This window comes from Spea bombifrons, chromosome 1, assembly GCF_027358695.1.
Source record: "Spea bombifrons isolate aSpeBom1 chromosome 1, aSpeBom1.2.pri, whole genome shotgun sequence".
NCBI lineage: Eukaryota > Metazoa > Chordata > Amphibia > Anura > Pelobatidae > Spea > Spea bombifrons.
In genome coordinates this window covers 44,294,616-44,366,704 of record NC_071087.1, presented here as the reverse complement: position 1 = coordinate 44,366,704, position 72,089 = coordinate 44,294,616, and the positions used below count along the sequence as shown (strand labels likewise).

General features: G+C 38.7%; 1 protein-coding gene across 1 annotated transcript; it reads right to left on the bottom strand.

Annotated features, from left to right (window-relative positions):
* Positions 1-18,755: 18,755 nt before the first annotated feature.
* ARSJ (arylsulfatase family member J) lies at positions 18,756-41,048 on the bottom strand. Its single transcript, XM_053461443.1, has 2 exons — positions 40,612-41,048; positions 18,756-20,198 (listed from the first exon to the last, which is right to left on the bottom strand). Exons 1-2 carry the CDS (start codon positions 40,983-40,985, stop codon positions 18,812-18,814), a joined length of 1,761 nt encoding a protein of 586 aa, XP_053317418.1. The 5' UTR covers positions 40,986-41,048; the 3' UTR covers positions 18,756-18,811.
* Positions 41,049-72,089: the final 31,041 nt, after the last annotated feature.

The window sequence follows — 72,089 nt, the reverse complement described above, 5'->3', positions numbered from 1 at the left end:
CTTACGAGTCTGCGGCCGCACAGGGTTTAAATTAAAACATCAGGGTTTTTTTTAACTTTATGTAACATGGAGGATGTTAAATAAAGTTGAAAACCCCCCCCCGATGTTTTAATCTCAACCCTGTGCGGCCGCAGACCCCTAAGGCCGGCCCTGGTGGGGCTTCCCGGCCCCTTAGAGCAGGGCCGACCTTTGGGGTGTGCGACCGCACAGGGCGCCACACTCCAGGGGTCGGCGGCGGGCGGTCCGCACCGGGTGCCGCTCATCAGGGGGTGCCAACTTGCGGCACCCGGCACCCCTCCAGAGACGGACAGTAATGTCCGCCGCTGGAGGAGCAGGCTCGCAAGGGAGCGGTATCGGAGGTCTTTAACAGACCTCCGGTTCCCTTGAGTGATTTTAAGCCGGGTTCAACCCGGCTTAAAATCACTCAAGGGAGCCGGAGGTCTGTTAAAGACCTCCGATACCGCTCCCTTGTGATCCGCCCGGCAACAGCTGCTGTGCGCCGGGGTTTGTTGTCAGATCCCGGCGCACAACACTGAAGCCGCGCCCACCACTGTCCGTGCCCTCTGAACCAGGAAGAAGACAGAAGAATTGAAGAAGAGGAGCGAAGAAGAGGAAAAGAAGCTGAAAGAAGAAAGGAAAGGTAGGAAAGCATTAAGTGAGAGTGGATTTTTATATGTGTGGATTGGTATATATGTGTGTGGATTGGTATATATGTGTGGATTGGTGTATATGTGTGGATTGGTATATATGTGTGTGGATTAGTATATATGTGTGGATTGGTATATATGTGTGGATTGGTATATATGTGTGGATTGGTATATATGTGTGGATTGGTATATATGTGTGGATTGGTATATATGTGTGGATTGGTATATGTGTGTGGATTGGTGTATATGTGTGGATTGTTAAATGTGTGGATTGGTATATGTGTGTGGATTGGTATGTGTGTGTGGATTGGTGTATATGTGTGGATTGGTATATATGTGTGTGGATTGGTATATATGTGTGGATTGGTGTATATGTGTGGATTGGTATATATGTGTGGATTGGTATATATGTGTGGATTGGTATATATGTGGATTAGTATATATGTGTGGATTAGTATATATGTGTGGATTGGTATATGTGTGTGGATTGGTGTATATGTGTGGATTGTTAAATGTGTGGATTGGTATATGTGTGTGGATTAGTATATGTGTGGATTGGTAAGTGTGTGAGAGTGATGGGTGTTATGCTGTACCATTTCCAATGTCTTTTTCATGATCTAATTATGCTCTAAAAGTACATCATAACTCCCATCACTCTATACTGTTCCATACAGTGGCAGAGCTGGGAGGCAGAGGCCTTACACCCCCACTGCAGGACTCCTGAAAGGTAAGTGAACTTCAAAGAGGGAGAGGGTAGATAGTTAGGAGGGGGTAGTTGCGGCGGGCTTAAGGGGCTCTGCGTTAATGCGGCCATATAGGACCAGTCAGTCCGGTCCTGACTGGGCCTATTTTAAGGTGGGGGCCTGGAGCTGCAGCTCCATCAGCCCCTAAGTCAATCCTGCCCTGCCACAGGCGCGGTCGCAGTTGCTTCTTGCTCCGGCAACAAGGTAAGTAGGGTGAGGGAGGGGGGTGCAGTGAGAAGGGGCAGAGGGGGGTTAGATAGTGAGAAAGGGGGAGAGGGGATAGATAGAGGCGGTACATATTGAGAAGTGGGGAAGGGGGTTACATAGTGAAAAGGGGGAACATAGTGAGAAGGGGCAGATAAGATGAAGAGAGGGGGTAGTGTGAATGCGTATGAGAATGAATGAATGTGTGGATGAATTGTGTGAATGCGTATGACAATTAATTCATGTGAGGATGAATTGCTTGAATGATTTGTGAGACTGCATTAATGAATGTGTTAATGATTTGTGTGAATAATTAAATGCAAAGATGGTACATGAAGGGTGGGCTTTAACAATAAATAAATAAATAAATAAGGGCTGCTCAGGCTTAAATGCCCGGGCCTATTTTTTGTCCCAGTCCGGGCCTGGATGTGGGGACAAGGAATTTCACCTGAGAGATTCCACTAAGCATTACATTTAGTTCAATGCTACGTTCTTCCTACTTAATTAAATAATTACCCACATACACTCACATGCCAAGTATATGTTTATATACCTGCACTATAAAGCCATTATTCTGATTAAGCTTACACTTCAGGTGGGACAGGGGTTTGTTGATATTGGTATGGTTTCTTTTCCATAGTAAAAGCTATTACTTGCTTGACAAAGGCTCTATCTTACCTCAATTTGCTAGATGTTAAGTGTGGAAACTGTCTGGTTAGTTTGTTTTTTTTTTTGTTTTTTTTATTTAGCACAGATATTCCCTCCTAGTTGGTAACTACTATAATCAATTTTAAAGAAATGTTACATTTTGGCTTTTAATGAGCAATTGGTATGATAAACCAATGCAAATTAATACCAGGCACAACAATAATGTTTTTTTTTATTATTAAAGTTTGCTCATTTGAAATTATCATTTCAGAATAAACATGCATCATTAACTACTGTATATGATGAAAACTCAAATTGCTCCTTTTCCACCAATAACCAGAAAACATGAATGTTATTATATTCCTTTAACTTAAATTACGTTTTTTTTCCCCCCGGAATTGATCTGCGATATAAAAGATTATTAAACATATAATTAATTAATTGCCAGTTTAAAGAGGCACAACTATATTAAAAACATATGTGAGTGGCTTCCATCTCATTGCATTTGTACAAATAGTCAAATTTAGCAAACAAGAGTGAGTTTGTGTAGGTGCCATACTATACACACAGTATGATTTCTGAACCTCCGGCAGATGATCCAGCTGCGTATGCCCGGGAGTACAGGGGAGCTTTTGCACCTGGATCTTTTGATTTGAAATTTCCTTTTATTCACTTAACTTGGTGGGCAGGAGGTGGACAATCTTTTTACGTCCAAGTAAATGCTGAGGACAGAAATGGTACCCCTTTCAGTTTTTATTCCTGCAGTTTACTTTCTTGAGCTCATGTGCCAATTCATTTTTGATGTTTACTTTTTTTTTTTTGCATGGTTCACAATTTAGTATGTTTGGAAGCTGTGCAGATACTGCAGAGGAGTTCAGAAGTTGTTTAGAATTATTCCAGTGAAAATCCAGCAGTGGACGCAGGTCTGCCTTTGGGATGAGGAAGGCCATGAATATCCTCCTGTCTTATCTCTCTTTAGGTTGGGGGTTGGTGAATCCCCTTATTTCTAACAATAAGTGTGTAAAGAAGCTACCTCACTACCCCAATATAATACAATTGATAACAAAATGTTACAGATTGAAGCAGGAATCCACATGACCCCTTACTAAGCAAGGATGGAGGTGAGGCATTGCCCACCCTCTTCCCCACCTCATATGGTGTGGGGCAGGAGGTAATTTAGTTAACTTTGGGAAATATATTGCCTATATTATCCTATAGGAGACTGGGACCCCAAGCTGTGCCTCAGCTCTCAAGCCCATAGTGGGAAGGGGGGTTCAAAAAAACAATTAACTGATAGGAGCCATTGTTGGTTTCCTGCTCCCCACTGGGGTTAGGAGGGTTAAAACATTACAAAATCACCATTTAGAAGGACACACCCAATTCCATGCCCTTCCCCCTCCCTGCATCTCTGCCCTATGGGCTGGTATACAATGCCAAGAAATAGATACCATTCTACCACATCCAGTGGTATCAGATACAGCTGTTAATACTAGACTCATTACAGAAAAAAATTCAAAAAGGATTCAGCAATATTGATACACCTCTTCTAGAAATACATGTTCTGAATAATATCCAAATATATGTTTATTTTTAAAGATTTTAAAGCAGACTGGCAAATGATGAAAGGAAAGAGTGAAGAAGACAAAACAAAAAGATGGAAAAGAAAAGCCATGAGACAGGACTAGATTGTGAGTAAGGGATCATATATATACACTGCTCAAAATAATAAAGGGAATACTTAAACAACACAATGTAACTCGAAGTCAATCACACTTCTGTGAAATCACACTGTCCACTCAGGAAGCAACACTGATGGACAATCAATTTCACATGCTCTTGTGCAAATGGAACAGACAACAGGTGGAAATTATAGGCAATTAGCAAGACACCCCCAATAAAGGAGTGGTTCTGCAGGTGGTGACCACAGACCACTTCTCAGTTCCTATGCTTCCCGGCTGATGTTTTGGTCACTTTTGAATGCTGGCGGTGCTTTCACTCTAGTGGTAGCATGAGACGGAGTCTACAACCCACACAAGTGGCTCAGGTAGTGCAGCTCATCCAGGATGGCACATCGATGCGAGCTGTGGCAAGAAGGTTTGCTGTGTCTGTCAGCGTAGTGTCCAGAACATGGAGGCGCTACCAGGAGACAGGCCAGTGCATCAGGAGACGTGGAGGAGGCCGCAAGAGGGCAACAGCCCAGCAGCAGGACCGCTACCTCCGCCTTTGTGCAAGGAGGAGCACTGCCAGAGCCCTGCAAAATGACCTCCAGCAGGCCACAAATGTGCATGTGTCCACTCAAACGGTCAGAAACAGACTCCACGAGGGTGGTATGAGGGCCCGACGTCCATAGGTGGGGGTTGTGCTTACAGCCCAACACCGTGCAGGACGTTTGGCATTTGCCAGAGAACACCAGGATTGGCATATTCGCCACTGGTGCCCTGTGCTCTTCACAGATGAAAGCAGGTTCACACTGAGCACATGTGACAGACGTGACAGAGTCTGGAGCCGCCGTGGAGAACGTTCTGCTGCCTGCAACATCCTCCAGCATGACCGGTTTGGCGGTGGGTCAGTAATGGTGTGGGGTGGCATTTCTTTGGGGGGCCGCACAGCCCTCCATGTGCTTGCCAGAGGTAGCCTGACTGCCATTAGGTATCGAGATGAGATCCTTCAGACCCCTTGTGAGACCATATGCTGGTGTGGTTGGCCCTGGGTTCCTCCTAATGCAAGACAATGCTAGACCTCATGTGGCTGGAGTGTGTCTGCAGTTCCTGCAAGAGGAAGGCATTGATGCTATGGACTGGCCCGCCAGTTCCCCAGACCTAAATCCGATTGAGCACATCTGGGACATCATGTTTCGCTCCATCCACCAACGCCATGTTGCACCACACACTGTCCAGGAGTTGGTGGATGCTTTAGTCCAGGTCTAGGAGGACATCCCTCAGGAGACCATCCGCAACCTCATCAGGAGCATGCCCAGGCGTTGTAGGGAGGTCATACGGGCACGTGGAGGCCACACACACTACTGAGCCTCATTGTGACTTGTTTTAAGGACATTACAGCAAAGTTGGATCAGCCTGTAGTGTGGTTTTCCATTTTGATTTTGAGTGTGACTCCATATCCAGACCTCAATGGGTTGATAAATTTGATTTCCATTGAGGATTTTTGTGTGATTTTGTTGTCAGCACATTCAACTATGTAAAGACGCAAGTATGTCATACGATTAGTTCGTTCATTCAGATCTAGGATGTGTAATCTTAGTGTTCCCTTTATTATTTTGAGCAGTGTATATATATATATATAAATATATAAATTCCCTTCTCACCTCTACGGATGGTGTGTGTCTTCCTCTACCAGAGGCCTGGGAGATTGAGGGTTCTGCGCAGTAACTTAGCTGTTCCTAGCACTGCACTCTACTGGACAATGTGTTCTGATGTTTTTCCTGGAATCTGTTGGAGCCACTCTCCCAAATGAACTCACAAAGACCACTGGGACCACTTTGGACTTCAGTCTCCACATCTTCTCTAGTTGTCTTCTCTAGACCTGTGTCTTCTGTTCCTTGTCTACTATCACAATGTCAGGTTAACTGGTCAGTACTTGCTTGTCTGTCTGTATCTGGAAGTCCCACAGGATCTTAGCCCTGCAATTCTCTACAACCGTACACGTGCATGTACCCAGTGTGTGAGCAGCCACAGTTTCACCGTGGGGTCGTGACCCCTGATACGCTCCGCTCTCCCCATGCTGGTTCAGAATAGTTTAGAAAGGGCCCTTCCTCCATGGATCGGTGCAGTCCAGGTCGGAAGGAGCCCTTCTAAACAATTTTGAACCAGTACAAGGAGACAGGAGGAAGGGGTGGCAGGGGTTGCCAGTGCTACATAGTCTGCAACTTGCATCCTGTCTGGTGCGGTAGATGGCTGCCTTTTTGTATCTGGTGCTTAGTGCCTGTTCTTGTGCTGCCATTATCAGTGCCTTAGTGCTGTCTTTGGGTCCAGCCCTCTCCAGCCACTGGTAGGATTTCCCAATGTCAGCCACCTCAGGTATTTGTCAATGGTACATCCCATGCAGGGTCTTGGCTCAATGGAGTTTAGATACATAAACACTGCAAGAATATTTTGTTAAATAATGTGGTGATGACTTTTTAAAATATTGCATTGTTCATTACTTATTTTGAAAGCTATTTAACAGGATTTTGAAGTTAAGAAGGCCAATCCAATTGACAGATTCTAAAATTAAAATCCCGATTTTTTTTTTTTTATTATTATTTTTTTTTTTTCTCTCCTTAAATTGACTTTTTTTTTCTGTTCTGGGCGTACAGTCTGTATGTAATGAAATTATAGAAAACAACCAGTTTGGTGACTACCAACAAATAATATCTTGAAATATTAGCTGAACATAATGTAAAACAGAAACATGTTTAACATGTTTTGTGTGTTAGAACAAACGCTAAAAATATTGTTCTGGGCTCTATCATCATGTTGGCAGGAACAATAAGTTAAATCGTTCTGCGTTCACTCATTGAAATTATCAGCAGTTGGCACAAAAATGGATAGTCACGTGGGCTGTGTCTCTTTTTCATGGAATAAAATGGTTCACAAATATATGTAGTTTAAATGGAATGAAGAGGGGGAGGTTGTGTCACATTAAAGTACAATGGTTGTTATGTATTATTCTGCCTCTTCTATACAGCCTGGTTGCTTGCCTGCATTTCATGATGCTTTGTGACACTTCCTGCTTACACATATAGGCCTGTGTGGGGGTTATTGGGTCCCTCATGATGCTGCATTCTTTGCGATGTAATTGATTTAACCTTTTTTTTTTTATATTTAGCAGACGCACACACATTTATCCTTTCGTCTGACTAAATGTAAACAAAATGCCCTATGGCTTATGTCATCGTTTCATCTTTGATGCGATCACCAAAAAAACCATACGGTCTCCTTAAGATATTTCGCAGTATTAAAATATTAAAACTAACATGCACTGGTATAGATCCCTGAGGTAACCTACTAATACTACATATGAATATTTTCCACTACTGCAGACCTCTGTTTTCTGTCTTTCGGTCATTGACGTCTACTTGGGAATAACATTAATTGAACTCTTTAGTAGGTTAAACAGATCTGTAATGTATTTTTCCTATCATTCTTTTATTTATATAAAAACATAGGAACATTTAAAAAGCTTTTGCAGATTCTATTGTAACAACCTACCAGTGTCTACTTTTGCAAAAAATATGCATCTGACAAAAAATTTTATAATTCAAGAATTACATCTAGGAATGGTTTGGCCATCCAGCGGTACTAGGATTTACCGTATTTGCTCGATTATAAGACGAGGTTTTTTCCAGCGCAAATGCTCTGAAAAATACCCCTCGTCTTATAATCGAGGTCGTCTTCAAATCAGACCTCAAAAAAATGTCTGCTGGGGCCATGCTTCTTACTGGGCTTTGGTCGCGAGAAGGGGCTCTGCTACTAGCAGCAGGAGAACAGGAAGCTAGCACAGTCCTCACATAACTCTACCTCCCCCCTCCTTCCTCTGGGGGTGGGGCCAGAGAAGTTGCTCGCACAGCCGGGCCCCTGCAGAAGTCTGCGAGTGGGAGATCTGCAGTTGAGGTAAGGGGGTGGGGGGTGGGGGGGTTTGATCAAGTATGTGTGATTAATGGAATGAATGAGTATTTAAATGTTTGTGAATGAGTGTGTGTGTGATAGCATGGATGTGTAAGGGGGGGTGGTTATGGTAGCATGGCATAGGCAGGCTGTATTCACACTACTATCATCCCCAGGTTCCAGCATGTACTGGCTGCCTTGGCTTGATGGGAGTGTGATTGCTGTTAGCAGTGTATATATATATATATATATATATATATATATACCTCCAGAAATGCAGAGTGGCAAATAGGGGGGTATAAGGCATTTCTGAGGGCAGAGAGGCAAGCCTGGGGGCAGATGTGCATAACTGGGAGGGGCAGATTGGCAAATAAAAGGAAATAACAAAATATATATTTTTCTCAATCATAGCTTTTATTAAATATGAAAAAATAGTTTACATGAATTAATATTTACTAGTAAAAAAAATTTTCTTATAGGGTAGTCTTATATTCAGGCTTATTGTTTTTTTCCTAAATTAATATTTTGATTTTGGGGGGTCGTCTTATAATCAGGGTCGTCTTATAATCGAGCAAATACGGTACTTTTTAATGACACATTTGGTTAAATTGTAAAATGTAGCCAAGTAGGTGTAGCAGTTCTATTAAAGAGAAGAATAGCTCATTACTAGTTTTTTACATTCTACATATTATTTAGATAATATTAACATAAATAAAAAGAAATGATTGAGTGTGATCCAGAACTCTAGAATGGTATGGCTGTAATGGTAACAGAATCTGCTGCAGGTTCAAGAAATCTTTCAGTCCCATAGCTCTATAACTAGAATGAAATGATTACTTGCACTTTATATTTCTAGGAGTCTCCTGGGTAAAAGGCAGAACAGAAAGTGAAATTTAAAGAGATAAAATATATTTTTTGAAATTTTGAATTGCGTTTCTGCAAGCCACTTGCTTCCCAGTGGACTCCTAGAAACACACATACATAAGTCTATAAAATGTCTTCTGATTGTAACACAAGCAACTTTGGTAACTTTAAATTAAACTGGCTTAGCTTCCACCACCTAACACCAGGACACTCTTGAATGACACAGGTACCATTCGTAACAGAGTTATGATTTCATAGTTTGCTTTAATTAATATATATTCTATGTAGTAATGTTGAAACAACAATAAATTTCAGCCATGTGTGATACATAGTTAAAAAATCACAATAGTAATCTAGAAACCAAAGTAAAGGTGTAGACAACATGTAGAGCCATGCTACCTTAGATAGACTGGTGGCTCATTTATAAAGGGCTCGCCAAACCACTCACAACCCACCATCGGGATCAAACCTGTCACTATCAAATACTCCACCAGTATAAAATCTGGTATCTCAATACAAAATGCACCTGAAATCATGATTGATTATATTTCACTTGTTTCCTTACCTGTTGGAGTCTATGTATTTTTAATATCATATTGTAAACTATTGTAACAATGAAATGTTTGTAAACCCAGTACATATTTGAGAACAAGAGAAATCTCAATGCATCCTTCCTGGTAAAACACTTTATAAATAAATGTAATGGATGATGTTAAGTAGTAATGAACTATACCACGACATCAAACACCTATTTGAATGTCTAAGAGACACATCGGCGGAGGTTGCTTGCCATGGTGATTTAATTTAAAATACATGTCCTCGACTATAATTATCTATTTACTACACCACTGTTATAATTATTACATTTTTCTCTTCTTCTACTGAAGAAATCTTTGGAGTGTAACTGTGAATGTTACCATTTTAAAAGCAGATTATGCAGAAGAACAAAGACATCTGCAATGACTATGACATGAATTGGACATTGACATATAATTAGTATCTACTGGTACTTACAGTTGCTAAGAAGCCAATTTAAACAATTTTGTACTTAGTAATTTAAATTCATTCTTCTGTATCAGTGTGAATATATTAATTGACGCTGCTCCAAAAAATTCAGTCTTATGTGGTGTAAAAGTGTTAATACTTATTTCTACAACAGGCAAGTCCTCATACTACCACCTCTGAGCTTCACTTCTGTATCAACTCTGTCTGGAGGTGCTACAGCTGCAGAACGACTCCTTCGCACCTCTGCTTTGCATAATTCTATCAACTGGATAGGTTGTGTGACCACCCGTTTGCATTCAAAACAGCATCAATTCTTATATCTGCACTTGCATAAAGTAAGGGATTTGCTAGGCATATATTAAGGTGTATGATTAAATAATTTTACCAACCAGGTTCTAATGATCATCAATGTGTAGGATGAAACACAATCATTAACTAAAAAAGAAAAGGTTGTGCAGGAGGAATAAAACTGGTTGAGGAGCATCAAACAGTTTAATGTTAAAAGTCATACACCATGGCAAGACTCAGCACAGCAACCAGATACCAGGTAGTCATACTCCATCAGAAAAATCTCCAGATTTTCTGTCCAAGCTCGTTTCAAAAAGCACAAAGGAACCGGCCTTGTTGAGAACTGTAGACAGTGGTAGGCCAAGGCAACTTAGTGCAGCAGATGAAAGACATGTCATGCTTACTTCCCCTCACGAGATGTCCAGCAGTGCCATCAGCTCAGCATTGACAGAAAACAAAAAGTAGTCTTCATTTAAGATGTGCGGCCAAAAAGCCATATCTGACGGAAACAAAGCCAAGTGATTCAACTATTTAAGAAAACACAAGAACTGGGGTACAGAAAAATGGCATTGGGTGCTCTAGACTGATGAGTCAAATTTTAAAATACCTGGCTGACGAAGGGGACAGTTTGGTTAAAGAGTGGTACACGAATGTGGTCATTGAGGTCTCCTTAATGCTAAGATGTACAGACGGATACTTATCCATGATGCAATACCATCAGTGAGGTATCTCATTGGCCCCACATGTGTTCTGCAGCATGACAATGATCCCAAACAAAAAGCCAAAGTCATTAGAAGAACTCTAAGAAGTGATGGTATGCCTCCTCCAGAGCCCTGATCTCAACAGCATCTTTGTTTGATCTCAAACAATTTCCAGTTACACAATTATTCTGTAACCGAACACATAGTAATCTGCGAACATGTAGTCTGTTTAATGAAGAAATTTCATTCCCTTGTTCCCATTCTAGATGTTGCAGTTAAATGATTTAGAGGGCTCTTTTTGAAAAGTACATCCAAATGTAATTGTCTTTGTGATTCCCTAGGCATGTGTAAAATTATACCCTTGTCATATATTTCTGCAATTATAAAATCATTTAATATAAGTGATGCTATTAGTAGAATGGACTGTGGATATGTGTTAACCTTTACATTTACTTATATTGATACAATTAATACAATGTTAACATTAAGAAATGTAGGGTTTTTATCAAGCACAATTTCAAAATTTTAAAAAGTCAAAATCTTTTTTGTAAGCCTTTTTAAGTCATATATATAAATCAATTATGAAACATCTAATTTGGTATATATTTGTAATAAAAACAAAATAATAAATATATTCTTTCAAATAATTTTGTTTGGTATAAGCTACAATAAATCACTTTAATTTTTATTGGGAAAAATGTAAAGATCAATATCAATATAACAAATATTGTGTCATTTCAAAAACAAGTTCTATTAGTAATTTGTAATTATATTTACATTTGGAGAAAAAAAGCATGGGATAGGCATCTGGCTATTCTGAATTTAAGACGAGACAAATGATTCATTAAGGTTTGAATGATTACAACAGGAAAAACAGGCATACTAGGTGGGCCGAATGGTTCTTATCTATGTTTCTATGTTGCATTGTTTGGTTTCTAACTGATCAAATCCTGTAAATAATGTATGATTCCACTCACGTGTAATTGCATTCACCAACCCAGCATCACTTGGCCACAATGTAAGAATCTATAATGACGCCGTTATTATTTTGCTCATTTATTTTTAGTTTTAGAAAAATCTATCAAACTGCACCTTGTAGCAAAGCAAACTGGTATACAAAGTATTCATCCCCAACCGTTTTTATAATATGAAGGGGGGGACCCTAGCAGTTTTGCTTTAATGCATGTCTTTCCACTTGATGGCAATGCTCCCACACATTTAGGGGTTGAGAGATACAGGCATATACGGAATCATGGACACATAGTGGGTATAAAGATCCACACATATGGCATAAGAAGTAAACTATAAACATATAGCTATGCAGACATATACATAAATACAAACATATAGCCACACACCAGTATAACCCAGAAAAGGACAGATTTAGGATGTCAAGGAGAACCTCAACATGATTTGACGATAAGAGTAATATTTATATATATATATATATATATATATATAAAACACTGAAATGCATGGCAAAAAACAAGTGCAAAACAAGGTCTCATGAAAAAAATTAATATTTTTCTTTGCATTTTTAAACATAGAGAAGAGAATGGGATTTTGTTCCATATTGTTCCATCATAGTAGGCAGTCGTGTGATATTCAGATTACACTCCAAACTGAAACACATTGTGCTTATTATTTATAGTAATGTTAATAAAGTCCAATTTTAGGTCCCTTTGGGTATTAAGACTGGGATATTATATTATTTGCAGTATGATAATAAGTCAATGTGTTTGTCTAATAGGCCATGGTTACAGGTTTACACACCTATGTAAAGCCACAGTACAACTGTTACAATCATCATATATTGTGAAACCTCATTGTTAATTAAATGAAATTAAAAATAAATGTTTTTTTTAAAAAGATTATAAAATTAATTTATGAATTTTTAAATTTGTGAAATGTATTTTTTTTAAATATTTAAAATTAATTTATGAATTTTTTAATTTGCATTAATAGTATTAGCAAAAAAAGAAAATAATCAACTGTAAGTTTGTGATAAAAACACGTTTCCACATTCAAAATTTGTAAATATCAAACAACCATCGACAAGTTAAAGCACTGTACTGTACTGTATTCCCACTTAATTTAGGTGGTTAAGGTGATTGTTAGTGAAAAGCCACTTATACATTACTGGAAATAAAGCTGTTATAGATAATTATTCAGAAATCAATACACTTTTTTTAGATCTTAAAATATTAATTTTAATTTTCTCTCCATTTTTACTAAATCGTTGCTTTTGTAATGCATTCCACAGCACAGTAAAGGGCAAACCAGTAATCAAGAAGGATAATGCATAATTAAGTATGCACAGAAGAGAATTATTGTGCAGTTGGAAAGCAATTCTAACATTTTGAATTTTTTATTTAATCTATACAACATTAATTAGATGGATTGGACCCGGTTCTAGATCGTGCAATGGCCAGGGTAAAAACAAAAAAAGAACCAAACTGCTGGATGTTGATTGGATCTCAGTGTTTTTTTTTAACAAAAATAATGTTTTTATTATGTAAAAGGCTAATATAAATTATAATGTAAGAATTTAAGGTTAGAAGCTATACTGTACAAGTGTAATAAAATGGGTAAGGGTGACACTTCTAAGTTCTGCCCATATTTCTGTATAATAATTGGTATATTCAGTAAACAGGGAGTGTGTGGACATTGCCATTTTGGAAATGTCCATACTACCATCACCATTTACATTTGCATTAAACTATACTCGATTCACATGAATTTGACTGCATCACAGTCTTGGCTTGCTTGTGAGTAATAAATGCAAGTTGGAACATCTCAAACTCAGAAAATAAAGTAAAAAAACAATAAAATATGCATTGCGAGGCCAACTACACTTGATCAACTAACACCCTCAAGTCCTTATCTTTGGCCCTTGGAAAGGGGCATCCTAATGACATTCTAAAATGACTACTGGTTGCATGGAAGAGTGAGTGTACATTTCAACCTCAAGTAGTACATTTTATGTTCCTCTAAATGTAATGGAAGTAAAAGACTAATTATAGTCAATGGAGTATGCAATGCATCATCTTACCATTTGGAGCCAATGGTGCCAGGGCATGTTTGTTTATATTATATATATATATATATATATATATATATATATATATATATATACATATACATACATACATACATACATACATATCGATTGTAATATTATGACCACCTACCTAATATTGTGTAGATCTCCCTTTTGCCGCCAAAACAGCCCTAAACCGTCGAGGCATGGACTCCACTAGACCTCTGATGGTGTGCTGTGGTATCTGGCCTATATAAGCCTCCAGGATTCCATTGCCCTTGTGTTTTGCTCTGGCTACCAAGTGCGTTCTGATTTTTCTGTGTATGACCTGGCTTTGTGTGACTACCCTTCAGGCTCCTGATTCCTGGACACCACCGACTTACGTATTACTGACTCTGAACTCTTTGTTGTGTTCCTCAAACCACTCCTGAACCATTTTTGCTGTGTAGCAGGGCGTATTATCCTGCTGAAAGAGGGCAATGCCATCAAGGAATATTGTGTCCACGAAAGGGTGTACATGGTCTGCAACAATGCTTAGGTAGGTGGTACAAGTAACATCCGCAAAAATGGCAGGACCCAAGGTTACCCAGCAGAACATGCCCAAAGCATCACACTGCCTCCGCCGGCCTGCCTTCTTCCCATAGTGCATCCTTGTGCCATATGTTCTCCAGGTAAGCAACACACCTGGCCGACCACGTGATGTAAAGGAAAACGTGATTCATCAGACCAGACCTGGGTTACCCCATTTTGTTATTTATCTTAATGTAACCTTTTTTCATGCATGTAAGAGGGGAAATTAATTTATCAGTGGCAGTCAAGTGCACACGAATTGGAAGTGGAGTTTAACTCAACCTGATACATACAAGAACTTTATTTTGCACAGTTGAATGATTACGTTAATGTATAATTATTTGACATTTTATTATTGTAATCTTTTTAAAATGTGGTCTATTTTTTAAACATTCTGAAAAGCCATATTAACATAAAATTAACAAACACAGAAGTTATGTTTATTTCGGGGGAGGCACTTGATATTTTCTGAAAGTTAAAAAAGAATGTCTCCAAAAGTGCTTCTTATCAACTTTGTTAAGAAACAACACCCAACGCAGATATTTTTCTGGTGCTGAACAGTATAATCTTCGTAAATCTAACTTCTTGGTTTATTTCCTAGCATCTCCTGTTTCACTCAGCAAACCCATGGAGGTGTTTGGATTTTTGGACGTACTGTAAAAACGAACCATCCATGTTAGCATGAAAACACTTTTGAAATAGGTATGAATGATTTATGTCACAGAATCTGGCAGTAATCCAGCAGAACAACTTGAATTAGAGCGATACCCACAGCTTAAAGAGATCTGTGCCTTGGCGGGTTTCCTGCATTTCAGTTCTGTAAGCTATATTCCTTCTGAAGACATGCATTGCAGTAGCAGTATATTAATTTCCAAACAATGTGTGCTACTGTAGATTATATTAATACAGTCGCACAGAAATAATTTACCAGATTTCATGGTCTCAAGGGAGTGTGATATGATTGCAATTTATAACTGCTTTCCACAAACTTTAGAAATTCATATTAAAGGCACATTTTAAAAGAAAATCAAAACCATTGATGTTTTTCTTTATAGTATTTTTGAAGCCATGTGTTTAGTAAAATTTAAAGTTTACTGGTATTCAAATGCCGCATGAAAAAACCCACTCTAAACCATATTTCATTGAAAAAGCATTATTGTAAATAGTCATTTATCGGAAATACTTTGGTATGAAAAAGAAACAACAAAATCTTGAAACCTCTTCCATCCATAATAATGTAGTATTGATTAAAGGGGTAAGCGTGTATGTGTGTATAGAGTATGTTTAATAAACAAATAAGTCTGTAAAGTAAAGTAGTTGTTTCCATTATTATCATCAATTAACCTGTTTGGAAATGTAGTTGTAGCTCAAAACATTAAAGAGCCAATCTGAATAAAGCTTGTCCTCCTCTATACTGTATGTGCTTTTCTTTGACTCTCATTACCAGCTTTTTTTTGGAAATTTAGTCTTTAGTGTGTTGCTTCCCAAGTTGAGCCCACACATTTTTTTCTCTCCTGGTTCTTATATGAAGCAGGAAGAGCATGTTGCCAAGTTAAGGAGGAAAGCCTAACCACTTATAGGTCCCAGGCTATCCCCAATAGTCTTGGATCTACCCAGGATCTGGGTAGGGAATGGATAACCCACCATCACACCTCCCGAGGTCCAGTACTTTACTGCACTATACCTATAGTGATGTTATTAGGGTTAGGTCTCTGTTTCGCCTTTCACTAAAGAGAAAGTTTGCAGGAAAGCTGTGGTTTAAACTCCCCCACTTATTCCAGCAAGAAGGGCTGAGTTGGCTCTGCATAATGTTTAATTCGATATGTGATGACACTGAAGAAATCTCACTGATTTGAAGGTGTATTATACAGAGCCAGCCAAGCTCTTCCTATAGCAGAAACTATATTTGAAACTACTGCTCTCCTGCAAACTGTAACGCCAACTCTCCTTTTAGCGAATACACCCCAAAAAGTATTTGTAAACCCCCGCCCCGTCTTTTTTCTCTAACAACACCACTTAAAACAAAATGTCCCTTTTTGGCTATATTAAATGTTGCGAAGTATGTGAATGTTTATCATAAATAGTGAAAAAACACACTTGTTTGTGCATTATGACACATTCTAAACACTTTTAATAATTACATTAATTAATTACATAAAAATATATCAATTTAATATTTACATAAATAACATGTTTACAGTAAGGTAAATGTCTCCATTTCTCCATTGTTGTATATAAAATAAATATTGTGCTGTCTTTGTTTCTAGAGCGGCTGTATTAATGGTATATTCCCCATGTGATGACACTCCTATTCTACTTGTAAATTCAAGTAGCAAAAGGCACAATTTTTAACATTAGGCAAAATGTTATGTAGAAAAGTTACCTCATGTAAGGCTAGCTAGCAGCCACTAAGGTCTGAGGTGGAGTCATGGAAACCCCTGATTTAATATACAGTACATACCGTGTAACAAAGATTGCACCTACATCTGTAATACATTGCCATGTTCACTAAGCACATTTGGTATCATATTTGGTATTATATTTACAGACAACAGCCTCAATGAAATGCAGCTTTGGTGTTTTCTAGGTTTGTTAGGTGCATTTTCTTCATTGATATGGTAAAACCGACAATTTCCCTTGGGGCACTTCAGATGACTTCCTTTAGCTCTTTGAGAAGGCTCTCATCGTTGATTGATTTATTTTTTCAAACCAATAATTATGAGAGCATCCTCATTTTTTCAGGTTTTGAAGGACTCTTCTTACTTACAAAGGTTAGAAACCTTCACATTGAAAGCCCTCGTGACCAACACTCTCTGAAATATTTGTTTATTACAGTAAGTAAAAAATATGTATACATCTAATGATCTACCACTTTATAACACTGCAGAATCCGTTGGTTCTTTCTAAATAAATTCTGATAATGATTATATACCATAAAACTGCTGGTACCGACATGTATCAAATTTTCATGCGTTTTCTTTTGTTTTTTTAACTGCAAATTTCATAGAAGGCCATAATTTTGATCAAATCCATAACTATCCATACCATAACCATCAATTTAAAACCGATAATTTTGGAGGTCATGGGATTAACAGTTAATATTTTAGGAGTGCTGGAATTGTGAGACGGAATTAATTGTCAAAGTAGGGGCAATATACAATTATAATACGTAATCTTTTTGCCATTTGGCTACACTAATGTCAAAGCTGCACTTGACAATGATTATATTGTATAAAGTACTCCACTATAATCCACCGGGTCATATGAATTGTATGCAAACAATACTTCTATAACTAGCACTAAAGCCTATGGCTCAAATGTAATCAAAGCTCACTAATTTGGCAGGTTACAATTACTAGATACACATGAATGAAAAGGTGTAGTGCAGTTTTTAAGATACAGTGTCAGGACTACATTAAATATAGCTAGTTGTCTATATTATTTCTAGATAATGCATTTCACTCTATAGGAGGGGGTACCCCAATGGAATAAACAGAATATTTAAAGGGTTTTGTATAAAGAGCAAATCAGTAAGAATATTCTGTTGGTTTCTAACCCATTTTTATACATAACCAATTTAAAATGTCTTGTTAGCACAGGCAGATTTGCAATTATGTATGTGAAGTGCTAATGGATTATTCAGTGACAGCTGACAATGTAATGGAAAGGTGTCCAATTCCTTGAGGAATTCAAACACAGTGGATATTCACACACTCACTGCCTACTTACAGTATGCTTATTATAGGTTACCATGGGGAATATATTTTTTTCCCAACAATATATGTTACTACTACCCTAAATTTGTTTTATTTGAATTGGTACTAATAACTGCAGGTAGAAATTGCCCTTTAAAAGGGTGAAACATTGTGTTTACAGCATCCAAAACTTTTTCTACCCCATTCATTTCATCATTGCTTGGTGAAATATCTGTGCTTCCACAATAACACTTCACAAACAGCTCTTTTATTATGCCCTGGTGCCATAGGGGTTTGCTAATCTGTGCACCATACAGTGAAACATGTTAACGATGTAGGTAATGGATCCCTGTGTGTAGCGGTGCCGCTACTGCTCCTTACAGGAGACTGGAGTTGGTGGGCCTGTCGTAAGGGGCATGGCTAGCCATGCATTGGGAAGGAGCAGAACCTAAGCTGGGAGCAGGCACAACCAAAGTTGCCCTGGTACGTTTTCAGCTCTTAACATATTGCCTTGAACTTTTTAACTAGCGGTCAAATATTTGTCCCCAGGTTGTCAGCCCCTTCAGATGACCATTAATGTACCCCAAAAACATATTTAGCACAAACCCTTAAAAACAATAGCAAGGCTCTAAAGATAACGAAGATGGGATACATATTAATGGATGCCAAACATGGTCTTTTCTTGTTTCATCTTAAAAGACATGAATACATGTTATAACTAAACAAAACAGGAAACATTCTCAGAATGATATCAAAAACATGCCCAATTCTGAACATGGTATAGCTTGACACAGGAGTATCCTCTATGACTCAAATGGTGATGGGTGGCAGCCAGAGAACTGTTGCTTTCTATGTTTTGGTTTCTTCTTTGATTTGTCTTTCTTTGATTTTGTTTTGTTTCCTTTCTTTTTCTTGTTGTCTTTATACCATGGGCCCCAAACTCCACCATTAAGCTTTGGATTGCTTCTTGGATCCCTTGGAGGGTATCTTACTGGAACTGCAGTTTTATTGTACTGTGCAAGTCTCCTTAGTAGCTGCTTTACAATATCCGGGAATTTGTCTGACAGATCATTTCTTTCATATGGATCAGCTGTTATATTGAAAAGCCATACAGATTTTCCACTTGACACAGTCACCCGCTCATTATGCCAGCGGCTGGGTCCGATACTGCTAAAACTCTGTGGAGGAATCCAGTCTCCATTGCCTGGATTTCCTGTTAGTAACTTCCATTCTTTCATCCTGATTGCTGACTGAATAGCTGTATTCCAAATACCAAAACCAGCTGCCCAAGACCCATTTCGTGCTTTGGTATACATGGGATCAATATTGTGCAAGATGTCCACTCTAGGAGAAGGTTTTCCTTCACTTATTGTCTCCCATATGTCATAACCATCCAATTGGATTGATTCATCAATTTCTCCCTCTGCCAAGGTGACTAATGTCGGAAACCAGTCTGTTATATGTATCAGTTCCCTGCACACATAGCCCTTGTTTTTCAAAAAGGGACTATGCACAAAGCCAACGGCACGTATTCCACCTTCCCAGTATGTGCCTTTGCTTCCACGTAAAGGCCAGTTGTTACCTCCAGCCATTGGCTGCCCACCATTATCTGATGAATATATGATTAAACTATTCTCATAAAAGCCATACCTTTTGAGAGCAAGAGTTACATTGTTAACAGCATCATCCAAACATGACAACATGGCAGCATATCTCCTTCTGTTTTCATTGGGTATTGACCTGTAATGATCTAAATAATTTCCAGGAGCTTGTAAGGGTGAATGGACAGCTTGATAAGCAATATAAAGGAATATTGGCCTTTTAGGATTGTGTTTGGCTAATATTTTGTGTACTCTTTGGGTATACATTTCTGTTGAATAAATACCGTGGTCATGCTCCCAAGCTGCCTTATTATTTTCATACAAGTCATAGCCACAAATTCCAGGGCTGTCACACTTGTAATGATTGTAGTAATCTCCACTTCCCAGAAGTGAGCCAAAGAAAGAATCAAACCCTCTCTGTGTAGGCATGCATTCTTTCCGGTAAAATCCTAGATGCCATTTTCCAACCATGTGCGTTGAGTACCCAACTTTCTTGAGCTTCTGAGGTAGAGTCAGATTGTCTAATGGTAAGCAATTAGGCTGAGAAGGACGTATGATGGAATGCTGAAGGCCTGTGTGTATCTGATACCTGAATAATAGAGAAAAAAGGCAAAGTGTTAATATAATAACTCATTTTACGCGGTATACTCTGGATTGTTACAAATATCATACTATAGGTCACCAAAAATTGAACATGAAAAAAACTCAGAGCTTAATTAAGAAAATAAGCCAGTGATTTATGTGTGTAATAATGATCATCCAGATACTGCAAAATTCCTTTAATTACCAGATTTTCTCAAGAGTAAGCTGCTTTTAAACATAATCATTTTTTGAAGGCTAGAATAAAAGGCACCACATACAAATGATTAAAAAATGCCTTTTGCGACAATATATAGCTTGTGTAAGGACATTTGAAGCCACTTGTGGCATCCATATTTACATGATCCCATCACATGTGACACTATTCGATTTATAAGAATCTTCCAGGTCAGCAGAAATAGTTTCTCATCCGGTAGAAGACCATGAGTATTAAAGTACTTGCATGAAGAATAGAGATACATAATAATGCAATATTTATGCAAACTTTTACCACAGATATTACATATATATTCCTTACAATTCTAGGACGATGTGTAGCGAGTCTAGGACAATGTATGCGTTAAAGGTGCCCTTTAAAAGTTAAATCATTCCCTTGTTTACCATAGTGTCACGAACAAGTGAGAAACCTTTGTGCTATGTTTATCTATTCATTCAATTATCTATCATTCTATTTCCATTTTATCTATGTCCGTTTCTCAGTAACCTTTAGCTACTGTACCATCAATATCAAATGTGGCTGTGTATTCATTACAACCTGCTATGTGCTGTCTGTATTATGATTCAATGCATATGTCATTTCTATGTACAGCTGTTAATGCTGCTGGTGTCGACAGGCAACCACTGGATCCTGGAGAATCCTCTTCTAGGGGTGAGTGATTGCCCTGTCACTAGACTCTATCATCCAGACGGCACATTGTATTGTAAATATTAAGTGACTGAATGCAGCCTTTATTTATTCCGCTACATTGCACTTTCATTTATAGGGCAGCAGTGGGAGACTTCTGAACACAGAGAGTCCTGTCCACACGCGCATACACACATTTTCTTTGCAAGGAAATGGTGAACAACAACGGTAAAAACAATTAGATTGTCGTTCCTGGGCAGTTATATGTGCAATGAAAGAGCCTTTTGTGCTCTCTTGTTTGACACAGCTTGTGCTAATTTCTGCCCAGAGAGTGCGTCCTTCTCCACAGAAAGAAGAGTGTCTGTAACACCTTGCATCAGGGAAGTGGCCTATTTTTGATAAACCATGTCGATAGACAGTATATATATATGTACTCTATTTATTTAAAGTGTGATAATAAATACTGGTAAAATTGCTTACATATTTAAAGGTCATTTAAAGACATTGCAGAGTTTGTTTTAACATTTGTTTTTGGTAAATTTGGTGATTTGGATGAAGCCCCAAAATCTTCTCCCTTCTCTACTCTCTTCAGTCTTCAATCTGCTGTTTTCTATCACCGTCTGCATCTCCATGGACATAACCTGGCAGGAACTTCCACCAAAATGGCAGCGCTTTGCAGTGACGTCCTCTGACCGATCCTCCAATTGGGGAAGAGGACATCACCAAAAGCACAGTAATTTTGCTCTAATGTGAACTGAGTTACCGCTGGGTTATGTCCGGTAAGATGTGGATGAAGACAGAAGAGAAGAGAAAAGACAGAAGATGAAGAAGAAGCAGAAGTGGTCGGCAGAGAAGTAGTGAAACATTTACAGAGAGTGAACAAAAATGAGAGTGTGAGAGAGTGAGTGTGTGAGGGAACAAGGGAGAGTGAATGTGGGCACTGAGCAACAAATTTTGTTCCTGAATTAAAAATGTGACCGAACCGCATGGGCAGGGAACAAAATGTATTACTTGAAAAAGAATTCCACTTTCTCATATGGAAAAAAACACATTTCCTAAGAGGGAGAGCAAGTTGCCCATAATCTTCTGACACTTATTAACTGATCAATTGATAATTGTAATTCTGATATTAGTGGTGGAAACAACTGGAACACTATAGTATGCCATTGCAAAATAATGTTGGAACACACATGGGCTATGTGACTGTTTTTTAGCTCTGAATATACAGTTCAGATAATTGCTTTGGGGCCTGGTGAGAGTTTCTTCTTGTCCCATATGATGAATACTTAGTAACAGCATGGGATTTTTCCTTTTCTACAACACCAACACAGCAATAGCACACACCACGGGAATTCCCATAAACCTTCATCAAAAAACATAGCACACATACTGCATACACAAAAGAGATTCCCACTATGCCTTAGCATGTATATTAATGTCTGTGTCTTCTAAGAGATATATGAATACCAAATGCCAGGGTAGCTACAATCGGATTAAGCTTCCCATTCCTAATTAATGTCTGCTCAAAATAAACACAACAGAGGACTTTCATTTTCGGTTGATAATGAAACACTCAGAGGAAATCATGGTCTACAAGTGAATACATTATTGATGCCATCAGAGATATACAAGATGTAGCTATATAATTAACCAAAAACAAAGTAGGTTTTGTTGTTAAAAATTCTCTCTTTGTCATAATGATAAGTTCACAAGGCTGAGTAGAAAATACAGAGTGACAAGAAAGACATTGTTATAAGCAATATTCTTAGAACAAAATCTATATTTGATTGTAATAAAACACATTGTTAAGCCTAGGACTAAATCGTTGTTGGGGGATGGATTTACAAAGTGGTATGAGCCCCTAAGCAATACACTTTATTGGAGCCCCATCTTTAATGCAAGTAATACTATAAAAAAAATAATTCTGCTTATAATAAAGAACACAATAGGTATAGGTTTCTCCGCTTAAACATCGGAGAGGCCCTTAAGACCAAATGTTGCCCTTATATGCCTTAATTTGCTTAGGTCTACAATAGAGTGACAACATTCTATATTTAGGACTTACAGACAAAGTGAGCGTGGCTTTAGTAAAGGTGTGGATTTAGTGGGGTAAGGCTTCAATGTTCATGTTAACCAAATGTACAACTATCTCACGGTATACTCCTAGTGCATACTATGAATTGGATGCCATTAGAGTTTAAGGGACCCATTCAAATTAATATGGGATACAATGCATCTTCCTAACACTGGGGGCTGCTGGTGCATTAGGGTATACACTGTATACATTGTCACATTTATGTCAGGACTAGGTTGGGAGCTTTCAGGCAGAAGGTCACAAAGGGTTAACAAGCCAAGGTGAAAGAGCAGGAGATAATCAGGATATCCTAACAAAAAGGTAAAAAAAAAGCCTGGAGGTTAAGTGAGGTGAAGGAGGTTCAAGTAGGACAATCATGTAACAAGCCAAAGGTAAAAAGCAGAGAAGTCAAACAGAGTTGAGCGGATTCAAGTGGAGTAACCAGTTGTACCAAGAAGTTGGTAACTGCATGTGGACAGGTACGACATACAAAAGCAAAGTAGTGAGGGTTAGCAAGGTTTAAATAAGGCAGCAATTAACCAGCTTCTCCCAGTCATTGATTCCTACAGGGCTGGCATCAGGCTCTAGCAGGACTGGTTGGGAGCGTAGAGCAGGGTGGCCCAGCAGGAGGACAGATACAAAAGACAAAGTCCAAGAAGGAAATCCGAATCATGGCAGGCAGCGAAGGTGCAACAATGGGAAACGGGCCAGGTCAGGATAGGAGAGAAACAAGAAGTCGAGAAAACAATGCCAAGGTCAGGTGCCGGGAGGTCAATCAAATAGCAAGGGCTGAATATGCAATGGAAGGGGTCAGAGCAGGGCTAAGAGAACCAGAGAGCTCAATAACTAAGCACACACTGAAGGGTATGCAGGGTTTTCCTGCCCTCACCTGTGACGTTATGCAATCCCCCTAAGGGATTACCAGCCTCTCTCTCTCCGCCTCCCCTATCTCCACCAATGGGATAGGATCCATGGAGGCCAGGACACTCCCTCCCGCTGTCCCCACCATGAGGGTGTTTAGATGGACCTCATCCTCCTACCAAGGGGACTACCTCATGGGGCACGTGTGACTTCCATTTCTGTAAACATGTAACTATAGATCAAAGTAATTATCATTCACTAAAGAAAAGTACCAAACTCAATATCAAGACCTCCTAGTATATAAGTGCATCCCACATAGAATTCTATAAACATGTTTATATTTTTTGCACAACATTTTGATTTCTTTATTGTTCCACAGAGTACTGGAAATAAGTTTTCGATAGGTGTCTACCAAAATTAACAGTGAGAATTTTATTCCTACTATCAGCCAAAATAAAAAAGACCCCATGGTACCCCATTGTTGCTTCAAACTGTCATAAAGCCTACTGTGTACACAGTAAGTGTAATCATCTTTGGTTGTATGCAGCCTTACTGGAAAGATATAATAAAGGCTGTAAAACATCAGAATTAGATATTTATAATAATTCCTAAAAATGTTCATTGGCGTAACAGGAATGCCTTAAGCAACTTAACTATTTGATGAACTAAAGTTCAAAGATACATACTCTAAATTTAGCTTCATATTAAAAGTTAAAATATTAAAAAATGTCTCAGGGTCAAATCAAATATGCTTTTTAATATGATCTAGATGATTAACTTTATTTCACAGATTTTATACAGGCAGAAATATCACATCCTAACGTATCCGTATGTAACCGTGCTCCAAACTGAAATCTACTTTAAGAATTTGAAACATCTCCCATTTTCTATATTTAGTATACCAATATGTCATTTTTTTATTTTTATAATAAACCTTAATACAATACCAAGTTTGATTGACTTTAAAGGAGAAGGCCCATGGAAAAAATATTTTTATCACTGAGCATGAAATAAAGTGCTATATATAGTAATGTAGGTTAGCATTGACATAAAACTAGTTCCATTGCATTTTGTTCCAATTTAATAGGTATCCATGTTTGTAATTTTGTAATTTATTCTAGTACTAAACCCAATGTTGGAGTTAAACTAGGAAAGAAATGAATATGAACCTATGGAATTTGTACGCCTAAATAATTAGTTCTGTGTGATTCCTGTTATTGAAAAAATGCTGTTTCATAGGAAGTTATTTTTATAGTCTCTCGTAATACAATTTTATCAGCTGCATAGGGGTTGTGTTTCATTAAATCAGCTAGGACATTCAATTTTTTCCTTTATCAGTCCTATTCTTTTTGTAGCATTGTATTTTGAATCTCCCTATGCCCCAATACATAATTCAATATCTACTTCTGTATACATAACATTATCACTGCAACAGGCATCTGTTGAATAAACACTAAAAGTGATCGTAAATTGATAGCAAACTAATCTAAGTTGTGTTCGGTGTTTAGAAAACATTCTCATAGACATGCCTGGGAACCTCCCAAGGTAGGTGACCCATATCTCTCCCTCTTCTAAAGGAGTGGTTTTGTGTAGGTGTGTGTGGGCCCGGGGAGTGTTTTTTGAGAGGGCAGGGAAAGTGGGTGATAGGTAGTCTAAATAGGTGTGGGTATGGCAGCAGTTTTTGTAGGGCTGTTACAATACAGAACAAAGGAGATATTTAATAAAGACAATTAAAAATGGGCAATAACATTAACACATACTGTTAGTTACTTTTACTATACGCTATTGTAACATTGCTATAGAATTTGCAGGCGTTCTATAAATGTAATGTAATAGTAAGACATACTGGTAGAGAAGAGATGTCTCTTCTTGGTGGCACCGGATTAGCTTTTCCCATCAGTTACCCTTACTCATACTTACACTGGCCAATGTCACAGCATTGCAAGGTGATATTCAGTTGCTCTGTAGGGTTGCTCTATAATTATACAGTGTCACCTCCTCCTCCTCCTTAATAATAATAACAAATACCGTATTGGCTCGGATATAGGCCGCCCCCTTATATAGGCCGCACCCTAAAAGTTTGGTGCTTTTTTAAAGAAAAAGTTTTTTTCTTTAAAAAAGCACCAAAAAAACATGCTGCCACTCTGTCACCCCCCCGAGATATGCTGCCACTGTCCTCCCTCCCCGAGATACGCTACCACTGTCCTCCCTCCCCGAGATATGCTACCACTGTCCTCCTCTGCCCCCCCCCGACTTACCGGAGCAGACTCCCGGGTGTCTTGCGGGGCCGGCGGGGGACATCTACGCAATACAACTGTGTACGCGTATTGCGTAGATGTCCCCCGCCGGCCCCGCAAGACACCCGGGAGTCTGCTCCGGTAAGTCCGGGGGGGCAGAGGTAAAACGCATCGTGCGGACAGTCCGCACGATGCGTTTAGACAACCTCCCATGCCGGCACCCCCCCCCGTGGGAAGTGCTGGCAGGGGAGGCTGTCTGAGCGTATCAGGGAGTAGGATGCAGGTCCCCTGCACCGCTGCGGGGGATCTGTATCCTAACCCTGCCGCCTGCCCGGCGCCCGGAACTGCATGTCCCGGGCTTCGGGCACTAGACCCCGAATATAGGCCGCACCCCCACTTTAAAGACTTAAAGTGGGGGGAAAAAGTGCGGCCTATATTCGAGCCAATACGGTATATGTCTATATTGTGTGTGTGTATATATATATATATATATATATATATATATATATAAAGAAGTAATATTATTCTATTACAAACAAAATGTAGCCAAGGTGTAAAAAGTGACATCATAATGTGTCCTATATTATCTGGCCAGACCAGTGCACAACTTCATGGGCTATTAGGTTTCCTGGTAGTGAAAATATGGTATGACCGTTAATTTAATGTTGTAAAATGTGCTCATTCACTTTTCCATTAGGTAGAATATTCCATTAGGGTAATCTTGGGTACAGCAAGATCTGTTTAAAGCAAAAGCTGATGTGCTCAGCAAGAAACATTTACTGTTGGAGAACTTGGCTGCACTAATCTCCTACTAGTGACAAATCAACCAATACATGTTGAAAAATGCTGGAGTTTTTATTAATCTGTCAATTTGGCTATCGGGTTGAGCCAGTAGGAGGAAACATAGTCTTCCAGTGTATGTGATCGCAAGCATAAACTACAATAATATTTAGCCTGTGTACTACCATCATTTACAACCTTATACATAAAGGACTGCCATGCTAGCAGTTTTATGGAAACTGAAAACAGACAATGAAACGTGTATATTTAAAATAAATTTTGTTTTTGTACAATATCTAAATCAAGCAATTGTGCCAATGTTAGTTACTTTAATCACGGTGAATACAATTCTATATAATAACTTCACTGTTTGATTCTTATATATTTTTATGCAGAATATTACAATGTAAACATTAAATGGACACTTGAGCCATCATATGAACTTTAATGCATATGATTGCTTAGATTCCACTTTAAATTAATGTTTTCTCCCCCCTTGCAGAATCATGGCGAGGTTCAACCTCCCCCGGGTTAGCCCCCCCATATTAATTTTTTTTTACAAAAGATCATGGCATTTGTTAGATCAGGTTTGATCAACTGTTTTTTTCGTTAGATCTACTCTAAAATAGGCAATATTAAAAATCTTTTTCAGGGGGGCTAACCTGTAGCCAGCCCCCCCTCAACAAAAATTTCAACAAAATGTTACTGATTATGATAGCTCTACGTTAGATCAGGTTTGATCAGACAAAATTTTTGTTAGATCTAGTCTAATTACTGAGATATTGCATATTTAATGAGGGGGGGCTGCATATTTAATGAGGGGAAATAAAGCATTTAGGAAATAAAACCTATCTTTTAGTTTTGTATAGCGTTTCCAGGGCCGGCCTTAAGTGTTCAGGCACCCTGTGCGGACCACCCCCGAATTCCACGGAACAGAGGTAGAGCTCAGCGGGACATAAATTCCAAATTTCAGTTGGAGGGACAACCCATATGTATTCCCATCCTCCTGCATACAAAATAGGATTGTGAGTACCGCCTCCTGTGTGATTGATCTAACGAAAAAACCAGTTGATCTAGCCGGATCTAACGAATATCTACCAAAATCCATAAAAAAAAAAATCTAAATTTCAGTTGGGGGGGGCCAGCCCATATGTATACCCACCCCCGCACACAAAATAGGATTGGGAATACCGCCTCCTGCGTGACAGATCTAACGAAAAAAACAGTTGATCTAACTGGATCTAATGAATATCTACCAAAATCCATAAAAAAAAATCCAAATTTCAGTTGAGGGGGGGGCAGCCCATATGTATACCCATCCCCCGCACACAAAATAGGATTGTGAATACCACATCCTGCTTGGTAGATCTAACGAAAAAACCAGTTGATCTAACCGGATCTAACGAATATCTACCAAAATCCATAAAAAAAAATCCAAATTTCAGTCGAGGGGGGGCCAGCCCCCCTCATTAAATATGCAATATCTCAGTAATTAGACTAGATCTAACAAAAATTTTGTCTGATCAAACCTGATCTAACGTAGAGCTATCATAATCAGTAACATTTTGTTGAAATTTTTGTTGAGGAGGGGCTGGCTACAGGTTAGCCCCCCCCTGAAAAAGATTGTTAATATTGCCTATTTTACAGTAGATCTAACAAAAAAAACAGTTGATCAAACCTGATCTAACAAAGATCTAATAAATGCCATGATCTTTTGTAAAAAAATTTAATATGGGGGGCTAACCCGGGGGAGGTCGAGTTTCATCAGAATGCCCTTCCCATGCATCTGCTCTCTTTTCCCATACCCTTGCTGCTTGGCTTGCTGGACATTCAAACTCACCCTTTGCTTGCTACTGTGCATCTTCTTATTGCCAGCCATCTCTAGCATGAGCTGAGTTCTAATAAGCCTAATAGGAACCCCTGCATACATGCATAAAAAGTGCTATCGTTGATTTCAATTGCTTTCTTCAAGTAGCCAAAACCGGCATTAAAATTGGACAAAGGGCTGCTCTGTATCCCTGGAGCTTCTTCTAAACGAGGGTGTGTTTCTTTTTTCAGTTAATAACTGCACACTAAAGTAGTTACCGAGTACTTTAATATACATCCTTCATTAGTGGAGCTGCATGCTATCATTTTAATTTTACAAATCTGGTTACTGCAGAGACTATTTTTAAATTCCTCCTTTTCTGGGCTCCAACACGACCATTTAGCCCTGTTTAAAATGTTCACAACACTAGTTTTGAATATTTTATAAGTTATCATTTTAGAAACACAGGGGAAGCAGTCAGTTTGTTGCTTAGCAACAAATCTAAAAGTAGAAACTTTTACTTGACTGAAAAAAACCTGTCAGATATTGTGGAATCATTTTATTTTTCTTTTGTTAAAATTGGTTTGCTGACTCTACGCCAATGTTAATTAATAATGGAGGACGGGAAAGGATAAATGTTCTCATGAGAATAAACTTTCTCCATTGTCCTAGTGAGTATATTTTTGGTGCCGAACAAGCCTGCCAAGGTGTATATGAACTATGATGTCACAGGGAGCAGCTAGTAGAGGAGAATGAGTTAAATGAGAACCCAAATAATGGATAGAACCACTTTAAGACACTTGAGGACCCTGAGAATAATAATTTATATCAAATCTCTAATCTGGTGGGACAACATTTTGAATGCATTGGATTATTATTATTTTCAATAGGAGACAGAATAGTCCATGAATTAGCATCATACAATAATATTTATCCCCAAAACTTTCAAGTGCTTTCTTCTGAGTCACATGAAGAGTAGCATTGTGGACATTTGGGGGGGGGGGAAATTAGATGTTTCATCCTTACAAAGTAGGAAAAGTGGAACTGCTGTCCAATTTAATGTTTCTACTGATTATATTATTTCCCCCAAATATCATTTTAAATATGCCATCTTCCATTTGGTCATACATAATGCAAGCCAAAAGTCTGGTTTGCATACTATTTTTCTCTAACACAACGGAGCTGTGGTTATGGCCCACCTAATGTAAGGCCTGGCCACTGTAGGGCAGCGCTATCCATGTGCCTGTTGTGACATTGGGCAGGACTGTTTTCAAGTGGCACAGTGAGTGCAGTGAAGCAAAAGAAGACAAAGGTTGAACAGCCAATAAGCACACTTTGTGACCTAGAGCGCTTCCACTCTTCCATAATAGTGTCTGTCTCATTAATCCAGAGCTCACAGCCAGCATAGTTTATAATGATGTTGGAGCAGCTCAGGCTTCTATAAATCAAGTAAATCTATTAAAGAATGGAGGGCTCAGGGCCTCCTATCCCTCTGGGGCCCTGAAGCCATTCTCCTATGTGCCCCGTGGTTAATCTGGCCTTCCCCACCACTCACTATTATGATCTGTGATTCTCCTGCACAAACCAGGCACATAGCTCACAAGTGACACAGAACAAAAGCCTTGAAGCCACTGGCTAGGTATGGGTTCTAGTTATGGGCCATACCGGCAGACAGCAAAGTAGTTGGGGGGAAGGCTTTTCAGTCAAGGGAATATGGAGGATGTGCGGCTGTAGAATGGCAGCATTGCCACGATTAGGCAGGGTCACCCCCTCCCTCCCATTCACCTCACATTGAACTTGTCTAGTGTGTCTTGCGCGTGATCAGGTTCTGGACAATATTCATTCACTTTTCTGTTAAGCAATATGAAGAAAAGAAAATTTAAGTAACAAAGGACTGAGAGCAATGCTGCTTCCTTAGGTCTAATTACACATGACTATTTAGTAATATGTTAAGTTGCTTAAGATAGCGTTTGCAGCTGATGAGTAGAACGTCAAATGCTAATCATCGTTTTCAAATAGTTTTTAATAGAAAGCAAATTTGGAATGCATTATGCATGCATTTACTCATAGGCAAACAAAAACCCTGAATGACCCCAAAATCTCTAGATAATAAACTTCATTTCCATATGACTTTTTTTTATTAACTGCATGTAAAGCAACTTTCACTGTGGCTGGTTGACAGAAAAATGTTTATGGATCTCTGTCTGCTTGCACTAGTGTTAAGGATTCTTCTAAATAAGTTTAATTTTCAGTGCAATACACTAACTTGCAGGGCTTTTTTAAATCAGAAATTTAAATAAAAAGAGATGGTGTCACAAAGTATGGCAAGAGGCAAACCAACCATATTTATACCACTGGTTCCAGACTCAAGGTTCCAAACCCTATACTTGCGTGGTCACTTCAGCTGGCAATGATCTATTTTGGCCTACAGGTCTAGGGGGCAGTAATCGTGCTATAAAACATCACAATTTGGGTTATGTTCCCCATGCTGTGGGGCTGCTCAATGAACCAGATACAAAAAAACTGCCATCTTCATCTTAAAAACATTACCTGCATTTGTCTCTTCCTAACACAAGATGCCACTAAGGCTCTTGTCCATCCTCTCACTATCTCCCGTCTTGACTATTGTAACTCTGTCTGGTCTCCCTCAATGCTGCTGCTAGACTTATCTTCCTCGCCCACTGCTTAACTAACAGCAATCCCCTCTATTCACCAACACAGGGTGTTTCTGAAAGTCAAATTGTTATGTTATATATTACTTGATATGTCCTGTTTACCCATTGTACAACATTGTGGAGTATGATTGCTCTATATAAAACAATAAATAATAATTTACATTATGTATGAGCCTGACACATCTGCAGTGAGGATGGTGGCCGTGGAGGGAGGAGCAGTGGCATCGGTGGGGGCAGAGGAGGCCATGCCCCCCCTACATGATGCTGTGCCCCACCGTGTGTCCCCCAATTGAAACGCCGTAATTTTATTTTTTCGCAGCCGCGAGGGAGGCGAGAGAGCGGCTCCAAGCAGTCGCTCAGGAATAAATTTTCAGCAACCGTTCCCTGCCCCTCACTCTCCTCCGCAAGGCCTTGTGCTCCCACCTCAGGACTTCTGTAAGGTAAGTGAACTACAAAGGCAGCAGGGTCTAATAATATATATCGGCAGCAGAGTCTAATATTTATATATATATATTGGCAGCAGGGGCTAATATTTATATATATATATACCCCAAGGCTCATTGAGAGCTGAAATGTTGGACCTTCACCAAGCTAATAAACTTTATAACAACAAGACCCGCTGAGTGCATCAACTTTGTTTGCATGCTATATATATATATATACATGCACAGAGTGTATATGTAGCATTTTATTGGCCCTCCTACTTTAGTCCCTGTCTCCCCCATGTGCCCCCCATAATATGAAAGCTGGAGACACCACTGGGGAGAAGATGCCCTGGTTCAGGCCTAAAGAATGCCCAAGGTAAATACGTTGCTGCTAGCTGGTCAGCTTTTACAGTATTGGACAGACCTACAGGTACAGCACTAAGCGTCCACCAAGAAGTTAAACAACTTACTTCTTCAAATGATAAGCTGGTGCCAAAATCAGCATTGTGACAAACTGCTACAAAGGAGCTAAAACACCTAACATGGTTAAGTGGAGCCAAATATAAGTCCGTTAATACTCAATGACATACAAGGTAGACATGGAGAAATAAAGTCTGATCTTCATAATGCAGTAGACCAAAATATAAACCAGGCAAACTAAACAGAAAAACAAGAGTCAACACACATCTCCCCTTGAGGTCTTTCCCATAGAACTGGGTCCATCTCCCATTATAGTTAGAAAAACACAAACGTTAATGGAGGAAAGAACAGGGAGTTTTTCTTTTGGAAGCTAGTGAGAAACATGCATCCTCAATGCAGCAGATGTGCCGCTAGTCATGGTAACATATGGGGGACCTTCTGTATTTGCACTAGTCAAGCTTACGTAAGGTAATGTGATAAAATGTTGTTAAGCAGTACTCAGTTTTACAATCATAACTACATCATAACTGCAGACTATTCTGCATCAATTATGTAGTTATGATGTAGTTATGATTGTATTTCATAGGGGCCATATAGCATTATAAACACGGATTTACTGCATCATAAGAAACAGCCTGCTTACTACCATCTCATGCCAGTTGGACTTCTATGCCAAATCTGCAAGCAAGTTTCTTAATTCATATTTTGTATAATATTGCATGTTTTCCTGTGTATGTACCAAATATGTTGCTGGTTTATATGATGAAAGTGTATTTTTTTATATTTTGGCTTTTTTTCTGTTCTATTTTTATAAAAACTGGCAGACTAGATGGGGCGAATGTTTCTTATCTGCTATCAACATCTAGGTTTCTATGTGTGATGGGCGACAGCTCCTACCTTGTGTGACACATGCCTGAGGTGAGCATCTCTGCTTGCAGTAAGCATTAGACTAGATGTCAAGTAACAGATCTCTGTGTGAGCTCAATCTGCTAACACTCTGTTCTCACTTCACCATAGACCTGGGTTCAGCTTCTTACCAGTTAGGTAAACACAAATGCTATGGTGAAGAGAATAGGGAATTTTCCCTATTGAACATGCATCTTTAATTCAGCAGTTGTATAAATACATCAACATACTGTACTGCGCATGCATAGTACTAAGTTTCCATGGTTCATGATATCCCACTTCTGTGCAAAAGCACAGGTTTCCTTTCTTACACATTTTAACTATAGATTATTCTAAACATATGATTATGGGTATGTAGAGTTCTGTACATACAGAGGTGTACATGATGCATGTAAACTGTACGACTAACATGTCTACAGGACATTATAACTTAAATAATTTAATTACACAATACCTGTATAAAATCATGTTGCTGATGTGGGGCAACCAAAGAGTATTCTTGGCTGGAATAGATAAGTGGAACAGTCGCCCAACAGAAGTGGTAGAGGCTAATACAGTAAGGGAAATTAAACATGCATGGGGTAGGCATATGGCTATCACAAATCCAAGACAAGACCAAGGACTGATTAAGGTCTGAGTCTATACACCAGGAAGGGCAGCCTAGATGGACCAAATGATTCTTATCTGCCATAGCATTCTATGTTTCTGGTTCTTCATTTTGTAAGCATCACAATAGTACTTCTGTATAGCGGTGGTGACAGCCTTTCTGCAACTGATATCTATTATCTGCTGCATTTGGGACCTTTGTGTTGCTCAGACTATGCAGAGCACCAGTATATCACATGGCATCTTGGCTCTTAGCACAGTGTGAACCTCTGTGTGGGCTGCGAGGAGGAAATCCAAGATCTCCACTCTATCACCACTGAAGACACTTCCTCCGCGAGGCCAAGAGTATCAACCTAAGTCGCTTTTACAGCACAAATGGTGATACTGTCTCCTTAATAGTGGGTTTTCACACTTACAGGTATAACATCTCTCTAAAACATTGTCTGAAATGGCTGACAGGGAGTTGTTTTCGTGATCACAGCAGGAAATTACCGTATTTGCTCGATTATAAGACGAGGTTTTTTCCAGAGCAAATGCTCTGAAAAATACCCCTCGTCTTATAATCGGGGTCGTCTTCTCAGACCCCCCAAAAAATGTCTGCTGGCGCCATGCTGCTTACCGGTCGCGTGCAGCGTCTCTTCTGTTAGAAGCAGGAGGACAGGAAGCTTGCAGCGTCCTCACAGAGCTCTATCTCCCCCTCCCTCCTCTGGGGGCGGGGCCAGAGAAGTTGCTCTACAGCCGGTCCCCTGCAGAAGTCTTCGAGTGAGAGATCTGCAGTTCAGGTAAGGGGGTGGGGGAGGGTTTTTGGGTAAGTATGTGTGATTAATGTGTGTTTAATGTGTGAAGTATGTGTGATTAATGGAATGAATGAGTATTTAAATGTGTTTGTGTGTGATAGCATGGATGTGTAAGGGGGGTGGGGGTTGTAGCATGGCATAGGGAGGCTGTAATCCCACTACTATCATCCCCAGGTTCCAGCATGTACTGGCTGCCTTGGCTTGATAGGAGTGTGATTGCTGTTAGCAGTTTGATATATATCTATATCAAACTGCTAACAGCAATCACACTCCTATCAAGCCAAGGCAGCCAGTACATGCTGGGTTAAAAGGCATATCATGGGGCTGAGTGGCATATAGGGGGTTAAAATGCATTTCTGGACCTCCAGAAATGCATTTTAACCCCCTATATGCCACTCAGCCCCATGATATGCCTATATACCTCCAGAAATGCATTTTAACCCCCTATATGCCACTCAGCCCCATGATATGCCTTTTAACCCCCTATATGCCAGAGTGGCATATAGGGGTATAAGGCATATCATGGGGCAGAGTGGCAAATAGGGGGGTATAAAGCATTTCTGGGGGCAGAGTGGCATAACTGGGGGGGGCAGGTTGGCAAATAAAAGGAAATTTAAAAAATATATTTTTCTCAATCATAGCTTTTATTAAACATGAAAAAATAATTTACATGAATTAATATTTACTGGTAAAACTTTTTTCCTATAGGGTCGTCTTATATTCAGGCTTTTTGTTTTTTTCCTAAATTAATATTTTGATTTTGGGGGGTCGTCTTATAATCGGGGTCGTCTTATAATCGAGCAAATACGGTAATGTTCTCTGCTTCGAACAGCATGTTAGCTCCATATGGTGGGCAGATGTCACAAAGGGTCATAGTATAGCAACAGGAAGAATGCAGTATATATTGAAATACAAAAAAAAATGTTCACATTAATTTAAGGAGTTCTTTCCTTTCATTTGTTTTTGAAAGATTGTCCATAGTCTCTAAGAGCTTCTTCCTAATGGGTAAGGAAAACATGTGACAAGCATGCATTTTCATTTCAGCTAATTTGGGTTATTTCTGTAGGAGCTGTCCGCCTACCAGCAGCAGTTGTGGAGATATTTTTAGCTCTATGCATAATGAGGCAATAGACTGCAAGCCGAGGGGTAGCCTGAATATGTGCATATTTTTTCACTGATATATAATAGTGACAGGTTTCATTATTCATGAAAATGAGCTTCTTGGTAACAAAGGCAAAGGTGTCTTAGATTAGATGTTCCATTGTTTAGCACTCTCATCGTTTAACAGTGTTTATCCATAGTGATACAATGGCAATAGTCTATTAATAACAAGTAAACTAATGTGTTTAATAGTTTTTAAGCCTGAATGCGTAGATACTATAAGAAATCACCTTTTTGGCAAGTGGCCAAACTGTAAGCTTTTTATTGCCTTAAAGAGAACCCGACACCCAAAAATGAAGTGTTATATCCATCACCCTTCATATAACACTTCACTACTGATCTCTACTTTTACACAGTAAGTAGGATATTTGATGCTGTCCTCCAAAGTGAAAGGTACCCGGTTTGTGGGAGTGGATGGAAGAGAAGTTACTTTTCTAAGCTTATAACATTCGGAAACAGTTACAGTGCAGGGGAAGTAACTTGACAAAGAAAGGTTAAAAGCAGCCACTTCTTGGCCATCCACTATTCATCAAGGTTTTGTTGTGGAGTGAAATGTATGTAAATATAGCATTCAAAATGGTTCAGCGACCCACATTTTATGAATTTCTACAACAATCTGTATTTTCTCTCACTGTTAATAATTTATTTATGCTAAGGGGGAAAAACATGTGATGCAACTGTTCATGGAGATTCATCCAGCTTTGGCTGACCACACTTCAAGATGGACCACAAAGTATAAGAAGGGTAGAAGGGAGTAACTGCCTCTGTAATTGGTAAAAAGGACTCTTCACTGACATTCCATGAGTGTTATAAATGGATTCACGGTGCAGCTCATTTGTAAGCAGATCATTAAAAGAAAACAATGGGCTTGTTTGTGCAAAATGATTAAAAAAATAAATAAAATGCCAGAAACAGCAAATTCATAATTTGTGACAAAAGGACTGAATCATTCAAAGACATATTTTCTGAGTCGGCAAAAGGCACATTGCACAGCAATATATTGTGGGAAAAAGAAGTGTTTTTGATATGACCTGTCTTTTGCAAACTAAACACATTGTAAGCATTGACTCAGTATCATTTCTTGACCGGGTGCCTCAGAGGTATGGATGCCTCGTCCTGACAAATAGCCACTTACTGCCAGACTTACTGGGCTATAGTCTTCACTGCTACCTTTTTTTGCAAAGTGGTACTTGCCAACTTCCAATTTTCTTGAGCTCCCCTGTTAATAGTGACTGCTTGGATACGTCTGCTGATGGTTTTGCCAGGACACTCCAAAGCTCTTTTAATAACGTTGGATGTATGCCATCAGGTCCCATGGATTTGTCTTTGGAGAGTTCAAGTAGAACTTCTTCTAACTTCTAACAGAGGTCACCTAAATTGTTATTCTTATTTATACAACTCCTTTCATTTGTTTTTAATCTGATGATTTCTTCCTCTAACCTAACTCTAGCTAAATTGTAAATTTAAAGTGACCTCTCAGCTATCATATGAATTAAAATGCATTTGATGGCTCAAGTGCCTATTTTCAGGTTGATGTAATCTCTACATGTACTTTAAGTGTTGGAATTCTTCATGAAGTTATTTTATGAAGGCTATCTTCTAATCCTCATAGGGACAATTGGTCTTGGAAGAAGATAATTAACAGAGATGGTGAGTTGGCCTCAGCAGGACCCCAAATAATCAGTTTAACTCTATGACATCAGACTGAAACAAACTTAATGCAGTGTTGTCTTATAGTACATGTGCCTTTAGATACACTTTTATATTTTCTGGTACTACATCTAATTATTTTCAAAAGTTAACTATTTTTCTGTTCATTGCACAAAGAATCTCTATATTTTAGAGGAAATCATAGTGTCAAAGGGACAAAAACCCCCAAGTCACTAACCATAAAATGCACAGATTGGATTAAATTTAGAAGGGAGATTAAAAAAAACATAATATTTACAAATATATCTATACTTTTGTAAATATAATCATTTATATAAATGTACCCGACACACAAAAGTAAATTGTCCTGTCGCAGGCAAAATTGCTTTCTTAAACATGACAGGGCAACGTTGAGGACAAAGCTGTAACTAATTTAATTTGGGGCATTTAAAGCGCACAAGACATATAAGCCATGATTCACAGATGAGGCCCAGGAGAGGATGAACTTTATGTCTGGGGCTGTTGGCTCTTTCATGTAGGGGAAGATTGACTTGCATTTCAGATCTGCGCTTCTCTTACAGACTATGTGATCCAGACATGCTAATGGAGATTTGTTTCTAAGTAGAGGCATAAGTGAACAAAAAGCGGTTAAGATGTTCCTGAGTAATGACTTAGCCCAGATCAAGTTATCCTTTGAGCTAGCCTCAGAAATATTTCCATATTCCTGGTTTCCTAAAATGTATGTGTGACTAACTGGATTTCTGTAGCGGCGCTGCTCACAATTTAAATGCTTCCATTATTTGTTAATGGATGTCAGTTATGCCCTGTCTTGATGGCCCAAAATACCAAGTTGAACTTTGAGAGTGAACTTGCACTCTTTCAAAGTTATTCCTCTTTTGCTAGTATAGTCGAGTATTTTACTCTAAAATGTCCTTAATTTGAATATTTTCAATGTTTCAGCATCTGTATTTGTATAAAACAAGAAAGAATGCGGATGGGACATGATTTAACGTGATAAATCATTAATTTTTGGCAGGTTTGGGGTGTTTATTAATACTAAGTATTGCATCCTCACACTCCATACTGGTCCTTCCTGTGAGTTTCCTTCAAATGTAAAGGCATTTGCCCCTTTCCACATCCTCGGGAAATGCTCCGGACGGGAGTTTAACAAGACCCCTGTGCACATGTGAGAAAAGTGCTCCAATTAATTTATTACCACTTATTGGTGAGAATTCTTTTTTGTTTTACTTTGACCAATGCATATGAAAGAATGTGGCATTGGTTGTTTAGGGGGCTCTCTGGGACACTGAAATATTTGTTTAATTGATAAGATTAATAATCAAATTTTGTTTGTGGACCACAAGTGGATCAATATATGTGTGAAATATATCTGAAAATAGATACAGATATTTTATTATAGATTGTTGGATTAGTACAATGAAAAAACCGACAAAATTCAAATCAATGTGCAGAAATGTCACAATAGGAATCAGCCATCCAAATGACATCATTGTAATTACTGTAATCTGAATTTTGACAAATAGCAGAACAGGTGCCAAGATTTCCAGGCCACACAAGATGCATCACCCATTCCTTCCACAGTGTATTTTTATGAGGTTCTTGGCATGTATGAGTACACAACAGGCCTCAAGTCCTTTTTTGGCAATTGACACCGGATTCCAAAATTTCCCAATTTAAGTTATTCAGAACAAATTGTGCTTTTTTATATTCCGGAAAGAGTTATCAATGTTTTTAGGTGCTAGTAATGTGCTGTGTCTTATTATTTAAGCCAAATCTCATCATATTAACTCAAATATATGTTTTTAAGTTAAACCCTAAAGAATATGATACCCGTCTTATGGAATGGTAGTAGAAGGGTGTATTGTTCTCATGACCTAGATCTCAGGAGGGTAACTGTTCACCAAATTAAACCGCGGGGCTGGGAATATTTAATTAGAAAAAAAAATCATGAATTAAATGTGCTCCACTTAGTTGCTAGCTACCCACATAAGAAAGTATAACTTGTATTTTGTATTACATTTGCTACACTATAACCAAAAAAAGTCATATTGGTCTGAATGTATCTTCTCAGTATTTGATCATGACATAACTGTGTTCTAACACAACATAATAAAATAGTTTTACATACTGTGCATCACAATATAATTCAACTGACTGAAAAACACACAGATGTTTTCCCCAAGAAAAATGTAGACTCAATTTACCCAAAGCTGCTTCTTAAAGGATGCATTGGTTGGCTTCATACCCCTGGAATTAACATACTATATGTAAATGTGGGTGGATAACGTTAATTTACATAATAGTTGACAAAGTAACATGATATAAAGTTTGTTTCTTTAGAATTGTATTTAAAACAGATGTACTATTTCAAACAAAATGAAAATGATTTAGCACAATGTTTTGTTTCTTGTTTCTTTTTTCTATCACACACAATTTTAAGCCACACTGATGTGTTGAAGGTCAGTCAGACTCTTTCACACTTTTTCTCCCCTGAGAATTATTTATTCTCCTGCTAACCAGTCTGCACAGCATTATTCACTACTTCTTGTAAATAATGCACTGAAACACAGGAGATATTTAAAGCCAGAAACATGTATGTAAGAATCTGCCAATGATTCAAGAAATGATGTTTCCAAAATCTGTCAGAATAGAGTTAAATGGTTGGGTTTTTAGTACTCTAGACAGTTCTGCACATTTTTAGACACTGGATAACCTAAAAGCTAATGAGATCATTGTGTAGCATGTATACCAGTGAGTATTTCCCCTTTAGAAGTGCAGGGATCTCATGGTGAATCACAATGTCTAGTTTCACTCTCAGAAAGAAGACAGGGTGTATTTTTAAAGACGAGGGGAAAAAGTTCAGCTAACTGCACATTATGAAAACCACCAATACATGAAGGAGAAGAGGATTCAGGTCTGTAGATGATGAAGCAAAAGATGAATTACAACATCAGGGTCAGTTCTGGATGGACACTAATTACCAAGGTGAAATCACACAAGACACAGGCAACCCAGAGAGACTGGGGTATAATGAGACCAAAAATGAAATAAAGCTAAGGGATCTTATTAAAATCAGTATTGCAAATGAGCAGTGTTGTTCTGCTTATGAGTATGCATTGATAAAGTTAATATACTTACTTCCCAGTGATAAATTGGCTCCTGGATGGGGAACAGATTGGCTGTACGTAGTAGTTCTCCAACCTGACGCCTTCTGAAGCCAACCTGTCCAGTGTAGGAGTTCTGATCTCTGACCCATGGTATCCAATATCCCTGTACCCTTGATCATCAGCCAATATGAAAATGATATGTGGTTGGCGACCAACTTCCCGTTGTGGAACGTGATCATCAAAACCTTTCTCTAAGGTCTCCTGTTCTTCAAATCCGGTGTTAGAACTTTCCCAGGACACGTATCCATAGGTGAAAAGGCTCACTGCTGAGAATGCAGTAAGAAACCCCAATGGTAACATTTTCTTCACACAACACGATACCTGCAAACTGTCCACCAGCCCCATTCACCTCCCCCCAAACACAGCCACATCAGGGGTCAGTCCAAGATTCACTGCCAGCCATGTGCAGCTTTGTGGTCAACGCTTTGTCCATTTGGAAGTCCCCACCCCCTTAAAAAGCTTTTCAAGTTTTTTTTTGCACCAGGATTCTGGTGGCATCTATGTCCTGTTGCTGAAGGCAGCCTTATTGAAGAGCTTGATGCCACTTGCTGAGGTCGCCAAAAATCCACAGACTAAGAGAGAGGGATCTGCTTCTCCCCAGCTATACCCTGCTTCCCAGCTACACAGCTCTCAGAAACAAATGAACTCAGAGCATCTGTGAGTTTTTGGCAAAACCCCCAGTACAGCCAGTCACACCAGCAAGCTGTCTCTTTTTTTCCATGTCCATCCTGATACTTGTCCACCACTTCATGCTAACCTGTGGGGTGATGGGAGGCTTGTGTCTTATTCCAGTCTTGCAGCCTCCTTAGGCAGAGCCTTAGCACACCCCCCACCTCCCATCTGAAGATTAGTGTAAATTCAGGCAAGAGGGGATCGTCTGTTCTCCATCCAGCAACCCAATCTCCCCAGGCAGTGTGCAGACTGAACACATTTACTGCTGGATGCCAGGCAGCTGCTTACAAGGAGGGGAAATAAAACAAGGAACACGGTGACATTCTCAGAACACAATACTGACTGCTTTAAAACTTGGGACACTTGGTGTTTCTGTACCAAGCCCTGGAATCTCTCTCCACCTTCAGTCTCTTCTCCTTGCATGGGTGTGCTGAATGATTGGGTTGTCAGAGAGAGAGATTGCACCCCCCCCTCTTTTCCTGTGTATCAGCCCCTTTAACAGAACCATGTGTGGAGTTTGAATATTAAGTCTCAAATTCACACTTTCTTAAACTTTAGCATCAATCACAGAGGTGGGTGTGTGAAAGTCCAGTTCAAAGTTATTATTAAGACATTATGAAAATGGTAACCCTGTAGGGTGCTGAGTGATCATGCTTCTCTTCTATTGTTACAACAGCTAAAAGGTCTCTATTACTCCATATACCAGCTGTAAATCACATGTGGATAATTTGCTAACCACTGTTCCAATTGTCTTTCCTTTACAGCATTATTACCCCTCCTAAATGTCAGATAAGACCCTCACTCCCTCTGATGTGAAGCAGCTGGGATGTCTCCTTAGTGTGGCTATAAACTTAGACATTCCTTAGATAACACTGGCAGATTCTTTAACATAGCAGAACCATAGGTTAATTTTGCATGTTAAAAAAGCAAATCTGTGCATGGGATGCGTAAATATGGAGAGCACATATGTTTTGTTTGTACAAAAAATAAATGACTCCCAAGCAATGAATAAGTGAGATTTGAAGCAACTTCAAATAAAAATTTTAATAAAGAAATCTAAATATCAACATCAATTGTATTATAACAAAGTATGCATGTACTTTTATATCGCTTTGTAGGAATGTTGGCCCAATCTTCCTGGCAGAATTGTTCAAGTTCCACCTCATTGGAGGTTTTCAGAACATGAACTGCCTTTTTAAGGTCATGCCACAGTATTTCACTGGAATTCAAGTCAGGACAAGACCACTTCAAAACCTTCATTTTGTTTCTTATGAGCCGTTCAGGGGTGGACTTGTTTGGGCGCTTTTGATTATTGTCCTGCTGTAAAATCCAACTGTGCTTGAACTTTAGGTCACCTACTAATGGCCAGAGATTCATTCAGGATGTTTTGATAGAGAGCAGGATATATGGTTCCATCAATTATATCAAGTCACCAGGTTCTGCAGCAGCAGAGCAGCCCCAGACCATCACACTACCACCACCACCACCACCGTGTTTGACTGTAGTATGATTTTTTTATTGATGTGTCAGCTTTACGCCAGATGTAACGGGACCCATGTCTTCCAAAAAGTTCATTTTTTGACTTATCAGTCTACATAATATTATCCCAAAAGTCATGGAGGTCATCAAAATGTTTTTTGGCAAACATGAGACAAGCCTTTGTGTTCTTTTTGGTCACCAGTTGTTTTTGCCTTGCAACATCGGTACCATTTTTGCATGGTCTCTTTCTCATTGTGAATTGGAACCACAGACCTTGAATGAGGCGAGTGAGGCCTGCAGTTCTTTACATGTTGGGTTCTTTTGTGACCTCCTGGATGAGTCATCAATGAGCCATTGGAGAAAGTTTGGTATGCTGGCCACTCCTAGAGGTTCACGGTTCGCCCGAGTCCCAGAGATTTAGAAATGGCTTTGTAAATTTTCAGACTGAGAGATGTCAATGACTTTGTTTCTTATATGTTCTTGAATTTCTTTAGATTGCGGCTTCATGAGCTACTTTTCCAGACCTTTTAGCCTACTTTATTTTGCAAGACAGGTTATATTTAATTGATGTTTAGATTCAACAGGACTGGCAGTAAACATGCCTGGGCGTGTCTAGTGAAACTGAACCCAATTATCAATTAAATTTGGTTAATTGGTTGATTAAGTAACTAAGATGGCAGTTACCTTCCAAGGCCGGATAGGGTTGGATAGCTGTGAAACATTTGAGTGTGACAAATATGCAAACATGGAAGAAGACAGGAAAGGGGCAAATACTTTTTCAAAGCACTGAATACTGTGATTAGCAAGGTGATGTTGGAGAACCGTCACTGGTTCAACAAAACTATCAGAGATATAAAATGTTAAACTGTCCTGCAAACTCCCACTCTCAGAACTGTGTCATAATGACTTTTATATTTAACCTTTATACATGTTTTTGCAAAAGTGGGAATTAAAAATTCTCAGTTTACTTATTTATTCAATAGCCTACTTTTTGGTTAAAAAAAACATCACTTTTATTGAACTAAACCATTTTGACAATTCTGTATATTGGCTGAGTGGGAACTCAAAATTTAAGTTAAGGAGTTAAAATAATAAAATACTCAAATAAAACACTAGCAACATGTGTTTCAGCATTATGAGAATGAGTCACAATTCCTGTAGATGTTCTTATTGCTGCCTCTTACTGAGGATGTTTACAGGACCTCTTCACATGATCCCAACTAGCATAATCAGAATAGCAGAATAAGTCCAAATGACTCATCAGTCATCTCTTACGATTGATCCACTTTGCGTTATTCATGCACATTTACAAATCTGTGATAACTTGCCAAGTAAACCGTACAATGTGCCTTATAACGAATATAAAAACTAACCTAGTGTATTTGAGATGTGGTGTCTCAGAAACCTATGAAGGACATGAATGATTCAAAACTGTTTTATATACATATAATCGCACAAATTCCATATTTTTGCCGCAAGGGTACTTTCAATTGATAGAATTCACTTATATGCATGGGTGTCCGCAGGATTTTCTTCGACCAGGGTGGGAATATCTTCTCCCCTTTTCCCCTCTCCTATGCCAGTTCCTCCTTACCTCCTACCCGTTGCCTACCTTTGTCGACTCATGAGAGGAGTTTCCTGTTGGGTGGGCAAATATTTGTTCCCCGTTAATAGGAAAAAATTATATGACCATGGTTGTAGTAGCTAACTGACCAGCATACACCTGCGTGACAAGAGAACTTTAGTTTACAATAGCTGGGGTGGTAAAGATTAGCCACAACTACTGCAGCCTATAGTTCCAATGGCGTTCGGCAAGTAATGGTATACCATGGAAGTTGCAGTCAACACCAAAAAAGTTAGTGTATAGTGTATAGTGTAGTTCTCCACAACTCCAGTTTATTACAACTCCATGAAGCTCAGCTAGCATTCTGGCTGGCTGAATATTATTGTAGATTCCAAGCCCAATCTATTTTTACTGGCTACTAATCACATAATAATCAACTAGCAATGTCGCTTGCTTAACATCATCGGAATCGCACGCAAGAAAATGTTGTGTAGTGTGGTCACTGTTGTGGCCCTTGAACAGTACCAGAAAGGACGGCCGAAAACCCGACCCTTTTCTCTGGGATTTTCCCTTGAGAGGTGTCCATTGTTCCTAGAAATATACTGACCTGGTATATATATATATGGCAAATAAAATTCTCAATTTATACTATTCCATTATATCTACCAGACATTCAACTAAAAGGAGTGCACAAAAACATGTAATATTGGAAGGAGCCAATCAGGATGTAAAATCTGCATAATGTCTTAATGTGTCTTAATATCTCAGTAGCCCAAACTGCAATTGAAACATATTAAGAAACATCTGGTAGTCTACCCATTAAAAAAAAGGCCCAGGGGGCAATTATTCCCCCTGCTAGTCCTTCCTTGCATATAGACAGTTCTGGGATTATTTACACATAACACAGATTGCAGCAATGGGTTACAGTTTAAAAATAAAGGGACCTAATTTAAGAGAAATACCCACACTAATAGATTGCCAGGATTTAACTTAAACAGGAAATTGTGTTTTAAAGTAAATTTGCCTTTGAAATAAACCAAGAGCAGATGTTAGGCTCCAATGAGCTGGTCCATACTGTAGAAAGATCTTATTTGGTATTTTATCTATACTTACATTATTATCGGATTTATAACACGTTATTGATATTGGAAAACACACGTAGAGCATGTAAGGGAGTTTTATTTTATCCAATGAGTGGCAGATAAGTAGAACAGCCTCCCAGTAGAAGTGGTAGAGGCTAAAATAGTAAGGGAATTTAAACATGCATGGGGTAAGCATAAAGCATAAATTTAAGACGAGACCAAGGACTGATTTTTTACATGGAAAAATGAGCAGCCTAGATGGGCCAAATAGTTCCTTTCTGATTCTATGTATTTGGTATGTGTTGCTATATATCAAATGATTGCATATTACCATATTTTTAAAGAACTAGAAACACAGATAATTTTATTTTTTGGCTGAAAAATAGTCTTTGCATATTTTATCCTAAAAGCAGAGGGTTTACTTGGTGGGAACCAGTGTTTATGATTACTGGCTATTGCCAAAGAATTGGAAAATCTTAGAGAGCAATTATTTGAACAACCACAGAGTAGTCAGCTTTCTGCTTTAGTTTTTTTTTCCAGCTGGACTAGAATTATTTCCCATTACATATGCAACTTTGTCAAGATTTGATCTTTCAATTATACAGTGTATAATGTACTGACAATCACATATCAATGGAAAGTCATGGTAGTAATAGTAGTCATGTTTTGTGCCAGTACTTGACTAACATATTTTTTTACCAATTCCTTGATTGTATATTTTCTTGTCTTTGTCTTCCGAAGTTTGAATTGTTATATGATGTCATGTTGGCTCATTGCACAGCACTGTGGAATATGATGGTGCTGTAAATATCCATTAATAATAATAATCCCCCAAACAATTATGCCTGTTTGTTTAAGAGCTGCCTTACTACACTGCTCTGGTTATAGGGGTCTTCAGCTTGGTTTTAGGTTCATGGCTGTTAGAGATAAATTAATTAAAATATAAGCATTTGAACATTTTAAAATGTGTTACTAGGTGATTGGTCGATCTACTACATACAGTATATTTATATAGTTTCCAAATAGGTTACCAATGTCTAAATAAAATCAGTTTTTATACAATTATGGGCTCAATTTACTAAAGTTCAAGTTGTCTTTTAGGTCACTTCTGCAACGTAGGTAACTCAAAACCCCTCAGCAGCATTCAACTAATGGAACTTGAGCAGCAATTTTTCTCTTCTATAGGGGTATTTTGCCCCCAAGCCAGACATCATGGGCGTCTTGTCCAATTGGGTGGAGTTGCTGTGGAAATTAGCTTGAGTGCGGTCGAGTTGGCCATGCTTGCCAGCAGTCTAGAGACACATAAGCCAGTAGGGTTCAACTTCTCCTGAGGAGAAAGTCCAGTTGACAACTCAACAATTTGCACTAGCGACTGGTAATTGTGACTCCAGGTGAGTTACCTGCAGTCAATTTGATATTTCTGAATGTGCAAGTTTTACAATTTGGTTCCACTAGTGACAGTTCTCCATGCGAGCTAAAATTAGCCTGCAAACTCAAGTTCACTTGAACTTTATTGAATAAACCCATATGTGTGACATGTTTTGTCTCTAGAGGTTGTTCATAATTTTAAGCAAAATGGCTAGTTTTCTGAACACCTTCAGGAGATGATTCCTAAATGATTCCTAAACGATCAACACAAAGCATCTTAGTTGAATAAAGCAGAAGCCTTTGTAGACTGACATATACATACATTACACCAATGTTGTATGTTTCCAACAATATGTCAGCTTTTACTTTGTGAGCGAACTGGAATATAATTTATGTAATTGTAAGCATATGCTCTTACCTTTGTATTTGGTTTTTCTTCATTATTCACTTACAAAGGAAAAAAGATCTGGTTCGGTGAAAAGTAAATAATTGTAAAATGTCTACTTTCCAGCCAGTTACAAAGATAAAGTAACTGGGATGCAGATAAAAGAAGGGTCTCTGTTAGTTATTAGATGATCTTTAAACATTATTTTTCAGAGCTGATCCTTTCAAATAACACAAATAAAAATGCATGATTTCTAAATCCGTTAATTCTGTGAGAACTTACTAAAATACACAGAAAACAATTGGAAAAAATAATCTGCTGTGTTAAACAGATGGGATAATCCAGGCAAGAAAACACCCCCCCATTCTTTTGCATAGACAGAAATACATTTAAAGGCTAGTAGAATTGACCAGAGAAAAGGCTGTACAGAATACAGGGCAGAGCAATTATTTCTTATGCAGGGGCAGCTGAGCCAAGTATATGGGGTGTATCTCTAATAATTGGTGTGCTCTAACACTATACACTGACACCCCTATACACACTCACTCTAATACAGAACACCGACACACCTCACTGTACACTAACACACACTCAGTCTAACACTACACATTCACACCCCTATACACACTTACTCTTACACTTTACACTGACACCCGACATAGTCTAACACTATACAGTCACGCCCCCATACACACTCACTCTAACACCATACACTAGTACCCAACACAGTCTAACACTGTCCACTGACATCTGCCAAAACACACATGTTCAAAAACTGTACACTGACACACAATTTAACACTGTCTACAAACACATAGTTGAAAGCATTGTTCAAAATGTCTTGGTATGCTGAAGGGGACATACCAATTACAATGCTATCCTTCCAACTTTGTGGGAACAGTTTAGACAAAGCCCTTTTCTATTTCAGCATGACTATACCCCAGTGCACAAAGCAATGTCCATGAAGACATGGTTGGATGTGTTTGGTGTGAAAGAACTTGACTGGCCCTGACCTCAACACCATGAAACACCTTTGGAATAAACCGGAACGAGCCTTCTTGCCTAAAATCAGTGCCTGACCTCACAAGTGCTCTACTGGATGAATGGGCAAAAATCCCACAGAAACACTCCAAAATCTTGCGGAAAGCCTTTCCAAAAGAGTGGAAGCTGTTATAGATGCAAAGGGGTGAATGACTAAATATTAATGTCTTTGTATTCAGAATGCGTTATCATAAAAGACCCTGTTTTAGGTCTCCCTCGTGGTGTGTGCAGGTTCAGTGCTGAACACCAGTATATGATGTCATATCCCGGTGCTCTGTATCAATTGCCAGCATGCAGTACTGGGGAGCACTGATGCAGAGGTGTGTAAGAGCATACCTCGCACTCCCTTTATATTGAGCTGGGTTAGAGGTAGATACATGATCTCTCCAACTGGTCCTGCTCCTCTAGTAGTGCCCCAAGCGACTGTCTTGGCTGCCTGGTACTAGGGGGTCAGACCCAGATTGGCCATCAGGCTCACCAGACAAATGTGTATGTGGACACATCTTGTGCTGACAACATCCAAAGGCTTGGCAGATTGTGATGACGCTCCTGTGTTTCATTCTGGCAGTCTAGAGAAAATGAAAATGCTTCAAACATAGTACAGTCCAGGTATGTGGGCATCATGGCTGCACTTGACAAATCTTCATGTAAAACACCATCTGTGTTGGGGGTGTGACTGGAAATTGAGACTGTCCCAGGAAAATCTGCACGCCTGAAAGGTATGGAACCTTGATGCCCACTTTTTAGTTTCCCCTCTATAATTAATAAGTATATCATCAGAAATGGATACTACCTAGCAATTCCATAAAACAATGCCATAACATTGTATGGGCCTGCACCAGTGGTTTGAAATGCCCTATCTAGCCCATGGAGCAAGGATTAAACGCAGCTTCCAGCTAATATGCAACTCCCATGATCATCAGCGAAAGCAGTATTCTATTATGTAACTTTATTGTCTTAGCAAGTTACTTCCCATTCGGTAGATCAAGAACAGGAAAGACAGTAAAGTCTGTGATTGGCAGTAGATTTAAAAGCAAGGGAAAAAAGCTAGTGTTTCCTGTTTTAGTGCGTGTACAGAGGGGATTATGTCCCACCCAAAAAACATTAGTTATCTAGGAATGTGGGATTTTACAAGGGTGGGATTAAACCCCTTATTGTGTAATACTGAATACATGAGATCCCAGTGAAAGGTGGATTTAATTGCAGGTTGATTTATTAGTTGCATCAACGCAGCAATTCCTTTCCTGTACAAAGAAACAGGATTCTATTATGTTAGTGTTTCAGAAAATGTAGTATTTTAACTGCTCCTTTTTTTTTATTTTATTTTTTTTGCAGTGGTCAGGAATGTGAATGATTGAGATTCCTTTTATGTGTGGTAGCTTTACAAATTTATATCCCACAAGAGCAACTGACATTAGCAGATTCCTTTATTATGACAAAGGCTTTCCAAGGGAATTATTATGACATTGGCTTTATAAATACAGTTAAAACACCATGGACGTAATTTACAGCATCAGAAATGTTTTAGCTTCTTTTGTAGCAGTCATGCTTTGAATATTTTTCAGTATACTTGATATGTTATGGTTTTTAGCAATTAAAATAGCAAAGACAGGCTGTAAACACCTGGTTTTGGCTAATGATAAATACATGTTGTTAGACACACTAAATTATATGTTATGCACTGTACAATTTGTTATGCTGGGTTTATGTGATATAACCATACCTGGAAAGGCTAATTCTACTTAAACCAACCCCAAAGCCTGAGGGCGAGTCTTCTAACAGATTTAATGATAGGCTTCGTCTTCCCTAGCGAACTGTGACCACAAGGAGTTCAAACGTTCTGCTCAGCTTGAAAATCCTGGTTTACTGAATACAACTAATTATTTCATTCTCAACTTGAATACAGTTTAGCCAATACAGGGTATTTTATTAAACATCAACACAGATGTGAACAGACTACACACTCATTCACTCCCTTCACTTACTCATCCTTCAATCTTTCATGTATTATCTTCATTCATCATATAATTCCTTCATTTACTCATTCCTTATCTCCACTTGTTCGCTTGTTCCTTAGCACCTTGTAAAATTCTTTATATATTACTTCTTTTGAGTAGGTTAATAAGACATTTCCTTATTGATTCTCTTTTACATAGGAAATTGAATATTTTGTGTTTAGGCCTTGCATTGCAAGACTGGACTGCCTTCATGGGTGTGATAAATCTCACATGCTAATGGATGCAACCTTTATATGGCCTGCAATGCCATTAATAAACAAAACCTTTGATGCACTCCTAGGTTGAGTCTCGCTAAAGGGCAAGCTTTTAATTGATGTCAGTACTTCTGAGTTGAATTAGTCCTGTTTCTAAATGCTGGCAATGAAGCATTTCTAATAGCATTGGTAATAGAACTCATTGGTTCATTAAGAGGTCTTGGCATCAAATGTGTAAAAACTCCTCAGTTTTTTAACTGTAACAGATATTAACTCTTAACGTACCTTTATTGTCATTTAGTTATGTGAAAATTGTGTTGCCTGTAAATACAGGGTTGTGCTAGGGATTAGAATCTGCCTTAACACTTTAAGACAAGTGGCTAATACATTATGCACATGTGGATGCCTTTTGAATACATGTGCCCACATGTTACCTTTTAAGACTGTGACAGAGACTTAATCTGCCTCACAAACATTTTCCCAGTTTGCCAGATGGCCAATGTGGGTCTGTGTATTATTCCACCCTATTATGCTCAAAGCTATCTGTAAAGGAGCAGGCAAACAACAAAGCTCATGTTAGGAGTAGGAGAGCCAAAAGTAACATACTTGGTGTCTTTGTTTTCATATCTTCTCATCAAGGAGACAGTGTAATGTCCCTGACATCCATTGTAAAGAAGAATATATTAGACTTGTGCATTCAGATTAGTACGAATTAAAATTTTAGCAAGATTAGCCAATTCAGTCAATTCATACGAATCCCAGAAAAGAAGGAGTGACCGTTTTCACTTGCTTTATTGGTGAAGCAACGAGCTCTGATTTTTTATTTGAATTTTTTTTTTTTCCAGGCCCAGACTGCACTGTATCACCACACACTGTATCACCACACACGGTATCGCAGCACCAAATAGCTCCAGGGGTCTTGGTTTTAATCATATGAATTAATTAATAAGAACATTATAGTAAAGACACTCAAAGATAACACAATGCAGCAGACAGAACTTCTGCAAAAGGGTGGAGTCTCTGGGAACCCCCCCCCAGATTGGAGGAACAGGGGAAAGAGGGTGTGCTTGGACGCTCTGTCCTTTTATCAAAGTTCGCTGGGAGGCTAAAATAATGAAGAGAGATTTGCTGAAAAAGAGAAGCATTTCTGCACCTCTCTTTCTCCACGAATCTATCTGTATTATTGTGGCCTCTCTGTGGACTTCTGCAAAGGGCATATCCACAGAAAAAAAGCCTCTCCCTCATTCTGCAAATTGGGGCAGAGAGTGTGCCAAGGGGCATGTCCGGTTCTACACAGATAAGCTGATGAAGAAAGAAGACTTTGTGAAGCAACAGATAACAAGAAAGAAGACAGAAAAACAAAAAAGATACAAGAGAAGAAGTGGTCGGCAGAGAGGGTAGGAAGATATCCAGAGAGAGAGTGCGAGAGAATGTGAATGAGAGTGTGAGAGAATGTTAAATAACATGAGAGAGGGAATAAGGGCGAGTGACAGCAAATTTTGTTTCCAAATGTAAAAATCCCTCCCATTTTCATCCGAACTGAAAGGGCAGGTGTGACAGAAGGTCACTCAGAGTTGGCTCCAGCCTGGCTGCCAAACAAAGACAGCACAGGTAGGAACTCTATTCAATATGATTGCTGCCAGGGAAATTAAAGGTTGGGTTGTATATATTTATCTATGTTTACGCAATTATGTGGATGTTTGAGGCTATGTTTTACAACAATAAAATGTTGATTCTTGCTGTACTCAATTCAAGGTAGTTGTGTCTACTTATTGGGTACACATAGCAGGGTTCCAAGGTGTGCATGCTGGAAGTGATTTTGGGGACAAGGAGGATACATCTGGGTAATCTCTGGGAGTTACTACAGCTCTCTTGGTGAACAGCAGGAAACTAAATTTGTTGTCTAAAAACAAAATGGACCGAAAAGGGAAGTCTAGAATATACAGTATATTAAAGTACGACAGAAGTAGTGAATCAGCTGAAATCAATGGCCGCACTTTCCAGACATGCGTCCCAGGGTCCGATCAGACCTCCTCTCTATCATCACTGCACTAGAGCTCACCTGGAGGTGGGTATATCACATACAGGGAGATGTGCAGGGCCGGCCCGACAATGGAGCCGAGTGGGGCAACCGCTCCAGGCGGCACTTTTAAACTTCGCCCCAGGTGGCATTTTGTCTTGGGCCGGCTTAACATTGGAAACATTTTTTTCAGGAGAGGTTTTCTTAAAAAAAGTTGTGTTTTCTCACCTGTCTCAGTAATATAACCACAAACTTCTAAACATTTCACTTCAAACTTATTGAAATGATAGCGACGTTACGCTGCAGTACTGTAAATTATATTGATAAAGACCTGTATCTCTGAGGGTAATACGTCTTCTAGCAGCTTAGCTTTACTGAAGTACAGTTTAGAAATTCTGTATAACTCGTTCACTTGATGAAAAATCTGTAACATTTGTTTTATACAACCTGGGGTTTCATAAATAAAATAAATGCCTTTCTGTGCCACACAATAAATAAAGGGCAGTGTTTAATGGCAAGCACTCAAGCTTTCCTGTTGGGAAGCCAAAGTTTCCTTTAATGGGCAAGTATGGAGAAATGACTTTTTACTAATAACAATTTCTATGCCAGGTGGAAATGTGTAGTTAACACATTATGCTCAATGAATACAAATGGTATTTGTTATCAGATATGATATAAGACAAAATCTGTTGGAGGGAATCATATAAAATATATTTATTTACTAAACTGTGTGTTCTGTGAGAGTTGCTGCAAGATGAAAAATATAATCTTACCACATTAGTTATGCATTTTGAATGCTCAGGGGAACAGCGAAGCACAGGGTGTCAAGTTCCCCAGGGACCCCGGCATTCTAACAGGTGTATACCTATCATCTATCCCACGCGGTGGTTATTTGATCCAGTCCCACAACATGCACGCCAAGAAGTGATGTAATTTCCAAGTGCGGAGTGAGCTACAGGCACAAAGCACATACAGGAGAGAAGTGGAGGATGCACTAAGTACTGTGTGTATGTATGTATAAATGTGTGTGTATATGTATGCATGTGTGTATATGTGTTTGTGTAGGTGGGAGCAGAAAGATAGAAAGAGGAATACAAATGAAAAAAGCAAACAAGCAAGATAAAATAATAATAATAATAATAATAATAATTATCTAGGCTTAGATTCAGGAGAGCTTTATGTTTATCCCATGCATGTTTGAATGCCCTTACTTTATGAGCCTCCACCACTCCTGATAGGACACTGTTCCATTTATCCATCACCATTTCTAGGTCATACAAAATGTTTCTATGTCCTGTCCGGTGCACTTATTTGCCAATGGCATGGTCAAGTCACAGGTTGGTTGTACACCTAGACCCATATGCTAGGAGAGAAAGCTTTTGAAGCACATGAGAGCCATGCAGTGCTTGTACAAAATGCATCAACAAAAAAATAAACAAGCCAAAAGAAATAGATCAGTGAAAGAACACTGAATGAGTTTTGCTTTACTCATTGCTGAAAAAAAACAACCTAATTTTTGAGCATTACTTAAAAAAACACCAGTTTTTACTTTTCTTGTGCATCGTTTTCTTGTTGAGAATGAGCCATGGTTGATTTTTGGCATAAAAAAACTTCTCTGATCTCACCAGGAACGAGAGAACAGATGAATGAAGTTATACCATCAGACTATCTCTTGCTGTGCTGCCCTGGTCTTTGGCAAGCTCCTGTGGAGGTTATGACAGACTACGTTCTTGCTGTGATGTCAACAAAGATGAATAGCATCCCAAATGGGAATAATTTTAAGAAAGATTTCTTTACTGTGTCACTGAGATCCTAGAAACAAGCTGGAAAGGAATATCACTTTGTGATTAAGGTGAAATGTCCATCATCCCAGCACACATCACTGTCAAAACGTTAGGATTAAAGAACGAGTACTCACGTATATTGCGAATGCACCACACATTTACTGGAGAGCAAATTTTTGGCGGTTAAACTTAAGATTTCATTAAGTTTAAAGTATGTGTCAGAGACATTGTCCTTTTAAATGTATAACGTCTCCAATAAAACAAAAAGATGGACACACATTGTATGTGATAATTTATTCTGTAAATACGTTGAAGAACAACTTTTTACAGTTCTACTTTAAACTTCGTGTACACTATGGCAAGATATATGTATTTTTTTCTTTCCTGAAGCCAGGCGCCTCTTTCCAGTAGCAGTGACTGCATTTATGAAAGGAAGCTTGTTGTAGTTTCTATGAATGGGGTTTGTTCAATTGTAATCAATAGCAATCTTAAACCTAGACTGTTTAAATGAATGTACAGTAAAGCCAGACTGACTGCTCTTATATTCCTAAATAAGAATTTTATTCTGGATCAAAATATATTTTATTTTGGTGGGTCCTAGTTGTTGTTTAAGTTCCCAATGGACTGTGGCATGGTACACCTTAATGAATAGAGCAGTGTCCTCAATTCCTTTCAGTCTTGCCATTAATAATTGTTTTCATTTAGTTATGTCTTTCAACTTCATCTACCTCTCCCCTTTAACCTTTCTCTCTCTGCCCTCAAACTAAATCTCTCACCGAAGCCCCCAGAACCTTTTCCTGTGTCTTAGAGCTCTCTCCCTAGTATCCCTTTCATTTGTTCTTGCAACTTATCATCATGTTCCTGCTCAACACATATCCCATTCATTCAGGCAGAATCCTACTTCCAATTACATGTAAGAAAGTACCACTACAGCATCAATCTATACCTTCCTGTGTCAGGAATTGTAATGGAGGACATGGGAATAAGTGTTCCCTTATATATTATGATGTCAGCCTCCCATGGCCCACCAATCCATATGCTTGAGTGGTCAATGGGACGATCTGTCCTTGGACGCTGTTTGTTACAATGGAAGGAGCATACATGTGTCTAGTAAGTGTATTCATCCCCTTATGTTGCAATGCCGGCAGGTAATGACACAGATGACAAAACCATATATATTGTTATAAATAATGAATGTGCTGATGACATATTACACAGATACACATACTGATTCAGTTTTGGTAAATGTGGTACTTCCTGCATGACTTACGAATGGCCTTTGAATGCCTACAATATAGTGAGGCCATGTAGCACTGGCCCTAGTGTTCTCATAGCACTAGGCAAAATGTATCTTTGGTACCCTCTTACTGCATGTGAGGGCAAAAGTACCCCACAACTTGATGTTCTGGGTAACTATTTACATGGTGCACATGGAGGGGTTGGTCCTGGCCAAGGATGCATTGTTAAGTTATAATTAATTTTGATAATCATAGATTCCATTTTTTTGTTTTTATTTGGTGCCATATGTTGCCTAAAACTATCCAATTAATTGATGTTTAGCAAGTTGCATATTGTTAAAATTGTTATTGTTAAAATTCACTTATAAATTTGTGTCACATCCATGTAATCTGAATAATTTTGCATTACAAATACAATTTTGATTATTATCAAGCTCTTTATAGTTGAACAATAGGGACTCTTGGCTTATACCATTCATACTATTTTATACATGACTTCTGGTGCATATATATTTAGCATGTGGCTGCATGAGACAAAACCATTTATATTGTCAATTATATTGGAATATACTGCTTAGAGTCCAAGTATAATGACTAAGCGGTAGCCTGTTCGGGCACTATTTTTGCGGCTTTGCCAGCCTGCCTTCTTCCCATAGTGCATCCTGGTGCCATGTGTTCTCCAGGTAACCGACGCACACGCACCCGGCCATCCACATGATGTCAAAGAAAACATGATTCATGAGGCCACCTTCTTCCACTGCTCCATTGTCCAGTTTTTATGCTCATGTGCCCATTGTAGGTGCTTTTGGTAGTGCACATACGCAACAAACTGTAATGCACTATTCTGACACCTTTCTTTCAGAATTAGGTTTTTCAGCAATTTGAGCTACAGTAGCTTATCTGTTGAATTTGACCACACGGGCCAGCCTTCGCCACCCATGTGCATCAATGAGCCTTGGCTGCCCATGACCTTGTTGCCAGGTTGCTGCTTTTTCTTCCTTGAACCACTTTTGGCAGATACTGACCACTGCAGACCGGGAACACCCCACAAGAGCTGCAGTTTTGAAGATGCTCCGACACTCTGCGATACTTATGCTTGCCTAGTTGCCAAATAAGAGATGCAAAAGATTGCGTGTTTTTTGTGTGATAAATCACAAGACAGAAGAGGTGTTCTTTTCGGTGAAAATAAGATCACAATTCCATACATACTATTGTAGGTGATTGTTATGAAAAGAATAAAAGAGGATTGTAGAGATATCTCGACATTTAGATGAGACACAACTAGTAAAATCTCCTGAGATTGTATTTTCTGTTTACTGTGGAAAGTACCCTTAACATTTGCACTGTCCAGTATTACAATTCTATTCTACTGTTCCTTTTTAAAAGAACAGCTGCAGCTGATCTATCCAAATCCCTCATCATCATGGTATTTGATTCAGGACTTCCTCTGCATTATCCTTAGAGATAGGGAGTGGAGAAGACAAACTTATAAGATTTATTAGAAACACTAATAGTATTCACACTTGAATATCAAAATGCACAAATACTGCAAAAACGATATGTTTTCCCTGTTGTTCTTTGGTCAAATCAGATTATGAGATGCCCTTTCTATAGACTACTGAATATGTAACCTCTACATATAAAAGCAATGTAAATGTGGGACTTGATGATCATGTTCTGTAGGGGCCTTAAGGGAGGACCACTATGATTGGCTCTTTGTTGTATGCCCGTGTAGGATTACTTCTAGTTGACAAAGGTCTGGCAGATAGTGTTATGTGTGCGAGGCAAAGAAGCTGCTGGATATTATGTGTGGAGTGAAGAAGACCTGCTGGATAGTGTTTTATAAGTGAACTTCCAGATAGTGTAGATAGTGTTGTGAGCTTGTGGCTGCCATATAGTAATAAGAGAGAGAGAAGGAGATGAAGAAGAAGGGAATGAAGAGATGAGGGCAAAGAATAAAATAAGAAAGAATATAGAAGAGGGAGAAAGAGAGAGGTAACAAAATGAAAGCTGGGTTGAAAAGAAGAGAGACAGAGGGAGGAGAAGTTGAAGGAGAGACAGAGGGAAGAAGAAGGACATATTTGTGCATGTCTTTTGAGGGAGAAATGAAAATATGTAGATCTCCTGGAAAGGTAGTTACCATGACAACGAAAGCCTGCTGAGAGGCTATACAAAACCACTTAGTGGGGACAGTTCACTGACATAATAGCATTCATTGTTAACATAAAAAAACAGCACCTTACATATTCCAAACCTACAACTCCATATGAATGTAAGTATAGAAAACAAGGAAAAAACACAATATAGTGTAATATAGTTAACAAAAAAATATATATTTCAGTTAAACGGGGGCAATGGCAACTCACTCTTTGTGGAACAGTCCACTGCTCATATCTTTCCCATGGAAATGAGACCCTTGGGGTAGCTATATTCTTCTCTTCCTGGATTCTGTTCTTTAAAGTAGATATGTATTCAATGGAGACACAGAGGGGTTAATAAATAATATTTATTTATTTAAAAAATATAAAAGTATCTTTTTTTCCTTCGATACGTCAGTCATGTGACCCCTGATACGTTCCTATCTCCCCGTGCCAGTTCGGTGCGGTCCAGGTTGGAAGGGCCCTTTCTAAACAATTCTGAACAGGTATGAGGAGACAGGAAGAAGGGGTCGCAGGGGCCACATCGGGCCCCCTAGAGGCCTCTAGGGGGCCCGGTCGTATCTGTGACCCCTGTAGTTACGCCAGTGCACAAAAGTGAGAATGTAAACATTTTGTTTTGTTTTATCAAGATATTTTGTGATCGCTGCCTTACTTGCATTCACTGAATGCTGATTCATTCAAATACATAATCTACATAACAATTCATTTACATCCTCCAGTTTTGCCAGAGCCCATACCCATATTAAGAAGTCCTACAATAAATTAATTTATACCTAATTACTACTTCATTCCTGCAAGCCTCCAGAATGATATACCATATTGTTCCTGCCATACATTATAAGCTTTTCAAGCAAGTGAAATGGAAATTGTTTCTCAATGTCTTCTGAAGTGATTGTACATTTTTAATACCTCATGTCAAATTATGACTAACTCAATGTATATAATTACATACGTATTGTTAAATACTAAAACATTATTTCATATGAAAGTAAATTGTGTTTAGAACAGAATTAAAATGATTCAACCTCAGGTATTTCTGCTACATTCCTCTTAATGTCATTTACGTTCTATGCTAATTGAATACCTTCATTTACATATGTCAGACAGTTTACTTGCATGATTCAAAGTTACATCATGGCTTGCTAATAGTTTGGTAAATCTTTTACAGAACTTAATCTACCCACAAAAAAAAACATATAAGATTTAAAGATGATTTACGTAAAAAAAAAGGAAATTAATAATATGCTGTGAAAAACATGGGTTTTTTTGCTGGATTATATGTATTTTTGAGCTAGCTACTACTTTTTGGTGCTGAATACATGTCCAGTCCACCTCCTCCTCCTCTAGTCCATCTGAGTACAATCTTCAATCCTCCAGGTGATTCTTATGATTCTGTTCTGCCTGTCTCTTCACTTTTCCTTTTTAACCTGCTAAGTGTGGCAAGGGGACCACACCAGTGCACATTACAGCTGGGTTTTCATTCAGCATTACCACAGTACAGCCATTTTGGCCTAAGTGCCCAGTTTTCAGCATGAAACCGAAGACCTGAAGGTTGAAGACTTCAAAGACAACATGTTGGTGCCTACCCCTGGCATATGCTCACATTCACTAACATGCATACAGACACACATACACTTATACACACACACATAAATACATCACAAAGCTTGGCAGTTTATTTTGGTAAGATATATATATATATATATATATATATATTTATATTTTATGTTTTTTTTTTCATCTATTTTATACCAATGTGATGGATTGTCTATTCATAGTACTTAAAGCTCATCTCCAAGCAGATTTTTTTCATATACCGGTATTACCGTGTTCATTATTTTCAGTTCCTCCTTCACTTTTAATTTTCTCTGTCTCAATGATTACTCTGTCTCTGTAATTATACTCCCTTTTACAGAAGGAAATCCCTTGCGTTTGATATTCTTTGTTTACATTTAGTTTCATTAAGAGTACAAATCCCCATGCAACTGACTGTTTTGTGGTTGCAAAAAAGTCTAAGATGAATGCTGCTTTTTGGATAGATTGATGGATTTTTCTAGATAACACACACTGTAACTAGGATTTGCTCTCTGTTGTGAAAGGTCTGTTATATACAGTATAATTCTTAATAGAAAAACACAAAATCCTAGTGAAGGGAGGTATTATTCGTGTATAGATCCTTGATGGTGATTTAACTGAGTAAAGTTCCCCACACAGAGCAGCATTTGAAAAAGTTTAGCTTTCTGTGTGGTATTCCCAGAATGCTGATATTTTTGTTAAGTAAGAAATGGAAAGAAAATCACTTGGGTGACCTCCACATATAATGGCAGTGAAATACATGTATTAATTTTAGTCCTACTGAAAAAATGTTCTTTGGAAGCTATTGAAACTTTAATGCATATGATAGCTGAAAGGTCCCTTTGAATTTTTGAAGTGCTCCCCTTGAAAATGCATGGAGGATTCTGTAAATTCCCCACTTATGCGTATTCCCCTTTCCATGTCCCCTAAGTTGCAGGAGACGTAGTACCACCAGTGAGCCCCATCTCTGTCTCACTGAGTGTTCAGGGAGATCTAATGAGAAAGCGCTCACAAATTCCCTATCGCCTTCTGCCACTGACCTTCTACAGAAATCTGAACAAGGTCAATGAGTAGTCACTACGACCAAATGGATAAGATGGTTGGGGAGATATCAGCATGTTTTGTATTTGTATTCTGAAGGTCCTCAAATAACTTCTAAATGGTATTTTGAGGTCAACAAGCTACACACCATACAATGTGTAGCCTTGCTGTAAGAGTGGGTATAGATATAGGTTAGATAGATAGATAGATAGATAGATAGATAGATAGATAGATAGATAGATAGATAGATAGATAGATAGATGATAGATGGATAAGTAGATTTGTCTCTTGTAATCTACCTTTACAATTTTCATATGTTAGGAATTCATCTGGCTTACGGTATGTAAATTAAGATATGTCTTTTTTGTTTAGGGCAGATAATAAGTGAAAGGCTTAAGCATATTTTTATGACTCAGATATTAGCTGGTAAAATAATATTACATTAACATTTTAGAGTAGCTGCAAAGCACTTAGAGCTTTGTTTGTATATTCCATGTGTTAAAACTATATACCATATACAGTACACTGACTTTTTGAGGAGACCCACATTATAGTCCCCAGTCAGCAAATGTTAAACATGTACTATATTCAATAAGTCAAAAGTCATAGTTACATAGTTATATAATTACAGTATAATCAGGGCAGTCATGCTGGTGGTTCCCGGGCCTCAGGAAACTAGATTTCTATGGATGCCTTCGAGGCATTTCTACTATGTGACATGTGCAAGTCACCTCTACCAGGTGGAAAAACATTAGAAATATTCTTATGAGCTAAATCAACAGCTTGATTGAAAGAATGGTGCCATGAAATAAAATAAAAAAAATCAAAGATGGCCCTTAAAATATAGAACTTTTATTCAAAACTAATGGAATCTATTAGAAAACATATACCAATTATGTCCAAGTAACACACAGTATAACTCAGGAAACAGTTTTTTTTGTTAATGGTGCCTTATAGATGGCATCATTCAGTAGAAAGTCAAAACAAGTACCAAGCAGAAGTAACAGAATGCTCCAAGTAACTCCAACTAACACAGCTTCCTTAAAACTTCAGCCTCCTCCAGGACCAGAGCGTCCTACACAGGAAAACTATTGTGAACAGCGGGATAAAAGAAAAGCTAGAAATCAGAACTACAATTCACATCCTTAACATAGAGGAGACTAATTACAACAAATGGAAACCTATGAGAAATGCTTGTTTTGTCTTGTGATAGGTCTGGGAGATCTTCGTTTTTTTTAAGGTGAAACATGTCTTGGGTTCCACAATTAGGAAGGGGTGGATCAAATTAGGGAGTAACATGGTATCATCCTCGATACTAATTCAAATGTTGCAGAAGGCTAAAGGTGACGGCTCATGTTTCCAAAGTGGCACAAGAATGTTACTAAAGTATGGATAGATTTCCCATTGTACAGCCCTGAAGAATAAGATGTCACTATGTAAATAATAAGTAACAATAATATAATTTTGACCTTTTCTTCCTCATGTATGATAGTATTTTTTGTAACAGTTATTTTTTTTCCAAAATATATATGTGGTTAAACATAATAATGTATATACAAATGAACGCGACCAGCAGATGGAAGGCTACTCCTGTGAAACGTCAAATTACATTCACACAGTGTTGCAGACAACTCTATTTATGTATAAATATAGTAGATGTTCCTGGGTGCAGATGTCCTTGTTAAAGGCTCCACATGCTATGACATGTTGGTACTAGATAGCTTTTGCAGCAGATTTTAATAATATAAAAGCTTCCAAAGAAATTATATAAATTATATTAAGTAGAATAAAAAAAGAGTTTCAATTTGCATTTTTTTTAATTTCACACTTAGAATGAAAACATATGTTGTCCCATAAGACTACGGTTTTCTTCTCAAACATTATTTGCTGTTGTGAATAATCCAGCTGCAATCTATATAATATTTTGAAAAGTTTTGGGACTTGTTTGACATCCTTCCAACTGGAAGCAGCATTTTGGAATCATTCTATTTAGTATTTTGTTTTTCATTATATGAATTTGAGAACATAATTCTGGAGCTGATGTTCTTGGTGTTGTGTACAGATTTCTCAGATAAAAAAAGAATTCTATATTTGTCTTAAGATCTGATTTCATATATATATATATAGGGCTGCAGCCACCCTATTTTACTTTGCATCGGTCCTATCAAGTGTCACTCTTTGGGACCCAAATTCCTCCATCCCACTCCTCTCCACTGACATTCCTCTTTTCTAGTAGCTCAGAATGTACGTTGGGTATGTATGTATCATGGTGTCGTACCACCCAAAAAGTTACAATGTATATAGAAACAATATGAAATAGCTTTATGAATAAAGTTGTCTAATAAAATACATTTGAATTATTCAATATCCCATACTGAATAATAGCATAAATACCTATCAATAGGTATACATGGAAACTCTCCAGGTAAAGCTCTGCTTCCAAGGATCTCCAGGTCAATGTCTTCTTAGTTCAGGCCAGGGAAGCTGTGTTTGGCCAAGCCCACTTTCATCCTGCTCTGTACCCGCTAAAGGCTATCTGGGGCTAGCCCAGTCCTTGTTTGCCACTAGCCCCACCCTTCACAAAGCTACTCCACCAAAAGAGGGAGACCTCCAACTAATCTAGCCTAGGAAGTTTCCAAGTATGCCAAAAGGTCTCATAAGACTTTGAAAAAGTTGTGGTAAATCCTTGATCCATAGCCCTTCTTTGTGTCTAAATACTGGCAGTGTTTGCCATCACACCGCCTTCTACATATAGCAATAATCTTAAAATGGTTCATAATATCATATTTTAGTAAAATGCTAGTTTTTCTAAGGCTAGGAAAGAATACAAACATATCTCAATGTCCTCCAACTTCCACATATTTATTGCATGTCTCTTTCTAATGGTACTAATTAACTGTGATAAAAATATATACATATACATTCCTAGCTTATTTTAACATTGCTTAACATTGTCTTATATTGTTCATAGCTCTATCAGGCTTTTACCAGGATCCATTTTTGTCAGCAGTTTATCCTCTTTTAAGGCATAGCTACTGCTTTTACAAACTGGTCTTTTGTGGAATACTGTGGCTAACATGACACAGGTAGAAGATGGAAATATGTATGCCACTGGTAGTATTTCTTCTGCTTGTCTAATTGCTCTGAAAGTCCACTGGACTATTTAATTGAGCTTACTCGTCAGGCTAAAGCATATCAGGACTACTTATACCAGTTGCCCAGTCTTCAAGAGCAGCAAATAGGCTCCAGATATTGGTATCACAGCCTAAGCACAGGTATCTCAATCAAAGTACTTGCTTTCAGGCAAGGGTGTTGTTATGGCACATGTGAGCAAAATATGAATATATATTGGAGTGAAGGTTGATTTATTTGTATTATCTTGACTCAAGAGGGCTTTAGATGCATGTTTGGACTCCTTGCTCAATGTGCTTAGCAAGATATCAACCACATCCATTGATGTGGTCTATGAAGGCCAAAGTGAACATCCGGGGCTTTGTATTATGTTTTTGTGGAGGGAATCAGTCACAGAGATAAATTATTTGTCTCTAAGGTATGGTAAATACATATTTGAGACCCTGTGTATACGGGCAATTAGTTTAACAATTACGTTTTATCATTGTATCTAAGAAATCTATGTGGCTTTTTACAATCCTGTAGCATTAACAGGCAATCAAAAACTTGCCAGGACCAGGAAATTGTACCATTTCCATACTTACTAAATTGTGCGCCATTTCACATTGATGCAAAAATTCAGCAGCACATCAGCCATTTACTCTCTTTGCCCTATTTTCAGTACAAATCTAACTAAATGAATATATGTATATATATATATATATATATATATATATATATATATATATATATATATATATATATATATGATACTACACAGAAGCCTTATGCGGTTACCATACAGGTGGTGGAGATTTGATTACATGTTAACTATAAAGCAATGTGAGATGTTGAAGGCACTGTCATTCAGTGTATTATGTATCATGGCAACATCAATATAATGAAATGTCTGAAGAGCATAAACAAATAAAGGATATAACAAGCATAAACAACAGCACTGCCTTGGTTAAATAGTTGTGTCATTCAGTATGCTTTCTCTGTTGCAGAATCAGATTTAGAAACAGCTCCAATTAAACAGCATCAAGCATCAGCCAACCCTTATCTCATCTATTCTCACAAATAAGCATCCTGGGAACTTTGCAAAATCAATTAGTGTTGAAAGTAATCATAACACGCCTTCCTCAAGCATTGTCCCATGAGCATGGAGAGGTCTTTCCAAAGGAAATCATGACAAAATGTAAGTGGACGGCTGCTCCAAAATTCAAGACAGATGCATGAACACTTGGCAGTGATGACATTTTTTTGTGTTTTACATCATTAATGTTGAGCATAATGCAGTCGGAAAGTTATGTTTTTTATTGACTGTTGCAAATGACAGTTCTCTTACTTGTGAATTACTAGTTTGTAAAAATAGTGAAACATATCATAACTTGACAGAGGACATAATTACCATAATAAAGTAATAAAGAATTTCCTGCACTAAGATCACACTAATAAGTGTGTAGAGATATATTTTTTTTAACGTTACATACATAACGTAAACTAGAAAGGAAAATCAATATCCACAGAAAATCCACAGTGTATAATTAATGTAGAGGCATTGCAGCAAAGGTCTCAACCTGCTACAAATATCATTTTGCTGAATCTTTGTTAGGTTCAATGAACTGCGTCTGGTACCTGCGGAAAATTCAGGTATTTAGTCAAGTATATAGGGAAGGTAGAAGAGAATTACTTTGGTTGTTAGCTGAGGTCAAACCCAGTTGGTTACTAGAGGTGGCATTTTTTTTTCTAGAATAACAATCTAATTCAGAAACATGTACAAACATCAGTTTTCCTGCCGTAGGACTAAAACTTTTTTGCCACTTTTACTATACAGTATGTATGTTCAGTAATGATTCCCCTTTATCATATGTAGTGTGCCCAATGCCCATATAATTTATATCATTTATGTGTTTTTTCAAGGACATTTGTGCCTTTTTTATACAATTTTTGTATGTATAATCCATAATTTAAAAAAATTGTTTTAAAAAATTGAACAATAAATAAAAATTGCATGTTTTTGCAATTTTACCTATGACTTTTCCCACAAGTTAGAGGTCACTAATGAAAAAACCCTGACTAATATTAAGCATCACCCCCCCCAAGTAGAATAATACCCTGTTTTTGTAATTTGCAAAATGCTCCATGACATACTACACTATTTTTTTTTTGTTACTTTATATTTCTAGTGGATGGCCTATGAGATATTTGGACACCTATCTTTCTAACTACTTATTTTTTTTTTAGCTATTTTTGTATTTTTTACATTTTATTGCTCTTTTGTTTTCTTTTTAGATTTTTTTGAATGGAAATTGCTTTTGGGTCAGTGATCTTTCATGGAAATAGGTGCACCACTGGGGTCTGTTTGGTTATTTTTTTTGTATTTTTTTATTTTAACAACGATTCTTTAAAAAGCTTTTTATTTTTTTAAGAAAAACTTTTTTCACGTTTCCCTAGTCAGCTTGCAGGGGGTGGCTCTTCAGAGGTCCCAGGAGGGTCCAGCTATTTCTGTGTTAGTGCTGCTTGTGTCGACTGCTGTTACACTGGATTGGTCAGCATGAAGCCAGCAAAGCTAATGACAGCCTGGTTTCTTATTTACTGGTGGGTTCCCTCCTGTGCAATGATCAGCATTTGCCTGTTGTATCTGATGGTCATTCATGGTCTCTATAGAAGTAAGAAAGCAGTCACTGTGAACAAGTAAAGGAGCTTCTCTTGCATAATCTATAGTTAAATAAGTGAGATAATGATCAATTAAATGTGCAATACATGTGCACAACCCAGTGGTGAACTCACAATAGCAGTCTATTCATAATGTGCAGAGAAGTTGAATTGAAATTTGTAAATACTGCCTTAGTAAAAAAAGAACGAGTGACATATTAGACTAGTTGTTTACATATATAGTAATAATAATAATAATTAAACAAATCTATCGAGTCTTAAATAAGTGACTCATACATTTTGGTTGTGACAAATTCAGTTGTGTCTTATTAAAAATGGAGCAAATAAAAAAACTTGAAAAGTAAAAGAAAATATTAATTTTGTTTATATGTAAAAGTGCCCATGATTTCCAGTTGAAATGTGTACTGTAGATTCTCATTTTCCCTAGGCTCCACTGACTTTCTCTTTGCCTTTCCATTAAGGGAAAGCAGGGACGTCGCTAGGGGGCTGCTGGGGCTGAAGCCTCAAGTCTCAACATCATAGCCCTGAATGGAGACTCAGGGGCTAAAGCATACCTTACCCCCCAGAGTCTCCACTCCGGGCTATGGGCCAGCTGGGAGATTTCTAACTGGTCCCAAATGTATGCAGAGCGCTGGATTATGACCACATATCCGAGCACTAAGCACGAGTGGTGTACATGGGGGGGTATCGATCCATTCACTGCATGACTATGCTCTGTTCCTGCCCCCCCAGGCCCAGGGAGGCAGGAACAGACTGTGGTCACATAATGCAAAGTCACGTGACCCCAAGGGTAAAGTGAGGCTGCTCAAGCAGCAAAGAAAATCTGCAGTTAAGCTCTAGGGGGTGAGTGAAGGAGGGAGAGGGTAAGGGGGGGAGTGTAAAAGTGTTTGTGAGCATGCATGAATGTATATATTTTTGTATGTTTGTGTTTGAGCATGCATGTGTATGTGTAAGTTTTATGAGTATGTATGTGTAGGTGTGTGTGAGCATGGATGTGTAAGTTTTTGTGTAAACATGGATGTGTATATGTAAGTGTGTGTAAGTAGGTATGTGTGTATGTGTATTGATGTGAGTCTGTAAGTCTTTGCAAATGTGAGAGTGTAAACATGTGTGCCACTGCATATGTAAGTTACTGGGGAGAAGCAAGGGGCAGATGGGAAAAGATGCCAAATGTAATAGTAGAGATAGGGAGAAAAGAAAGAAATAATGAATTGGTAGAGATATGGGGACACAGGGGAGACATCAATAACAAGAGAGTCAGAGATAAAGAGAAAGAGGTAATGAGAGATGAGAAAGGAGAGGGATGGGAAGAAAGGGGAGAAATAATAAGAAGTAGAAGGGATAATGAGAAGGGGAGAGATAATGAGAAATGGAAAAGATATAGCGAAAAGGGAGCGGTAAAGTAAATAAAAAGAGAACATCTAACGTGAAAGGGGGATCAAGGCAAAGGGGAGAGATAGGAAAAAGTGAAGTAAAGAGGAGTGAAAAAAAGAGGGAGGGAAGATAACAGAGGAAAGGGAGAGGCAGGGAGAAAGAGGAGAAGAGAGAATGAGGTGGGGAGAGATAGGAAAAAGGTTATGTAAAGAGGACTGAAAAAAGAAAAGCGGAGAAAAGAGATAAAAAGAAAGTGGCGAGAGAAAGAGGATTAGAGATAAAGATAGGATGATAAATAGAAGAGAGATTAAAAAGAAAAGGAAGCAATAAACAGAAAAGGAATAGATAGAAAAGAAAAGATAAAGAAAAAGAGGATGAGGGATAATGAGAAGGGGGGGTCAAAAAGAAGTGGGGGGAGGGATAAAGAAAAGGGGTACAGATAAAGAGAAATTGGAGAGATAAAGGCAAAGAAAAAGAAAGCTAAAGAGCAAAGGAAGAGCTGAGATACAGAGAAATGGAAGAGATAACGAGAAAAGGAAGGATCAAGAGGAGACCTGAAACTCTGAGAGGAGACCACTGTGGGTGCAACCTGGGTGCAGGGTAAGTCGTGTAAATGCAATCTGGGCAAATCCAGTGGTCGCTATCTGGTTACTGGGGCAAATCTTGTGGGTGCAATCCGGTAGCTGGGGGCTAGTTCTTATGTACAAAATATAGAGTTAAAATTGGATGTCTAAAGCAGACTTGGTTGCATATTCACAGAGATTGCTGGAAATGAAGAAATCAGAATTTTGTTAATGCTTTGCAAATAATTGTGTGTGTTTATATATGTGCAGTGTGCGCTGGCACCCCTCCCAAAGCCGACTCCGCTGCTATCAAATGCTCTAGCCCCAGATCTTTTGGAGACCTGGCAATGCCCCTGCAGGAAGGGTTCTTGACTTTTCATACTTGTTTTCATTAACATGTTATTTACTTGTTAAATTAAATACTTATCTTTTTGAAACACATCCATCAATACAAATTGTTTACTAGAAACTTATGATTGTAAACAGTCAGTGAATAGCCACTCGTCCTGGCAGAAATACTCCATGGTCTCAAATAGTCAATCATAAACTTTAAACCAGTGGCGGAACTACCGGGGTTGCAGGGGTCGCGACTGCGACCGGGCCCTGGAGTTCTGCCAGTCAGGGGGGCCCAAGGGGTGCCGAGCGGTTGCTGAAAACGACCGCTCGGCAACTCTTGGGCCTCCCTGACTGACAGAAATCCAGGACTCCTCTGCTCCCCACTGCCGCAGCCGCCGCCTGCCTCAGCGCTGCCCAGAGTGCAGTGTTGGGAGCGTGAGGTGTTTGTCTCGGGTGCCGGCGCTTCCCGCTGAGCGCCGGCACCTGAGACAAACGCCTCACGCTCCCAACACAGCACTCTGGGCAGCGCTGAGGCAGGCGGCAGCGGCAGCGGCGACGGTAAGTGACCTACAAAGTGGGTAGATCGTGAGAAGGGGGGGAGTGGGTAGATCGTGAGAAGGGGGGTAGGGAGGGAGTGGGTAGATCGTGAGAAGGGGGGGTAGGGAAGGAGTGGGTAGATCGTGAGAAGGGGGGTAGGGAGGGAGTGGGTAGATCGTGAGAAGGGGGGTAGGGAGGGAGTTGGTAGATCGTGAGAAGGGGGGGTAGGGAGGGAGTGGGTAGATCGTGAGAAGGGGGGTAGGGAGGGAGTGGGTAGATCGTGAGAAGGGGGTGGGGAGGGAGTGGGTAGATCGTGAGAAGGGGGGTAGGGAGGGAGTGGGTAGATCGTGAGAAGGGGGTAGGGAGGGAGAGGGTAGATCGTGAGAAAGAGATAGATGGGTTGGGGGTTGGAGGGGGGCCCTTAACAGATTCTCACACCGGGGCCCTGAGGTTTCTAGTTACGCCCCTGCTTTAAACAGTTTTATCTTAGCCTTTTATTGATGATTAAAGATCACTTCTACATTCATAAGGTTGCATAACAAGTATATCTTTTTATTTGGGCATTCATCCGGCAGTAACACATGTAAGCCATCTTCCGTGTGTTTTTTTAAGTATATTAAAAATTACTGCAGATTTAATTGTCACAAGACATAATCTAGAAATCCCACTGATTTTAATTACATGTATTAACATTAAGAAGCGAGTGCTTTCCTTCCTCTTCTAATAATGAAATCATTGCAGCGCATCTCGATCTTGACCCAATTAATATTTGATTGAGAACTTTACCCCCAGAGGAACAATTTAAAGATATTGCTAGCACTAAAGTAACAATAAAACAGTAGTGTTTTTTTTGTGATCAGGATTTCAGATTCAGCTGGAATATCAAAGCTAGCTTGACCTAACATTTCCTTTCCATGCTTTCATCAAACGAAAACCATGCAACTCCCCGATCTTAAGTAATCCGCATTGATTTTCTCTGATGGTAATTCAAAGTTGGTATTGTGAGTGGCTGCACAGAGTACAGTAACATCAAAGTCTCTACACGTTTTGGAATGCCAGCATTGCAAGGAAACAGTGTTAGGATGCAGAGGTATTGCAGCCTGTGCCAGTCCAAATGGATTATGCAGGGCCAATATAATTTCATCAAATAGGGCCGGCCTGAGTTCTGAGTTTGTGACATTTCACTTGGGGCTGGCATGCTCTGGAAGGAGTGCTTAGTTGGGTCATGTAGTACAATTTTATGCAACCGTACATTGGAAGCACAACTCTACCTCTGAAGGATAGGGGCACTTGGCAGCATTCATGCCCAGTATATTAAGACATTTTAGATAATTGCATGCTTCCAACTTTGTGGGGATGGTTTGGGGAAGTCTCTTTCCTGTTCTATCATTACTGTGCCCCTGTGCACAAAGCATGGTCCATAAACCTATTGTTTGACAAGTTTGACAGAGCCCTGACCTTAACTCCATTTAACACATTTTTTGATGAATTGAAACAGAGATTGCAAGCCAGGTCTTCTCATCCAACATCAGTGCCTGACCTAATTTGTGATTTTGCCACAAATTCACAAACATGGACCAACTCCATATTAATGGCCATGGTTTTGGAAAGCTCATATGGGTGTGATGGCCAGGTGTCCACTTACTTTTGATCATACAGTGTAGTTTGTCTAGTGGCCAGGGTAGATTAAAAATCGAACATAAAGTACATGAGCTCCAATGTACTTGGTTTCCCCTATTCAGATGGTGGTGCTATCCAAGTATGCACCCCGCTTGCCATTTGCTGTGCCACTGCTGGAACTGACTGCACAGAAAATAGCTGGGGGTGCTGGAGAAAGAGCCAAATATACATAGGAGGAGATTCTGCTTTAAGCAGCCAATCACACAGCTACACGTCAGACCATGAAGGAGGATTTCCGTTGTAGTTCTGTAGCTGCAGCTTCTTCCAAAGTTAAGTACTTTTTTGGCAGGTATAATGAATGCATTTTAAAGTATTAGGGGGTTCTGGAGAATGTCCCCATGCATTTAAAAAATGGGCTCCATGCAAATTTATAATGCATCAAATTGCATAATATGACTGGAGTGTCTCTTTAAGTAAACAGTATAATGTCCCTGACAGCCCCAGCACAGAAGAATACATATTAAAGTACTCTGTAAATCCTTTCAAAATAAAAAAATAAAGCACAGAAGAGGTTGCCCTGCTGGAGCCGTCGCCTCTCCTCCATGGTCTTACAGTCTTTCCACTAATCGAATGCTTAAAGCAATGAATCAGCGGCAGGAAAGTGTTCCCTTTGAAATCAATAGTAGAACTTTGTCAGAACAGGCATTTCTTGGGGGCGAATACATTTGGAGGGATTCTGCAGCACCCCCTCCATGCATTTGCAAAGCAGACCACTGGAAAAAGAACCACACAGTTATTAAACAACATTCATATGATGTCCGTAATGTCGCTTTAATATGCATTCTTTGTTTAGGATGCTGTTTGGGACACATTTATCTGTTCAATGTGACATCCAAAAAACTGCATATTTCTCAAAATAGCTATAGTGTAGCTATTTTTTCCTGAAACAGGACACATGGCAACATTTTAATGTTTCTTTTGTTATATTGTATAATATGCACAAGTTGTTTTGTGACAAATTTGTATCATTTAAAAAAAGAAATGAAAAAGGAAAGATTACTTAGTCTGCATTTTCGCATTAATCTGGTATGGCTCCATATAATGTTTTCTGCTTCTCCTTTGATAGCTTCCGAAGCCTGCGTGCGGGTGCTGAATGTACAGAATAAATGGATACATGCAGTTCTGAAAAACAAAAGGGCAGTCAAGAAGACAAATCAAGTGTTCAATTGGGTAATTGTAGCATTAGTTCTGTTTCGCAAGGGAGTAGAGCCAGCAAAAGCCGTTAAACTTTATTTCTTCCTTGGTCCTATCTTATATTTAGTATTGCCGTACATCTGTCCCCCGTGCGGTTACATTCCCTCACTGTGTTATCTCCACCACTTGTGCTGAGAGGCAGTTTCACTTATTGACCACTTTGCCAGTAAACTGATCCTCGAGTTTTAGACAATGACCGCTTCTCATCCAGGTAATGTGTGAAAAATGTAGCATAACTGTATTGTCACAAAATGTGTACTAATTAAGATTTGATTAATGGAGCTAAATGCGGTAAATGTAATATATAGTTTTGCACAAGTATGCCAACCACAGGCTCGCTTTGTTATTTGTGCGA

What these genes read in the sequence shown, in the direction of transcription:
- ARSJ (XM_053461443.1), bottom strand. Translation starts at nt 40,985, where the DNA reads ATGGGGCTGGTGGACAGTTTGCAGGTATCGTGTTGTGTGAAGAAAATG. An exon ending in AGCCAATTTATCACTGGGAA is followed by an intron (nt 20,199 to 40,611) that starts GTAAGTATATTA and finishes TCTATTATTCAG; the next exon opens with GTATCAGATACACACAGGCC.